The 66,830-nt window shown below is 54.0% G+C and overlaps 8 protein-coding genes across 8 annotated transcripts in view; 4 read left to right on the forward strand and 4 right to left on the reverse strand.

Moving 5' to 3' along the window:
• Nucleotides 1-215: 215 nt before the first annotated feature.
• Nucleotides 216-20,908, forward strand: VWA5B1 (von Willebrand factor A domain containing 5B1; the record flags this gene model as incomplete). The annotated part of the gene is made up of 21 exons (XM_083876588.1): nucleotides 216-354; nucleotides 605-766; nucleotides 1,119-1,341; nucleotides 1,520-1,662; nucleotides 1,898-2,029; nucleotides 2,290-2,414; nucleotides 5,340-5,516; nucleotides 8,352-8,462; nucleotides 8,923-9,125; nucleotides 10,885-10,999; nucleotides 12,481-12,666; nucleotides 12,888-13,083; nucleotides 14,050-14,237; nucleotides 16,277-16,490; nucleotides 16,654-16,971; nucleotides 17,594-17,731; nucleotides 18,291-18,419; nucleotides 18,889-18,960; nucleotides 19,321-19,390; nucleotides 19,606-19,729; nucleotides 19,947-20,908. 21 exons carry the CDS (start codon nucleotides 216-218, stop codon nucleotides 20,667-20,669), a joined length of 3,888 nt encoding a protein of 1,295 aa, XP_083732714.1. The 3' UTR covers nucleotides 20,670-20,908.
• Nucleotides 20,909-32,414: 11,506 nt separating this feature from the next.
• Nucleotides 32,415-34,816, reverse strand: CAMK2N1 (calcium/calmodulin dependent protein kinase II inhibitor 1; the record flags this gene model as incomplete). Its single annotated transcript, XM_083876936.1, has 2 exons — nucleotides 32,415-33,884; nucleotides 34,657-34,816. 2 exons carry the CDS (start codon nucleotides 34,814-34,816, stop codon nucleotides 33,814-33,816), a joined length of 231 nt encoding a protein of 76 aa, XP_083733062.1. The 3' UTR covers nucleotides 32,415-33,813.
• A 3,332-nt stretch (nucleotides 34,817-38,148) lies between these two features.
• MUL1 (mitochondrial E3 ubiquitin protein ligase 1) lies at nucleotides 38,149-42,345 on the reverse strand. The gene is made up of 4 exons (XM_083876962.1): nucleotides 42,223-42,345; nucleotides 42,034-42,121; nucleotides 40,453-40,573; nucleotides 38,149-39,461 (listed from the first exon to the last, which is right to left on the reverse strand). The coding sequence occupies exons 1-4, from the start codon at nucleotides 42,340-42,342 to the stop codon at nucleotides 38,741-38,743; spliced, it is 1,050 nt and encodes a 349-aa protein (XP_083733088.1). The 5' UTR covers nucleotides 42,343-42,345; the 3' UTR covers nucleotides 38,149-38,740.
• Nucleotides 42,346-43,769: 1,424 nt separating this feature from the next.
• Nucleotides 43,770-44,707, reverse strand: FAM43B (family with sequence similarity 43 member B; the record flags this gene model as incomplete). The annotated part of the gene is made up of 1 exon (XM_083877018.1): nucleotides 43,770-44,707. Exon 1 carries the CDS (start codon nucleotides 44,658-44,660, stop codon nucleotides 43,770-43,772), a length of 891 nt encoding a protein of 296 aa, XP_083733144.1. The 5' UTR covers nucleotides 44,661-44,707.
• Nucleotides 44,708-47,365: 2,658 nt separating this feature from the next.
• Nucleotides 47,366-49,753, forward strand: CDA (cytidine deaminase). The gene is made up of 4 exons (XM_083877031.1): nucleotides 47,366-47,577; nucleotides 47,853-47,964; nucleotides 48,225-48,282; nucleotides 48,925-49,753. The coding sequence occupies exons 1-4, from the start codon at nucleotides 47,403-47,405 to the stop codon at nucleotides 49,036-49,038; spliced, it is 459 nt and encodes a 152-aa protein (XP_083733157.1). The 5' UTR covers nucleotides 47,366-47,402; the 3' UTR covers nucleotides 49,039-49,753.
• A 1,472-nt stretch (nucleotides 49,754-51,225) lies between these two features.
• PINK1 (PTEN induced kinase 1) lies at nucleotides 51,226-60,847 on the forward strand (the record flags this gene model as incomplete). Its single annotated transcript, XM_083876950.1, has 8 exons — nucleotides 51,226-51,552; nucleotides 53,556-53,855; nucleotides 54,798-54,901; nucleotides 56,525-56,707; nucleotides 57,080-57,243; nucleotides 58,180-58,307; nucleotides 59,066-59,302; nucleotides 59,675-60,847. 8 exons carry the CDS (start codon nucleotides 51,226-51,228, stop codon nucleotides 59,933-59,935), a joined length of 1,704 nt encoding a protein of 567 aa, XP_083733076.1. The 3' UTR covers nucleotides 59,936-60,847.
• A 1,213-nt stretch (nucleotides 60,848-62,060) lies between these two features.
• On the forward strand, nucleotides 62,061-65,376 carry AGMAT (agmatinase (putative)). Its single transcript, XM_083876790.1, has 7 exons — nucleotides 62,061-62,519; nucleotides 62,617-62,819; nucleotides 63,570-63,618; nucleotides 63,753-63,948; nucleotides 64,280-64,459; nucleotides 64,722-64,806; nucleotides 64,917-65,376. The coding sequence occupies exons 1-7, from the start codon at nucleotides 62,155-62,157 to the stop codon at nucleotides 64,988-64,990; spliced, it is 1,152 nt and encodes a 383-aa protein (XP_083732916.1). The 5' UTR covers nucleotides 62,061-62,154; the 3' UTR covers nucleotides 64,991-65,376.
• A 133-nt stretch (nucleotides 65,377-65,509) lies between these two features.
• Nucleotides 65,510-66,830, reverse strand: part of DNAJC16 (DnaJ heat shock protein family (Hsp40) member C16) — a gene marked incomplete at its 5' end in the record, with an annotated part of 12,058 nt that continues 10,737 nt past the window's right edge. Inside the window, one exon of the mRNA XM_083876789.1 lies at nucleotides 65,510-66,830. This exon is cut by the window's right edge and continues 2,119 nt beyond it.

Consider the following 66,830-nt stretch of genomic DNA (forward strand, 5'->3'; position numbering starts at 1 on the left):
TTTCCTTGTGTCTTCCCAGCGGGGTGTTGCTCCATCCCCATCACTGCAGTCATCAAACCCAGGTCTCATCCTGTCCCAGGTAACTCATCTTTCTGTCCTCAGGTTTTCAGAACAAGGTGACAGAGCCATGCAATAATTTTGGCCACTTGGGGCTCCACATCCATTCTCACCTTTCTCTCTCCAGCTCCCCACCATCACCCAGAGGCCCCAGGAAGATGCCAGGGCTGATTAACCGGGTGACCCTCTCCCAGCTGCCCCTCATTGCGTCTGAGGTGACGTCCTGCGTCAGTGGCTATGCCTTTGGGATGACAGCCCTGCTCACCTACCACAACCCAGACCCCCAGGCTTTGGAAGGCAAGTTTTAAGGAGTGAAGTTTGGAATGGGAACTTTAAAGTCAGGATATGGCAGTGCTGGGTTTCTGTGCATTCCTTCAACCTTTAGATGCTGGTGGGAAGCACAACCCAAGTGTATTGTGTCCAACTTTTTAGATGTGAAAAATCCCACTTGTGGAATTTTTTTTCCCACTTGGGAAGTGCCAAGAGGGACCTGGCTGGTGGGTCCAGGGGAGAGGTGGGTGTTGCTAACACCTCTCCTGCCTGGCAGGTCTCTTTGTGTACCCCTTGGACGAGGGCACAACTGTCGTGGGCTTCGAGGCAGCCACGTCCCGGCGCACGGTGACAGTGCAGATCAAAGACAAAGCCAAGATAGATGACACCTTCTTTGACAGCTGCAGCCTCCCTCCTGGAAGAGCTGGTGATGGAAGTGGTGAGGGGGTTGAGGGTGTTTTAGGGAATGTGGGGAGAAAAGGAGGGGAAGGGGAGTGGGGAGGTGACAGGGGATGGCTGGCTGGTGTGTGCTGTGGCACCAAGGGGGCTCCTTTTGGGAGGCTGAGGGGTTGTGGTGCTCATGCCAAAAGTGTCAGTCTTATCCATCTTGGAAAGCACTGCTGCTTCTGAGCAGCCAAAGGAGTGATGTGGAAGCTGGGGCTCTTTGGAGACAGCTGATGTGTGCAGTGGGGGCAGCTTTGGGTGTTTGATCCAGGGCTGGGGCTGTGGGGGGCCTGGAAAAGAGCATTTTCCATGATTGCAATGCCTGGCATGGTCCAATCTCTGTGCAGGAAGGATTATGATGGATGAAGACCTGGAGAGGATCGTTTTTGTGGCCAACCTGGGCATGATTCCTCCCCTGGAAAGTGTCTCCATCTTCATCAGCACCTCCTCTGAGCTGCAGACACTGCCCAGCGGGGTGGTGAGGGTCCTTCTGCCAGCTGTGTGTGTCCCCAGGGTCCCCCAGCCCAGCCTGGAGAATGCCAGCAGCTTTTCCAGCCACCAGCTCCAAATGTATGGGAAACCACGGGGTGGGCTCTGTCTGGGATTGATCCTGGTGAACGCAGGGCTGGCTGAACAGGAGCTGCAGGTGCCTGGAGAGTGGCTTCAGGCTTTACCTCTGGCAGACCTGCAGTTCCTGGGGGGGGTAGAACATGTTCACAGGGTTTACTGGCATTTATCTCACCGGCAGGGACAAGCTCCTCTGTGGATCGGGGAGCCTGGAACAAGGGAGCAGGTTCTGCCTGGCTCAGCTGCTGGACAGTGAGGCTACCAACCCCTTTGAGTATGAGTTCAGCTTCCACCTGGAGATCCGGGGGCCGTGCTTGCTGGCAGGTAGGAGCACTGGGGCTGTCTGCTGCACAAGGCTGATTTATCACCTCCCCAAGGCAATATCCACACTCCTTCTCCTCAATGTAAATCTGTGTTGGCAACTTAACTGTGCTGGGGTGGATTTACCAGTACAAGATTGATGCTAACGTGGGTTCCTGTCCTCTCCCACCTTGTCATCTCTTCCCCCTGGTCTCCCCCCATCCTCAATCCCTGCTGACACCTTGGTTTACCCTGACAGGAGTTGAGAGCCCCACACACGAGATCCGAGCAGACGCCGACCCCTCGGCTCGCTCTGCCAAGAGCATCGTGATCACTCTGGCCAACAAACACACCTTTGACAGACCCGTGGAGATCCTGATCCATCCAAGTGGTAGGTGGGCTCTGCTTCCCCTCTGCTGGTCTTGCCCCTCCCTCGGATCCTCATCTGTAGCTCTGGAGACAGCTGGATTAGCGCTGGTTTTGCAAATATTGGCAAGGTTAGGCTTCTCAGCTTATCCTGGCCCCTCTTGGGGTTTTCTGAGCTGCCCCAGCTCACAGATCCTGCTGTTTCCCCAACCAAGGGTGCCTGCATCTCTGCCACACCTGAAGTGTAACCACTGCTGTCCTTCACACAATTCTCTGCATTTCCAGAGCCTCACATGCCCCACGTCTTAATGGAGGAGGGTGACATGACCCCTGCAGAGTATGAACAACACCTGAAGGGGAAGAACGATTTCATTAAAGGCACTAAGAAAGATCCCAGTGCCAGGAAAAAGGTGAGAAACACAAGCTGCAGGTGTTAGCTGAGGCTTTCCATGGACTGGAGCTGAGCTCCAAGATGATTCCTTGTTTCCAGCATCAGATATTACACTGAGACCTGCAGCCTCCTCCCTCAGAGAGGGGCTTATGTGGAGGAAGAGGGGAAAATTCAGCAGTGCTGCTGGTAAACTGAGAGGGGAAAGAGCTCTGAGATGGTTATTGTGTGTATAATTAGTGCTAGTCTAGCATAGCATAATTAGAGAGGTGCATTGTGATAACATTAAGGGTATTATAATTATTGCAATGACATAGAATAAAATATTCTTTTAATTGCTCTGTAAATGTTTACTGTTTCTGGGTAGCTGTCAGAGCAAAAGAAGTGATTTTCCTGGGAATAATGAGCTGAACTGAAGACAAGGTAGGAGAGACTTCTCTTTGTTCTGCTGAGCAGCAAAGAGAAAAATATCTGTGCTGGGATTTGTGCCTCGTCTTCCAGCAGTTCTGAAGGAATGAGTGACAGCCCAGCACTTTGGCATGTCTGGGATCAGCAGAGAGGAGCAGACAGCTCAGAGCCCTCCGGATTTCCAGGGTGGGCATCTTCCCCTGTGGGACAGGTTGTGCTTGTGTGGCCACAGCTGATGGTGTCAGCTCATGTTTTACACAACCAGGAGTGGTTGCTCTCCTGTGTGCCCAGGGATGCTCATTTCCCCCTAAAGTCCTTCCCCACCTGTCTGATCCTGGGTCCCTCTTGGCAAACATCCCAGACCCGCTGCAGGGGTGCCTCTCTGTGCTGCTGAGATTTCCCCTTTCACCAGAGACTTGTCAATCCTCCTCCCCTCCCTTCCCTTTGCCCACCGCTCTCCCTCGCAGGGCTGGGGCTCCGCAGGCGTCTCCTCTAATTGTGTTCGGTGTGTGGCAGGTGGAACGAGATGAAACTCCCACACTATGCCTCAGATGGCTCCCTAATTATTTCTGCGTTTTTAGCATGTCAAATTATCTAAGGAGGGATCATTCTGGAGACATTTCCCTGCAGGGAAGCCACCTGTGCCCCAGGAGGACTGGGAAACAACTGCAGGAAGCAGAGAAAATGCCTGGAATACTTGGGGTAGATGATGGGCAGGAATTGCTGCTGCTTAGAGCAGGACACTGGTCATTTCTTGGCTTAAATTAAATTAGCCCAGAAATTTCAGCAGTAAATGATAATTAATTCTCCTCCCTCAGTTTGTTATGCAAAAGGCTTGGATGCTGTCAGCTGCAGGTTGGTGGGGATGGATGCACGCTGGAATCAACTTTCCTCAACAAAATCTGATTAGTTTACTGTAATTGGATAATGGGTGAAGGGGAACGGAAGGGAGGTGGGGAGGTGTTTTCTTTTCTGGCTGACCTGTAGCAGCTCATCTGAAGCTGTCTGCTGAAGATTTGCCTGTAAAATTCCCTCCAGTCAGTCAGAAATCCCAAAATATAGGTTCACCCTGATCACACAGGAAATTTATGTCATGGATCCCAAGAGCATTCCAGGGAGTTCTGTGGGTAGGTACAAGGCCACAATTCAGTATTTGGACAGAGGCAGCAAGAAACACTCTAGTCTGGAATGTGATAAACTGGAAAAGTTGTTAAAAAAATAACGTCATGTGGCTGGAGGGAAATGGAAAAACCCTTTGATTTCTCAGCAGCTGATTAATTTACACCCCATAGCATAGAAGAGAAAGGCAGGAGGATGAGTGGGAGCTTGGCTCATTCCTGTGAGTGGGACCTGATTTTTCACTGGGTCAGAGAAGCCGCACTCAGGCAGAGCTGAAAGCAGAGTGAGAGTGTGTGTGTGTTCAGCCACAGGGAGTTAGGAAGTTTTAGAAAGCAAAGGTTGGTCCTCAGCTCATAGACTGAAGAATGTGACTCATGGCTGGAGAAAACAAGCTCAGTTATCTGGGGTCTGGTTTACTCCCTGTGAAACCAACGAGAAAAGCAGCCAGAAAGAGGAGAAAAGAGGCAAACAAAGCCCCTGAGGATCGAGCTGCCGTTGAGGATTTGTTTCCACACTCAGACCCAGGGATGAAAGGCCACAGCCCGGGTGATGTGGGGTCCTGGAGCTCCCTCCAAAGCAGCTGAGGCCCTGAACCCGTTACTGCTTGATACACACGTAACAGCATATTATAAACTCATCACAAGAGGCTTTTGCCAGTTTCATTTTATCCCATTTGTAATGAATACTTGAAATAGAAGGAGAGAAAATGCAGAGAGCCACTGGAGCTGTGTGCAGTGCAGAGATCATGCAGGTTCCTATCGAACCATGGCCGGTTCAGCTTTCCAAAGCCTTTCAATCCCTACAAAGAAAAGTGATAAAAGGAATGGGCAGAGCAAGCAGCAAACCAGAGGTGGCAGGAATGAATTGGAGTGCTGAATGCAGCAGATCAAGGGCTGCATCTCACACTTCATTAGTGAGTGACCATGGAGAAAACGGCTGGTGTGCCTCGGTGGGATGCTAAGCTGTGCTAATGAACCAGGTTTTCGGGAAGGATCTAATAAAATGTTTGGAGAATCAGTTTTGCAAGGTGCTGGGTAGGGCCAGGTCTTTTGATTTTTCTCCAGGCTTTTATCTGAGTTTGCAGTTGCTCCAAGTAATCCCAGAAGGGTGTGGTGAAAAGGACCTTAACGCTTATCTTGTCCCTCCTGTGGGAAGGGACACCACTCACTATCCCAGCTTGCTCCAAGCCCCATCCAGCCTGGCCTTGGACACTTGCAGGGGTGGTGAATACTGTGGGTATGGACAGAACAGGACACCTGGACATCGGCCCATCCTGGTGTTGACACCTCTAGGGGCAGAAAAAGCAGATTCTGTCCCACAAAAGGCCATGCACTTGCCTTTTTAGACCTGCTCTGATTCCTCTTGAGTTGAAATGGGCTGGAAAAATCAACCTCTGGAGCTCTCTCCTGCTTTCTTTCAGACGGAAATCATCAGGAAGAGGCTGAACAAGGACATCCCCCACCACGCTGTCATCATGCTCAATTTCTGCCCTGACTTGAGGGCTGTGCAGCCAGGCCTTCGGAAAGCCCAGGGAGAGTTCATCTTCCTGCTGGACTGCAGCAGGAGCATGAGCACTGTGAGCATCAACCGTGCCAAGGTACCTGCAGGAGGAGAAGCACCTGCCTGTCAGCAGGGATGAATGAGAGGGAGCAGTGGGGGTGCTGAGAGCAGAAGTGTTCATTATCAGGGGATGGGGAGTAATTACAGGCTGTATTTTAGTCATCTCAACTCTGGTGCTTGTTCAGTACCTGCAACAAAGGCAAGTCTCCCCCATTCTCTTCTTCTTCTTCCTATCAGCACAGAAAATGCAAAATTCTGTTCTTTCCCTCTCTTGCTGGCATGTTTTGTGCATCCCCTTTCCAGTTCTCCCTGTCTCCAGGAGGGCTTTGGGTGATGGCTGCCTAGGAGGAAACTTCCAGGGAGCTCCAAGGGGAGCAAGGTACTGACCGTGCATTAGGAGAGGTTTTGTTGATGGGCACCTCTGTGAACCCACAGAAATTATTTGAACACGAGACATCCCTTTTCCAAACACAAATGAACACCAGCAGCCTGGTGGATGGTTCTGGACTTGTGTCGAGACCTCTGGATAAAAAATAGCATTGTCAGGGTATTTTGTGGGTCTGAGGTTCCCCTGTCAGATGTGGCTCTTACCCAGAGACAGCCCTGGTGCAGGACCCTATACCTGGTCTGTTGAACCTCATGAGGTTCCCACAGACCCACTCCTGAGCTTGTCCATCTTCCAGCACATCTCTTTTCCCATCTGTCTCCAGTTTCCATGGGAACTGCTGAAGAGGGACAGACACCTTCAGCAACAAGGACTGGGATGCTGGGGAACCTGCAGATCACTGCAGCACATCCGCTGGGAGAGGGAGGCTGTTCCCAAGGGGAACAGGATATCTCTGGGGTTGTATCCCCCTCCCCAACATCTTTAGGAGTCTGGGAATCTTGTCCCGGGGTGGATTTTTGCTTTCCAACTCCCAGCACGGCTGGGTTTGGGCACCACAGTCTCTGCAGCCTCTGTGGAGGCAGGGTTGTCCCCTGGGGATCAGAGCTCTTCCCTGAGAGGTCCTGAAATGGAAGCCCCATCACAAGAGGGCTGTAGAAACAGGAAAAAGGCTGTTCCCCTTCAGGAAAAAATATTTTGAGGAAGATTTTGGAGGAGATACCTCAAGGGAGAAACCCACAGTCCCTCTTTTGAGTGTCCCGTCCCTGTTTGTCACTTGCAGACACCAGGGACCTCATAGCAGGGGCTGTATTGAGAGGGTTTGGGTGGGTTTTGGTTGGTGGAACCTTCTGCATCATCCTGAGCTGGCTGGATGCATGGCATGACAGGTCTTGGAGCTGTGCAACCTCAGGATGCACCCAGGGATGGGTTGGAAGGGCCTGTGCAGAGCAGGAGGGCACCCGTCCAAAGCAGCTGGAGTGGAAAATTCAGGGATTTAAATTTCCTGCAGCCATTCCAGCCTTTCCCACCCTGATGCAGCCAGGGAGAAGAGCCAGGCTGTGATAGTGCTCGCTGGCAAAACTGCACTAATAACTGGGAATTGACTTTTCTAGAAGCAAACATCCCTCCTTATTGAGTTGCCATATAGCTATGGAGTGCAACAGGATCAAGATCAATATTTACCATAAGAAGCAATAAATCTTTCTGCTTGCTGAAATAGCAAGCAGGCATTGGTTGCCCATTTTGGGAAGTGCTTTAAGAGAAATATTTGGAAATTTGTATTTTTTCCCTTGTAATGAGTTCCAAGATGGGATGTCAGCACTGAGATCTGGAAGAGCCAGCATCCCGGGAGCCATCTGGGAGCAGTGGTATAAATATATCCTCGTAGGTTTGAGATAACAGCTTGGATTCAAGTACTCCAGAGCCTGTTAAAGGGCAGCCCTGTTCTTGCACATTATTCCACTGATTTTCAGTGCTCCAGCTCTGTGTTGCTGCTGAGTCTTACAGGCTCTGGGAGCTGGGTTGACCTGGCACCACATCCCTGCTGGACCCAGGCAGGGGGTTTGCTATGTCCCTGTGTGGTCACTTGGTCTTTGCCACCGGTAGGACAACTCAGGGAGGCTCTTCTTGCTCGTTTGACCTTGGCAGCTCCTCCAGGGGCTGGCTCGAGGCTTTCTGCTGCCCTCCGCAGACTGGCAGGAGTCTGCCTTGATCAGCATTTAAATAGAACTGAGCTGCTCCTGAACACTTTGCTTTACATTTTGCTTTAAATAAACACTTTGCTTTAAATGGGCCTCCTCTCCTGCCACATAATTGCTCCTACAAGCTCAAGAGCTCCTTAGGCAGCTCTTGCCCAGTTGCTGTGATCACCAGCTCTGTCCTGGACTTGTCCACAACATCACTGTGACAATTCAAGTTGCTCTTGCCTTATGTAAAGCCCAGGAATAGGCATGTTAGATAACCACCTCTGGTAAAGAAAATAGCTTAAAACTGTCGTCTCACAGTTATTTTAATTAAAGCCAACTATGAATACAAGAGAATTGGGGATGGGGGAGGCTTTTCCTTTTGTGTAACTTTAAGCTGTTTGTTTATTTTCTGCAAGTTTAGGCATTGAGATGCATTGCGTGTCGCACTTCTCAATTTCACACTCTGCTTCTCACCCACCAGCTCTGTGCTGCAGCACTGTGTTGCCAGCACAAATTGAATCCCTTAAAAACAAACAGAAAAAAATTGTTCAGTTCTTTGTTGTCTTTTTTTTTTTTTTTTTCTAAAGACTCCCCATTTTCCTCACTGCTTCGGGTCCCAAATATCATCAAGGGACTTTGAAAAGAGCAGACTCACATGGAGGCATGGGAAAGAAGCAGTTGGTTTGTTGTCAGATGAAGGTGGGAATAAGATGGGATGGCTCTGGGCAGAGCTTTTACTGGTGAAATTGGGGCAGCCAGGGACAGTCCAAGTGTGCTGATGTCTTTGTTTTCCACCCCTCAGGATGCCCTGTTGGTCATTCTCAAGAGCCTGATGCCAGCGTGCCTCTTCAACATCATCGGGTTTGGATCCACCTTCAAGACCCTCTTTCCTGTCAGCCAGGCCTATTGTGAGGTGGGTGAGCAACAGTCCACAGAACCACAGAGTGGTTTGTGTGGGGAGGGATCTTACATGCCATGGGCAGGGACACCTTCCACTATCCCTGGGTGCTCCAGGCCCCATCCAACCTGGCCTTGGACACTTCCAGGGATCCAGGGGCAGCCACAGCTTCTCTGGGCATCCTGTGCCAGGGTCTCCCCACCCTTAAAATAAATAATGTCCTTATAATATCAAATCTAACGGTGCTCTTTTTCAGCTTAAAGCTATTCCCCCTTGTCCTGTCACTCCAGGCCATAGTCCAAAGTCCTTCTCCAGCTCTCTTCGAGCCCCTTTAGGCACTGGAAGGGGCTTTAAGGTCTCCCCAGAGCTTTCCCTTCACCAGGATGAACAGGCTCAACTCCCTCAGCCTCTCCTATGGTTCTCCTTGGTGCTCGGAGGGCGCTGGTGCTGACAATTCCACTGTTCCTATGGGCAGGAGAGCCTGACCATCGCCTGCCAGAGCATCAGGAGGATCCAGGCTGATATGGGCAGCATCAACCTCTTATCCCCCCTAAAGTGGGTCACCCGCCAGCCCATCCACAGGGGCCACCCCCGGCTGCTCTTCCTGCTGACGGGCGGGGCCATCGGCAACACCGGGAAGGTTCTGGAGCTGCTGCGGGGCCACTCCTGCTCCACCAGGTACAGACTGACCCCTGCAGGGCCAGGAACCCCGCACAGGCTGGGCTGTGCCTCCCCTGGAGCACAGCTCCATCTCACAGACGTCCCCACTTCAGAGACACAGGCAGGAGAGATTGCTGCTATGAGCCATGGGAGAACCTCAAAGGATTTGGAACGGATCCCAGAAGTTCAGATGCTTTTTAAACAATCAAAAGGAGGATAATTGAGCTGACAACTTCACAGCTCTCGGCTGATGCTTCCTGCTAGGAGAGATTGACACGCCAACAATCTTCCTTGCTTTTTTTTTTTTTTTTTTTTTTTTCAAGCACATCTGGGGCTGGCCCCAGCTGCTTCCAGGATGGAGCTGTGCAGAATTGAATATGCTGAAAGGGAGCAATGTAAAAAGCAGCTAATTTGTGCATGAGCTCCCAGCCTGCCTCCCCAGCCCTGATCACAGCCTGTTCTGGTTTCTCCTCTGCCTCTTTAAGGGGCACAAAACATGGGGAAAATGTAAGGAATCCTGATTCCTCTTCCATCTCTCAGGCTTTAGGGGTTATCAGGGAAGCTGCTCTGTGGGTTTGTAACTGCACAGAGGTCTGATTGTTTCTCAGTGTAGAGGGCATCCCATCATCCCACCCCTCGCTCTTGCCGAGCTGGAGGGGAGGTTAAGTGTGGTCTCGGGTGACCCTGGAAGGGAGAGTCCTGGGCGTGGCCAATCTTTAAAAGAAGATCAGAGCCTTATTTAGGAGGGGTGTGACTGGCCTAGTATTTGCAGCCAGCTGAGGATTAAAACCCTCCAAGAGAAAAGCCCCTCGTGCAGATGCAGTTTGCTGCTGAAGGTGCTTTCTCTCTCAGCAATCCACTGCCCTGCCCAAATGCCACATCCCACCCATTCCCATCCCCCTGGCTTCGTGGCACATCCAACCCCACCCAGCACTCCCCTCCCTGCCTGGGCTCCAGCTCGACTGCCAGCCTTCAGCCCAAACCAAATCTTGATTCACACACCTGGGAGTCAGGGGGAGCAGTCTCACCTGGCTCGATCCTCCTTGAGAAAACGTTTATTTTCATTGCAAACAGAGATAATTACTGGATATTTAGTGCTATTGACCACAGCCAGCAGGGAAAAGAGCTGAACTGAGAGCAAAGCAGCTTGTTTGTGTTTGCAGAGGAGGGGAAGGCTTGAGATCCTGCTGGGATCAGTGTGTCACTGACACCTGTGTGTCACTGCTGAAGGCTGGTCTTTGGGGAAGGGGTTTGAGGTCTGCTGAGAGGAGGGGGCTGGTGGTTCATAGAACCCCGGAATGGTTTGGATTCCAAGGGACCTTAAAGCCCATCTCATTCCACCCCCCTGCCATGGGCAGGGACCCTTTCCATAGCCCAGGGTTCTTCAAACCCTGTCCAGCCTGGCCTTGGACACTTTCAGGGATCCAGGGGCAGCCACAGCTTCTCTGGGCACCCTGTGCCAGGGCCACCCTCTCAAGGAAAAATTTCTTCCCAATATCCAGTCTAACCCTGCTCTCTGTCAGAGGGAAGCCATTCCCCCTTGTCCTGTCACTCCCTGGCCATGTCCAAAGTCCTTCTCCAGCTCTCTTGGAGCCCCTTTAGGCACTGGGAGGGTTCTCAGCCCTCCTGCCACCCAAAAGAGGGGCTGGTTTATTTCTCTGGACATAGCAGTGGGACAAAGCCAGAGGAGTCTCTGCCTGAGGGAGTGTGTGAGCTACATGGGGCTGGGCCGGGGCGGCTTTTCCTTTGGATCCTGATTCTCCCTGCCCCTTTGCAGGTGCTACAGCTTTGGTGTCGGGCCAAACGCCTGCAGGAGGCTGGTCCGGGGTGTGGCTGCCGTGTCCAGGGGCGTCTCCGAGTTCCTGGCGGAGGGCGAGAGGCTGCAGCCCAAGGTACAGCCCCGCTCCCCGGGGGCTGTAAGGATGCTCTGGGTCAGCGAGGGGGGGGTCATTCCCCATCCTGCCCCTCCCTTCCCAACCCCCCCTCGCAGCAGGTGGGCGAGCGGGAGGGGATGAAAGAGCAGCTCCGTGTCCGGCCGTCGGAGGGAGAGGGAGGGGAGGAGGGTGGGTGTGTTCCCCTCCGCCCGGGGCTGGGGGCCGCGATGCAGCAGCTCTGCTTTCCGAGGCAGCTCAGCCTCGGATACGGCGAGGGCAGAGGGACCGGCATCAAAGCAGCCAATTAGTTTTGAAGTCGGGCTCAGGCCTGGCATTGCTCAGGCGAGAAGGACTCGGGGTTGGAGCGAGAGGAATGCGCTGTGATGGCTTTGCTTATTAAGCCGACTTTAAAGCCTCTCCATTCCCTCTCTCCCCGTGAAGAGTAAAACCGTGTGCTTCAAATCCGGCGTAGGGATGGCTCTGTCCCCTGGTGAATGCACAGAGCCCAGCCTGTCACCTGCGGCTTGACTAAACCCAGAGAGAATTGGGGCTTTAGCTCCTAAATATCTCCAAAAAGCCAGCTCCTACCTTCTTGATCTCTCGAGGAGAAGTTCAGCAACTCCACCCTCTGCAGGAGCCTGGAGCACACAAAAACCTCTCTAAGACAGAACGGCATCAACATTTCTGATGTAAATTAAAAGCAAAGACAGGGAAGAGAGAGGTGTTTAATGAGAGCTATTAATAAGAGCTTTGCAGGCTGTGCAGCTCGGTGCCTTCAGCAGTCTGAGGCGTCAATTAATGGCCTTATAAAACACAGCCTGGTGTGTCTTCCCAAGCCTGTGAAAAGCAGGGAACAATAGGGAATATTTGAGCTGTTCTGTCTCTAAATCTGGTGTTCAGTTCCCTTGGCGTGCAGGGAAGCTCGTGTAGATGGCTCCCTGGGAGGTTTGTCCATGAGGTATTCACAGATATTGGTCTTCTCCACATGTGTAACTGCCAGAGCATTGCTGATCTCTGGCAGTGGCTTGTGCCAGCAACGAGTTGTTCCAAAAATATCAGGGTATGAGTGCTGGGTCAGGGCTGGGGCTCAGACCAGTGAAGGCTGACAGCGTTTCCTGAGTGCTGGAGGGGAGCAAGGGATGCTGCCTCATATCAAGAAAGGTCCCTCAGGCCATAAGCTCCCACCTTGCAGCATGTGTGAGATCAGTGCTCCATCACTATCTGCTCGTGGTAAAAAATCACAGAATCATGGAGTCATTTAGGTTGGAAAGGACCAACCATTAACCCAGCTCTGTCAGGTCTAACTGTGCCAAGGAGATGGGGGTGCTGGGATGGGGGTCAGAGCAGACTGAGAGGAAGCAGACTGTCGGGAGAGGGCAGGAGTCTGCTGATGGGTTTGTTTGAGGGAATGTTCCCCTTCCCTGCAGCACATGGCACATGGACCGTGGCTCACACCGTGTCCAGCTGATGTTGAACCTCTCCCCCCGTGCCCTTTGCAGATGATCAGGTCACTGAAGAAGGCGATGGCGCCAGTCCTGAGCGACGTGTCCGTGGAGTGGATCTTTCCTGAGAGCACCGAGGTCCTGGTGTCCCCTGTCAGCAGCAGCTGCCTGTTCCCTGGTGACCGCCTGGTCAGCTACGGTGTCATCTGTGACACCTCCCCGTACCTCTCCAACCCCAGATCTGTGAGTCCCTGGGGCTGTTCCAGGACTGGAGGCTGTTGGGGTGTGCACGAGAGTCTTGGCTCTGTGCATGATCAGGGGATGTCTCCTGTGTCCTTAAGGGAGGTGATGGGGGGGAGTTTGGAGGGCAGTGAATGGCCAAGGACAGGCACAGCCTGTCTCAGCTGGGAGCCAGTGCACAGACACGGTGGTGGGACCTGTCCCCTCTCTGTGCTTCCCCCCAGGACAAGAGGCGGCGCTACAGCATGATGCATTCCCAGGAGTCGGGCAGCTCTGTTTTCTTTCACTCCCAGGAGGAGGGAGCAGGCTTGGAGAGCTGGAACCACTCCAGAGACTCGGAGGGCTCCTGCCCCACCGAGCGCTCCCCCGAGCACCTGGGCGTGGGCAGAGATCCCGGGGGAGAGTCGGACACGGACACGGGTCAGATTTTCCTCTTTACATGTTGGGGGGATGATGCTCCCATCTCTCTAATCAAGCTCCTGTCACTGCCCGCCCTCCTCCTTTTTTTTTTTTTTTTTTTTTTTTTAAAATACATGTCTCCAGCTGCAAAGAGCTGGAGGAGTTTGCAGGAGAGATGACAGATCTCCTGAGGCTTGAGCAAGTCTGTTTGGTTTGGATGTTTTATCCAAACCTGTCAGGAAATCAAGGGAAGCCCTGGCGAGCTGGATTCCCTGGAGATTTTCAAAGCAGCTTTAGCCACATAATTATTTACAAGCTTCCCAAGTGGTGTGAGGAGGAGTGGAGTGAGCAAATGGGTAGTTCTGCTGGACCATCCCTGTACCTGCAAAGCAGCTTCCCAGTCAGGAGAGGGGGGGAATGGATCCAAAACCTTCTCTCCAGGGTGTCACTCCTCCCCGCCATGGCCTGCCTGGGTATTTGTGTCAGCAGCATGTGGCAGAAAGCAGCTGGTTGCACCCCGGAGCTGGGGAAACCTCTGTTACTCATGGGATGTTCTTCCCTTTTATTCCAAGAGGAGCTGTACTGTGCATCCCCTCAAACTTGTCAAAAGCAATGAGAAATCGTGTCTTTCCAAGGCAAATTTTCGTCTTGCTCTGACAGGAGCGTGTCTGCACTAATTAAATTTCATTAGTAAACCCTTTGTCTTCTCCAGGGAGGTTTGGGGAAATGCAGTCAGGCTTTTTTTGGCTGAAAACTCCTCAGACAAAACCTTCCCAACCTGCTCTCTTGACATCCCCAGGAATTTTGAGTGTTTCTATTTCCTTTTGTGGTTTCGTTGCTTTGCTTAAAACTTTGCAAGGCTGAGTGTGGCCCCTTGAGCTTTGGCAGGACCCTGGGGAGGGCCCCCTGCCTCTCACCATGAGCTGGGGGAGTGGTTCTGGCTGATCCCACTCCAGAGTGGAGCTGATCCTCTCTCCCACTGTCCAGGAATGGATGTGAAGGCTCTGTCCAGGAGAAGGGCCTACAGCACGACCCAAATCTCTGACCACGAGCCTCGCAGGAAGGTGCCCACGGCCAGTGATCCTGGCACAGCCCTGGTGAAAAACCCCCTCAGGAAAACCCACCTGCAGGACCTGCAGCAGGTCAGCCCCGAGCCCTGGCAGGTGGATTTCCAGGTAGGTGATCCCCCGAGAGGTTTTGCCTTGCAGGTAGAAGCCAGCAAGGAGAAGCAGGAAAATATCAGGTTGATAAGGGCCTGAGGGCAAGAGCCTGACTCACTCTAGTCCTAAAATATTGATATAGATAACAGATATAGATAATACATATAGATAATTTATATAGCTCTGCAGCACATCACAAACACTGGGGAAATGAGCCAAGCTGGAAGCAGAGTGTCATCGTGATACCCCATAGTGGTTCTTCTCCATGGGACTCTCCTTTTTCTCTGCTCCCCTTCCCTTTAGTGGCTTGTGCTTCACCTTGCTGCTCTTCTGGTCCTTCTTATCTCCCTACAGTTTAGGATTCAAACTCTCCCCCTGGCTGTGGCATTTCTTTGCTTGGCAGGGAAAAAGAATTCAGTGCCAAAGCAGATTCCCAGCTGGATCCACAGCCTTACACAGCATTGGGATGGGATGTGAACCTGTGTGATGAACATCTGCTGCACAGGGTTTTGTCCCCTGCCTGCAGCAGGTGGGATTTGGGCAGATTTTTCAGCTGATCTGTGGGAAGGATGGGGATAGTTTTCTCTCATCCTTGGCATTGCAGGGATGCTCTACTCTGCAATCAGCATCTGCAGGGCTGGGAGGACCAGCAGCACTTGTGTTCCCATGGAAACTTGGAGGGGGATGTTGGGGACTTTCATTTCCCCTCTGCTGTGGGTTAGAGATCACTGGGTGAGGGGCGGGAGGGGAGATGAGGGGGCAAAGGGGAAAGCAGGGCGAGGGTTCCACAGGGAGGGATGAGACCTCTTCCCTCAGGTTACAGCAGTGAGGAGGGTGAACAGCATCAGTGACCAAGACGAGCAGGTTTTAGGGGTACTGGCAACATTCCCTGTATTGGGAAAGTCCCCAGAGCATCCTCCTGCCCTTGGCATGTGGGCAGGGCTGGAACTGACTCCCTTCTGGGGGGCAGTAAATGGTTAACAGCATGCAGCTTGCTCTTAATTAAATGCAGCCTGGCTTTGCTATCCCTCCTGCTGCCAGGGCTCCCAGCAGCTCTCCCAGCTCCCAGTCCTGCTGCCAGGGCTTGACATTTTCAGGGGTGTGAAGCCAAGCCTTCAGCTCATCTCCACGCTTGCCATGCTGGGAAGGAAAGGTCAGTGCCAGCCACAGGCAGCTTAAACCCCCAGCTCCATTCCCAGCTGGCTTCCTCTGGCTAGAAGGAGAGCTCGGGCAGGAGAAGGAGCAGGTTTGGAACAGAAAGGATCTGGCAGGATGTGTCAATATTAGCTTGGTAAATCACATCTGGAGCTGCCTGGCTCCCAGTTTTGCTGGTGGTGTCATAGAACAACAAAATTTAGGTGGTGGTGGTGGTGGTAATATCCTTGTCTGTCTCTCAGAGAAAGTATCCTTCCATCCACCACTTTCTACCACCTCTGTTCCTTGCTGGTGATGTCCTAGGAGTATAGAGTCTGTTTTAGACAGATGTTCCCACAGCCCTGGGGACAGGGATAAAACCCAGACCTTGCAGAGGGGAGCATCTGTGTGGGATGTGGGACCAGAGGTGCTAGAGTGGGGGATTCATGTCTCCTGAAAGTGGAGAAACAGTCTCATAAAAAAAAATATAAAAAGATAAAAAGATAAAAATTCCTTTCTCCCATCCCTTGCGCCTCTCTCCTTTCGTTACTAAGCAACTGGTCCTTGATCTTTCTGTCTCTCTTCTTTTCTTTGGTTCCCAAGTGAAGTCATTAAAATGTCTGGAGGGATGAAACTCATATTTCACCTTCTGTATGTCTGGGGAAGGAGCCCCTGGGGCCAGGGTCCCTTGGGGACACCCCAAGATCTGGTGGAAGGCTTTGTCTGGGCACAGATCCCAGCTGGGAACGGGCAGAGGGAAGGACCTGTGTGATTGCATCCCTCACTGGGGTCAGGCATGGAGCAGACGGGATCAGAGGGGACAGGGCAGGTCCATGCATGGAGCAGACGGGATCAGAGGGGACAGGGCAGGTCTGTGCCATTGGCTGCAGATCCAGCCCTAACCTCTGCTCTGCTCGCAGCCCCTCCCGGCCATCCCGCCCGGCTCTGCCTCCAGGATCTGCGGTGCCCGGCGCCCCGCCCTGCTCCAGCGCAGCTGTGTGTCCTTCTGCCACGACGCCAACTCCGCGGCACTGCCGGACGGGCTGCAGGACGCCCCGGCAAGGGGATTGGAAGCGCTCGATGCCATCCCGAGCCTGCGCTCCTCGTCAGACAGCCGGAGCCCCGGGGACCTGGGTAACTGCCAGAGGGGGAGGCAGGGGCAGCCTCGCCTGGCCGTGCCGGGGGTTGGTGGCGTTGTGTGTGAAAATCGGGAAGGATTAATTGTGGTTTTGTGGTGCCGGTGGGGAATTCAACTTCCAGGGACGTGATTAATCATCTGCCTCTCCTTTCTCTGCAGAGTCTGCCCAGCATCCATCCCTCACCTTTGAGACAGAGACCTCCTCGGACTGGGAGCCCCAGGACCTGGATCTCGGCGCTGCCTGTGGCTCCCCACGCTCCCCCAGGACCCTCTGCAAGGCCGTGGTGAAGGGGCTGAGGAACAACGAGCCCGTGCAGTGGGAAGTCACGTTTGATATCCACCCTCTGTTCCAGGAGCGGGAGAGCCGGGAGGATGGTGACACAGACCTGTGGAGTGAGACCTTCCACCACCTGGCAGCCAAGTCACTCATCCAGGATTTCGAGCAGCTCGCTGAGAGGGAGTGTGAAATCGAGCATGGTAATGCACAGCTGGCTGCAGGCAGACCCTGCCCAGCCTCGGGAAGGCTTTCCAGCAGTCTCAGCAGCCTCTGGAGTGAAAACAAAAGCTGCTGGTGGTGAAATATTAGGGCATGTCTCACACAGCTCCCAAATAACAGCCCCCTCAGCTGCCTTGTGCTCTTCTGCTTCTGCAGCCTTGCTGCACATGATCATTCCCAAGCTCGTGTTCCTTCCCACTCCTCAGGAGCAGGGGTTGGACTTGATGATCCTCGAGGGTCCCTTCTGACTCAGGATGTTCCACGATTCTGTGATTCCTCTGCTTCATGCATGAGGTGACATGGTTATTTTTGAGGAATTGTTCACTTGGAGTTGGAAAATGGCATCCAACTCCAGCAGCAGCCACACATTACTGCCCTGGGCCACACATGTCCCTGGGCCCTGTCAGCCCTGTCCTCCATGAGGTGCATCTGGGCTTGTAAAAAAGAGCAGGAGGAGCAGTAGGCAGAGTTTAGAGGGATAAAGGGATCCAGCCCCTGCCAGGCGTGGAGCCCCAAGCATGGAGGTGGGTCTAGGGGCTGGGTGTGAGGGGGGGGGAGCCCACGGGCCCATGGGCTCAGAGCCCTCTGTCCCTCCTGTGGCAGGGTCTGGGCGGCGGTTCCAGCTCAGCGCTGTCCACACCAGCAAGGCCTGCAATGTCATCAGCAAGTACACGGCATTCGTGCCCGTGGACCTGAGCACCAGCTCCTACCTGCCCACCCTGGTCCAGTACACCCACACAGGTAACCTGGGTCTGGCACGTGTGGGACCTTGTCCTGGCAGGGAAGGTGTCACTGGGAAACTTCTCTTGGGGCAAACCCTATGAAGCCACAGCACAATTTGGCACCAGACCCATACCCAAGGCCATGGCCAAGCTCTTGGTGGCAAGAACCTCTTCCCATGGCCAGGGAAAAGGTCTTCTCTGAGGTCTGGATGCCCAGAGATGACCATAGAATCCCATAATGTTTTGGGTTGGAAGAGACTTTAAAGCTCATCCCATTCCACTCCCTGCCACCACCTCCACTACCCCAGACTGCTCCAAGCCCTGTCCAACCTGGCCTTGGACACTTCAGGGAGGGAGCAGCCACAGCTTCTCTGGGCAACCTGTGCCAGTGCCTCCCCACCCACTTATTAAAGAATTTATTTCCAATAGTCCATCTAAACCTACCCCCTTCCAGTTTGGAGCCATTCCTCCTTGCCCTGTCACTCCAGTTCCTGACCAAGCTCATTCTGTGGTTTCATTGCCATTGTGCCTGTGCCAGTCCCTCTCTAAAATTGGCCATTCTCTTCTCTCGTGCCAAGGGGCAACATCCAAGCAAGGCAACCAGAGGAAACAGAAGAGTTCAGGAAACAGAAGGCATCGTGGCTGTTCCCCTGCACGTCCTCAGTCAGCATGTGGCCAGAATGGAGACTATGGATTTTACAGCATGAGTAAGATTCCCTGGGGGTTCATCTCCTTCCTGGTGTTAGAGATCTCAGTGGTTTGGGACACCTTCTCTGCTCTTTGTAAAATCTGCCTTCCCCTTTGCATATGGTGCTCACCAGACACATGTCAGGCTGGGGCTCCTCTCCTTTAATGGCAAGGAAGCTTCAGTTCTCCCTGAAACCCTGAAATCGCAGGTCGTGCTGCTGACAATGCTCAGGAGTTAATTGGCAGCTGTACCGCGGATAACACGGAGGATGAAGCGGGTGTAATTAGAGGCAGGGGAGATGTGAGACACTCACTTGTCACCAAATCCTCCACTAATGAAGACGAGTTGGATTGGACCTTGTCTGGCACTGTCAGAGCCGGAGCTGAATTAACAGAGCCCCGAAGAGGCTCATTAACCCCTTCGTGCCGTGGGAGGGAAGGTGCTGGTTTTGGCTGGGGGCTGTTGCTGATGTGGTTCCTCGGTTGCAGATGCTGAGAGCAGCCCCTCACCCTCCAGCACCTTGTCCTCATCTGCCTGGGAGCGCTGCCGTGTGCCTGAAGGTAGGGAGAGAGCTGCTGGCACTTGGTGCAGCTCCATTGAGTCTGTGGTTGGGGCTTCTGCTGAGTTTTGGGAAATTTTATAAAAATTTATGACCTAAAACTAGGCTTGTGAGCACAGGGCCTGACTCATTCTGAGGTGCAAAGGGTGCAACCTGATGTGGCTTTTGGTATAAATCTCCCCCAGGTAAACTTTTAAGAGGTGTGGGAATTTTATTATCCATGTAGGAAAAATGAGGCAAGGGGAGAGGAAGGGTTTTGCCAAAGATTCAGTAGCCAAACAATCCCATGTCCCAGGACCTTGACTGCTCCCTTTTGCTCCCCTGCAGCACCTTGTAACCCCAGCACTGTGTTTCTCCCCAGGGCCGTTCCACAGCCTGTCTGCTTCCTCTGCAGAAGCCCAAAAATCCATTGAGAGGCTCTTTGCTGCCAGGTATGAGCCAGCTTGACCTTTCTCTGAGCTCAGCAGGTGCCTTTCACCTGTGTGGGTCTGATGTGAACACAAAGCAGGGGGAGAGGAGGGACCCCCAAGGATGGGAGCTGGGACTAAGTGTGGTGCCAGTGCTTAGGAGCAGGGGGGAGTTTGGAGGGGAGAGGGGGTGTCAGGATGAGCACAGAGGTCACAGACACCTTTTCATCCTTTCACAGGCTGACCCTCAATAAAACCATGCTGCTGCTCCGAGCTGCCAAAGGCTTCATGAGTAAATCTCCAAGCAGAGGGAGTGAAGCCAGCTCTGAGGGTGACAATGAGAGCATGGACTACCTTCCCCTGGTGAGCAGTGAGTCCCTGGGTCTTGTTGGGGTTGTGTGGTCACTAAAGGGGAGCAGAGGAGGATCCCCCCAAATCTTCCTCCTGCTGTCTCTGACAACCATGCCTGGTGGCCTCCTTAGAGATGGAGAGCTATTTCATCCACACATGCCTTTTTCCTGAGCTACCCACAAGTGGTTGGTGTGCCAGAGCTTCCCTTTGTGCCCACCATCCCTTGCAGGTGTCCCTGCAGCTGGCCTGTGGTGCCTTCCTTCTGAACTCAGCCTTCTGTGACGCCGTCAACATCCCCATGGAGAAGCTGAAGTGGACATCACCCTTCGCCTGCCACCGCCTGTCCCTCAGCCCCTCCGGCTCCTGCAGCACCAAGAGGAGCAGCTCCTCCTCGGAGCACAAAACGCTGAACTCCAGCCGGCAGCTGCTGCTCCCCGGCGGGCAGGAGAAGGGTCCCAGCACCGGGGACATCACTCAGGGAGCAGCACCAGGGGACACTGGCCGCCTTCGGCACCTGTCGGGCAGCGCGGCCGAGAGCATCTCCAGAGCCCTGAGAGCGCAGGGGGAGCCGCCCTCCCCAGCCATCACCATCCGCAGCTTCTCCTCCCCCGCGCGGTGCCGGGCCGACAGCGGCCGGGGCTGGGACACCGACGGCTCCGAGCTCCAGGCTCTGCTCTCCGACGTGGAGCTGCAGCAGCAGACGGAGCCTGAGGGGATGCTGTGGGCCACGGCTGTGGCCCTGGCCTGGCTGGAGCACAGCTCGGCTTCCTACTTCATCGAGTGGGAGCTGGTGGCTGCCAAAGCCAGCCTGTGGCTGAGCGGGCAGCGCTTCCCGCAGGGATCCAGCCTGGCCGCGGTGAAAGCCGCAGCCCAGCAGCTCTTTGTGCTGCTCCGTCACTGGGATGAGAACCTGGAGTTCAACCTGCTGTGCTACAACCCAGGCAGTGTGTAAGGGGACGAGGAGGGAGGCAGGTTAGTGAGGGCACAGGAGCAGGGATCCGTCATTAAGGAAATGCCTCCAAGGAGCTCAACTCCTCTGCTGCAGGGCTGTGTGTGTTTATTAGAGCAAACTCTGCAAACAGCAGCCTGGCCAAAATCCTGCACTCAGCACTCGGGATTTTGCCCTGGAAGGGAACCTACCACTGCCTGCAGCAGATGCTTTTTATTTTCAACTGGAGCAGCACTTCCAGCTACAGCAGTTCCCTCTGATCCTGGTTTCTTCTGGTCCCAGCCCAGTTTCCAGAGCAGATCTTGTGGCCTGCTCCACTTGCCCTATCCTTGCTTAGATGCCTCTTCCCAGCCCTGAATCACTGCCAAGCCCCCCCCTGCAGCCCCTCAGCCCCAAATCCCTGCTTTCCTGAGGCTCCTGCCATCTGAGATGGCTTCCAGAGAAGGCAAAGCTCAGACAACGTGCTCATCTCATGGATCAAAGGGAATCTGGGTTGGGAATGACCATGTGAAGAGCAGCCCCACTGTCACAGCCAGGTGATCGAGCCCAGCCACACACAAACAAGCCGGGCCAGCTGGAGCCTGGTACCAAACCCCATCACGTCCACACGGTGCTGGGCTCCCTCAGGCCTTCTGCAATCCCAGCAGGAGTTTGTGAGATCCCTTGCAGCCAACGTGTGCCTTTGGAGCTTCACAGGCAGGGCCAGGGTGCCTGAGATTGAAGGACCAAGTGCCTACGGAGGGAGATGCTGCCACTGTCTCCAGCGTGGCTGCGACACCCATGGAGCCCGTCTGGAACCTGCTGCCTTTTGCTCCCTCCCTTGGCATGTAGCAGCCTTGCCTGTCCCAGCAGGCTTCTGTCTCGTGTCTGTGTGTCTGGGGTGACATAGGAGGGAAATCAGTGCTGGGGACCATGAGCACCCCTCCAGTCTGTGCTCTGGTGTCACCTTGCCAAGGTCCCCAGGACCATGAGCATCCCCCTGGTCTCTGCTCTGGTGTCACCTTGCCAAGGTCCCCAGGACCATGAGCATCCCTCCAGTCTGTGCTCTGGTGTCACCTTGCCAAGGTCCCCAGGACCATGAGAATCCCCCTGGTCTCTGCTCTGGTGTCACCTTGCCAAGGTCCCCAGGACCATGAGAATCCCCCTGGTCTCTGCTCTGGTGTCACCTTGCCAAGGTCCACAGGACCATGAGCATCCCTCTGGTCTCTGCTCTCAATGTGGCCTCTCTGAGGTCCCCACAATTATCCTCCTTGTCTCTGCTCTGTTTTCACCTCTCTCTGGTCTCCAGGAGCTTCCCTCTGGTCTCTGCTCTCAGTGTCAGCTCTTTGGGTTCCCCAGAACCTCAAGAATCCCTGCAGTCTCTGCTTTGATGTCACCTCTCTGAGGCCCCCAGAACTGTAGGCCTCCCTCTGGTCTCTGCTCTGTTGTCACCTCTCCAGGTCCTCAGTGTGGCAGTGCTCAGTGGTGCTGCAGGTGCTGCAGGTTTGCCAGCTGGGCTCCTCAGCACAGTCGTGTTCTCTGTTGTTGCACAGGTGTTGTTGTCCCAGTAAATCACAGCCTGCTCTACTTCCCAGTGTGAGTCCTTTGTTTTGGGGTGGGTTCTTGGTGGGTTTCCCTGGAGCCACCCCAGCTGGTTGGAGCACTGTGTGGCTGTTCAGTAAAATACCCCCCAAAAAACCCCATCATGATTTAGTGTGTGTTTAGGGTTTCAGAGGGGACAAGGAGTCTCCACGTTGTGAGGAGTTGTGTTTTGCAAACCCTGGATTGCACAGCATTTGTTAAACTGATGGATCCAGGATTTTAAAACCCAGGGGAAAATGGGTTTGATCATTCTCTGAGGCAGAGATGGAGCTGAGAAATCTTCTGCTGCCTTTACACAGTTTAACCTGTTACCTTGGTCAGTGCAAGGAAGCAGAAATCCTGCCTTCATCCCACACCATCTTTAATTAGTGTTGTAATTACAGGTATTAATAAAGCAGCCATTGTGTTTTCCAATCCAAAGCAGGACATCTCTGCCATCCCTTATTTCCCCCTTGGCGAGCAAGGACCCCCTCGGACACCCTCCTGCTTTTGGTGACCTCTGTATCTATACATGTATCCCCAAAAACAGACACTCCTGGCCCAATTTCCTCCCTCTGGACTCCACCTCCGGGGATGGAGCAGATCTCCCATGAATGGGGTTGGCATCTCCTGAGGCCCTCTCAGAGCACCCTCTTTGCATCCAAGGGCATTTTCACCCCATTAAGTATTTTCCTTAAGGAAGGGCGCTGCGGTGCTGTTGCCGGGGTGACCGCGAGTGCCTTATTAAGAGAAATTAGTTTGAATACAGTTGTCAGCTGTGGCTTAATAAATAACCCCCTTTATTCTGTGTAAATAAATATTTGCCTGCACGGGGAAGGGAGAGCCGTCCCATCCCGCGAAGCTCCGTGCCAAGGGGCGTTTTGGGGAGAGAAGTGGCCAAATTTGGTGTCAGGGCGAGACCTCGCAGAGGCCGCTCCGTGTCACACCCGCCCTGGGGAGATTTCGCTGCCGAATTTCCCTCCCCTCCTGCCGGGGCCGCGGCTCCTCCTCCGCAGGGGCTCATTAGCCGGGAACCGGAGGAGCCTTTTCGTGCTTTGGAGGGTTATGAAACCTGAGGGAGAGGGGGAGGACGGGAGAGCTTAAAAAAGAGCCGTGGTGTCCCCCCCCGCCCCACAAGCAGCCATCGCCTGCCGAGGGAAAAGGGCTGGCAGCCGCTCCGGCACAGATTGCGCCTCTGCCCCGGCCCCCGCCCGCCCGCCGCCGACGGGGTGGAAAACTGCGAGGAAACGACGTTTGAGACAGAATTTGCCGTGTTTGGTGTGTGCCCGTGTCCCAGTGCTGTCAGGAGAGCGAGGGGTCAGAGGCCACGATGCGGCCGCACCCCCGGGAGGCCCCGCTGCGATCCAGCTTTGAGCTCCCCATCCCTCCCAATGGATGCGACATCCCCGCGATGCTGGGGAGGGGCTCTGAGCCCACCAAACAAACCCTCACCCCCAAAACCTGGACCGGGGAGCGGCGTGGGGCTGTCTTGTGTTAACTACAAAAGAGTTTTGCTTTCGGGCATGTCTTTGGCTTTGATTTTCCCCATCCCAGGACCCCGGGCACGCCGGCGGGGGATGCAGCCAGTTGGTGCCGTGGGCTCCATCACTCCTGAAATAGAGCCCGGGGCAGCTTTTGGGTGTCGGAGGCATCTGAGCGAAGTCATGTGGATGTTATGCAAGACTTGATGATAGGTTGTAAACAGCTATTAAAGTGATTGACAGGCCCAGGACGAAGTTTTGGGGGGGGGGGGGGGGAAGAAAGGGGAAAGATGAGTAATAATGATTAAAATAATTATCAAATCGAGACGTTCCTTGAATTAGGAGAAAGTTTTGTGAGGAGGGAGGAAGATGAAGAAATTGCATTTGAGCGCTTCCCTGAGCTGGGGGTTGGGAGGATGGGGCAGATACCGAGTACGTAAAGTTTGGAAAGGAGCGGTTTGCTTCTAAAAAAGCAGTTTCAGCAGAAATTTGGCAGATTTGGGTTCACTGAGTGCCACTGGGTGCTGGCACCCCCAAAACCGAAGGGCTGAGCAGCCCAAGGAGAGCAACCCTGAGTTAATTAGGAGAAACAAGCAGATTATGGGGAAGACAGCTTCTATTTATATATAAATACTTCAGTAATCAGCAGTGAAGGGCAAGGGAAATCCAATAGAAATATGTGACTGTTTAAGAAGCTTTTTGAGCAAAACGTTACACAATCAGTTGCATTTGCCTGGATCTCACTCCAAGTCCCAAGAAATTAAGGGGGGAAAAAAGAGTGACCCCGAGCAGAAGGAAGAAGGGATTTGTAGAAGCTTCTGCCCATCAGATAAGAGGGAATTTTGGGAGCCTAAACGGAGATGTTTAGGGTGCTAGCAGCTGGCTTCAACCCCAAGCCCCCCAGCTTTGCACCCAGAACCAGCGAGCTCCACACCTCCCAGTGCTGGGGGTTAACGTGGAAGCACAGTCATGTACAGGTGAATTTCTTGGAAGAAAAAGACGCCTGGAGCTGTGCTGTGTTCGCAGGGCGGTGCTGTCAGTGGGTGCTGACACGGAGCAGAAATAGCTGCGGCCGCCCCACGATTTCACACATCGCCCTCGCTGCCTCCCGCGGCTCCGCTTCACCCCAGCACAGCTCAGCACACACTGCGGGGATCCACAAGTGCCCTCTGCCGAGAACCACCTCAGCAATGGGGTTTAGTGACTCTGGGATGTTCACCTTGGGGCTGGGAGCTCTCTGAGCACCTGGGGCTTTGTGTCCTTTTGTGTTGTTTCCCCTCCCAGGGCAGCTGCACTGGGATTTTGGGATTTGTTCATCCTGAAGGCTGAGGTTTGGGGGGTGTCTCAGAGGAGAGGTGGGTGCATAGCTGGGGTATCTGACCCTGCCACGGAGCTGGTTGTCCCAGTGTTGTGCCTTTGAGGTGGCTGCTGTCCCCATAGAGTCATTTCCTATATTGAGAAGGAGGATGGAAATTTTTCCCCTTCCCTGCAAGGAAACAGCATTGCTGTCCAAGGGTCACTGGTGAGTGTTTGCTTCAGCTCTGGGTGTGCCTGTGGCTTTGCAGTGTGGGTTTTTGGAGTTGTATTTAAGTCAGGAGAATCGGCCCCTCTTGTGCAATGACCTTTTCTGGTTTTCTCTTTCTGTGCCACCTGTAACTGTAAAGTTACCTTTGCCATGGGAAGTTTGTGCTGGGCTGGGATGCACAGGAGTCCTGCAGGTGCACCCTCTTGGGGAGGTTCCTTTCAATTGTTAAAATCATTAAATCTCCTCGAGACACAGATATGATATTGCTCTTATTTAAAAAGCCAAGCTAGATGTCTGTGGGCTTCTCTGCTCATTAAATTAGAGGGTTTCTTAGCTTTCTGTTGTGGTTTTTAATCCTTTCTTTGTACAAGGCAGGAAAACAAGGGGTGTGAGTAGTGAAAACATGTGGAGTGGGAAGGAGCTGGAGTCAAAACATCAGCCCCAGTGCAGCAGGCACAGCACCTGGGAATCCTGGAAAGGAAACCTGTAAAAGGTGTAAATCCTTTGGGAAAGGTGACTTGGTTGGCACTGCAGGTTCTTACAACCCTCTCTGGCCACGTTGCTCATTGACAGCCACGGAGCTGAGCCAAATCCAAAGCACTGCAATGGGCATGAACAACGTGTTTTAGGGCATGAACAACATGTTATAGGGCATCAACAACGTGTTTTAGGGTGAGCTGCCCTGTGCCAAACTACCAGGAGGTTGGCCAAAGGCACACCTGGGTGCTGATGTGGTGCTGGTTGGGAGGCAGTGCCTATTCCCCCAAGGGCTGCACTGGGAGCTGAGGGCTGATGCTCACTCTGCTCCACAGAGGCTCCCCAGGAACCCAAACCCTGCAAGGCTCTTCCCCAGCACCTGATTGATTAAAAGGCTTTAAGAAATGGTCTTCCCTTGGGACTAACCCAAATTCCAGGCCTGGAGGTGGCAGCAGGGGAGTGTTGGATGCCATTGGGCTGGTGTGCAGGATGCTCGCTGGATTGGGGGGTTCCAGCAGCCTTTTACAGCTGTTAAGGGTTGAATTCCTGCTGGTTTCGGTCTCACTGCAAGGATGGTGAAGGGATGGGGTCAGTCCTGCTACAGGGGGACTCGTCCCCCTGTAGCTGTCCCCTCGTTTAGGAGTGGCTCCAGACCCCACAGGGTTCACCTATGGGATATGGGATATAGGATATGGGATATGGGACTCCGGCCACGGATCCCATCCCAACGCTTCGGGGCCGTGGTTCCCGAAGCTGCACACGCTGCTGCCGCTTATGCAAGCGCCGGGAGCCTTGTGTAACAGTGCCGCGGGCGGGGCAGGGCCGCGGGGGTGGGGCGAGGGCCCCTCGGCTCCGCACGCCCCGAGCATCCCAATCCCGCTCTCCCCCCGGATCTTTGCCCAGGTGCGCCTTTGCCCGGCCTTCAGCGCTGCGGGATGGATGCTCTGGGGTCTCGGGGCTGTTTGCTCCTGGCTGGAGGCGGGGAAGGGCGCGCCAGAGCTCCTGGCTTCCCAGCTGGGAATGAGACTGGGAATGCTGATGCACCTGGAATGGGCTGGCAGGGATCTGTGCCGAGCAGGGCTGGTGGGATGGGGGGCAGCTCCTCAGTCTCCCTGAAAGGGCCCTCCCTGTCCTGGAGGGTTTGTGTTGGGCCACAGCTCCCAGAGCCCGGCTCAGCCCGCCCTGGCCCCCGAGGCAGTGAAGTGCAAAGTGATTTTCTGCGCCAAACCCTGGTTTTTGCTGCTCGTGGGGTCCCCCCGAGCTCCCCCCTCATTCCTCTTCCCAGCACCCGCTGCCGATCTGGGGCCGAACCTGTTGCTATGGAAACTGGTTATGGATGCTGAGGATGCTGCCAGGGTCTCATCCTGATCCCGCTTTCTGCCTTTCCTTATCCTGCAGTGCAGGGGTGGTGCTTTAACCTGGGATGAGGCTGGGATCACCCCCACCCGGAGAATCCCGGGAGGTTAAACACCATAGGGGGTTAAACCCAGCTCTAAGGTGTCCCATCCCTGTGCATTTGACCAGATCCAGTGGGAATAACCCAAGGGCAGCTTTCCTAAGGCACCTCCTCCAAACCCAGCAGTTTTCCACCCGTCTGGGGAGTTGTAGGATGCTGAGGCTTGGAAAGGGCTGGGACTGGATTGCACCCAGGTAGGAACTGAGTCTCATCCCAGCTCCACCAGCACCCACTGCCCTCCAATGTGGTGTCAGAATGAGGCTTCTCCCCACCTGGGCTCGCTCTGCTCTGTCTTGGCTTCCCTTGTCTGTGACCAAGGGAATTGGTGCCTCGTGTTTAAAACGATGCTAAGCTGAGAATGCACTAATTAATCAGAGCTAGCTGGAAAATCCCAAGTGCTTCCTTGCTGTGGCATCAGCAAGAACCTCCTGTGTGTGTGTGTGTTTCCTTCCTCCGAAAATACATATTTTAAAAAACACTTTCAACACTCCCAAGGTCCCGGGCCTGGCTTTTGTGGGATCCTGGTGTGTCCAGCCCTTGTGGAACCATCAGGAATTCGGGGGGCTCGATGGGGCTGCTGAAGGCTGAGCCCCACCACGTGTGTCTTAGTCACGGAGTATTTATTTATATTTGAGCAGGTTTGGAGCAAAAATGGGAAACAGGAGTTGTGGGGGGGGGGGGGACACAAACAGGCTGCACCGGCTGCCCGGGCTGAGTCAGAGCTGGATCAGCCCCATCTCCACACCCGTGACTCACCACCGGGTATTTCAGAGTCTTGTGTCACATGGCCTGCTTGGGGATTTATTTTTGTGGTTTGGTTATTTTCCTATATTTTGTTTTATTTCCCCCCACCCCGAGAAGGGGCTGATGCTTCGAGTTTTGTGCACACAAAGCTCCAGGGGCTCCAAGATATTCCCACTTTGTTGCCCTTTGCCCATGGGAGAGGGTGAGCAGGGTGGGATTCCTGCAAAGGAAAGGGCTCCTGCAGGTGTCACATTTATCTCTGCAAAAATTATATATATACACTATTGTATGTATTATATAATACCATATAGATTACATAATATTATATAGTATTATATAATGTAATACTATATATATTAATAATTGAGGTGTTGTAGCCTGGAGAGGAGCCCAAATTCCTCCTATTCTTCATATTCCTTCATGTTCCTGGTGTTGCATCACCAGCACGAATTTAACAGGGCAATTGCTATCGCAGGCACATCCTGCTGAAACTCAGGGGAGGAATTGTCTTGGAAAAATCTGTGGCAGGGAATCTTCTTCCAGAGCCAGTGAGGCTGGGAACTGGGGCAGCCCTGAGAAGGCAGTGGCCATTCTCACCTGCCCACCGAGGATCTGAAAATACCCGAATGGGAGACAGCACGGGCATCCCAACTTCCCAAAAAATTACAATCCCCCTCCCAAACACTGACTCTTTCTCTGGGAAGGCTTCGGCCGGGTTGCAGAGCCTGGTGCTGTTCTCAGGTTTGGGTTTTGTCTGAGCATCCTGCTGCTGCTTTTGGCTTCAGCTGGAATTTCTCTCGTTTTTTGGGTGAGGTGTCTCCCACTTGTTATTGTCATGCAACAGTTTGACACCTGGAGCGGTGTGTAAATGAAGATGTCTGATGTTTCCCTTCTAAGTGGGAACGGCTGTTTAGAATATCCTATAACTCCAGGCAAAATGAAAATGAGGAGCCTGGGGAGGCAGGCAGCTCCACTCCCAGGCTCCCCGAGGCAGCGGCAGCAGGGATTTAGGGATTTTCTTGCAGAATATTCCCAAGGTAAGGAATGCCACATCATGGGAGTGTCTTCTTGACCCCTCCATAAAATTCCTGAGGAGCCCAGGAAGGATGCAGAATTTCCCTGGGGCAGCATTTCCCTGGCCTCTGGAGATGTTTAGCTTGGGTTAGGACACACAAAATTCCTGCTAGTGCTCAGCACAAGTCTGGGCAGCTGAGTGGCTTGACCAGATTTGGGGAAAGTCCCCCTATTCCCCGTGGGGTCCCGACGTGGGGATTGTCCCCTGGAGACACCAAGAGAGCTCAGAGCCAGCCCTGCTCTGCCCCTCTGCTCTGCTCTGCCTTTCCCCAGTTCTGCTGCCTCTGTGGGTTTGCCCATTTCAGATTTTTGGGTGCCAATGTGTGTCCAAATGTCCTGCCTGAATTAATCAGCCGGGAGCACAGAGCCTCAGTGGCCTCTAGTGGCTGTGGGACAAAGATCCCAGGGAAGGGGACCCAAAGCCCCCCAAAGCCCCCCAAAGAAGCAGCACTTTGGGGGTCCATCCCACCACAAGCCAGTGTTCCCATGGGGAGACTCAAAGGCAAAGGTAAAGCTCCCAAAAAAGCTCCAAGGCCGTGACTGGTGGGGGAGCATCAGCAGGATGGTGCTGCATCCCAAATCCCTCTTGGCCAGCCCCATTCCCTGGCAGGGATGTGTGGAGAGATTTTGGGCCATCACTGGGTTTTTCTCATTCCTATGTTAAAAAGCAGGAGAAAACCCCAAGTTTTTAAGGTGGGTAAAATTTCTTTCACGTATTTTTCCATTTTCCATTTTTCTAGAGTGTATTTTCTGTCTGAGGCCACAATACAAAACACAAACCCCAGCGGTGAAAACAGTCAAGCAAATGGATCAAAAAGGGTTTGATACCGTCAAAATGACCATTTTTGTGTCTTCTCCACCAAAGGTCACTAAAGCTGCTTCCTTCTGAGTAATTGTGATTTTTCAACAAGGGAAGAGGGAAGAACTGACCCATTTTATTCCCCAAACCCTCAGCATTTGGGGGCAGGATGGAGCATCCCCTTCTTCAGCCTGTGCTGTCCCTCCTTTCTCCCCCCCCCATGATAAATAAATTACTTTAGGAGTGCTGGCCTAGTTTAACATGCCCTAGTTTTGATGGAGGAGGGGAAAGAAAAAAAAAAAAAAAAAAAAGAGAGAATATTTATTTTGGGCAGTTGCTTCATGGGTGTCCTTTTGAGAAGAGCTTTGGGGGACTCACCCACTCCCCCTGCTCTGCTTTGCCCTGGCTGCAACACACTGCCCTCAATTTTTGTTTCTTTTTCCTGTGTTTCTGTCTAGGTGATGTGGGAAATGAGTGGTGGGGACACTGATCCAGCCCCCAAATCCTTGTCCATTGCTCTGAGCCCCTCAGGACTGGTGTCATCCCAGGGGGGCTTCCAGGGGCTGATCCTTAAAGCCTGTGGAAAACGAGCAGCTTTAGAGGTGGATGAAGGCACACCCTGGTTCTGGGTGTGAGCGGTCAGGGTTGGCTTTGCTGCAGGAGCAACGGTGTTAGCAGCTTCCCCCAACGCCAAAATCCCCGGGAAAATGGGATTAAAGGGTGTGTTTGGGCATGGGAGTGGGATCTCACAAGTGCTCTGGGTGTCACTGGGACATTGGCGCCTCTCTGGTCCCTCCCTCACCCTGCTCCTCCAAAGGTGCCAAGTTTCCTCTGCTAAATAACCCTGCAAGTAGCTCTTTTCTATACGTTTTATTTTTTCCTCCTTTTTTTTTTTTTTTTTCTCCCCTCCCCACCCCTGCCAAAACAAGCAGCCCATATGGGCAGGGTTGGGTGGGGATTTTTGCAGTTTCCATGGGGATTTGGCTCTGGAGCTGCTGGGTGCTGGCTCCTGGGGTTTGATTCGAGTTTAATTTATTTTTTTTTTCTCTCTGATCCGTGTAACCGGAGCGCGGTGATGGCACCAGGCTCCCCTTCCGAGCTCCGGCATCTCCCAGCCAAGGTCACCGGGGAGACCGTAGGCAGCCGCCGCCTGCGTTGGGCCATCTGTTAAATAATGTATGCAATAAACTCCTGCCCCGGGGCCAGCTTAATCCTTAAATCCTCCTTCAGAATACCATCTCCCGGCCGTGCGGGATGCCCGCCTCGGTCTCTTGGGCGCATCTTTCCCCGCCATCCCTCCCGGATCCCTCTCCCCTCGCCCCTCCATCCCGCATCCTCCCGTACTCGAGCTCGCCGGGCTCTCCTGCTCCATTATTTATGTGCCGTGCATGAAAGATGCATATAAAAGAGCGCTTTATAATTTAGCAGAATCTCCTCTTCTTTCAGCCTCCCTTCCCCCTCTGGCTTCGGGCTTTCTCTGGTTCATTACCGGCCTCTCCCGGGCCTCCAGGTGTGTTTTTTGGGGGGGATCCCGGGGCTCCACCCTTGGAGCACCCACAGCTGGGGCTGGGGTTCAGGGTGGTTTAGGTGCTCAGAGGTCTTTTGATGTATAAAAGGAAGTGGGAAATTGGGTTTGGCAGACGCAGAAACCAGGTTTTTACGCAGAAAAGGGGCTTTTTTGGTAAACTTAATGAACCCAGTGCTGCATCCAGCCCGTGGGTTTGTGTGTAACGAGCTCCCAAGAGCTGCACCCTCGGCACTTGTGGAATGCTTTGCTCCTCTGCCTGTGTCTGCTCACCCCGGGCGCGCCCCCAGATGCTGGCTGGGACAAAACCCATTAGTTTGGCAGAAAAAAACCTCCCTTCTGGGGGATATCTTGTGCTTTGGAGGTGCAGCAGGTTCCCCAGCACAGAAAATCCTGAGGCCAAAACTGTGTGTGCTGAGTCCAACCCGCACAGCCGTGACCTCGGGCCTGAACTTGCAGGGGAAAAAAATGAAAATAATTGGGGATTTTTCAAGGGAGCAATTTAGCAAAGCTCCTCATCGTATCCTGGATGTGGGAGAGCCTTGTGTGGGTTAAAAATGGAGCAATAAATAGCAAAGGTGGTGGGGAGGGGAGCGTTGTGCAGCCTTCACACCCCCAAAATGGGGTTTAGCAGATCCCTGTGCTGCCCCAAATTAATCCATCTGCCCCCCAGGTCATCCTTTACAAATCCCAGCTCAGCAGCATCCTGCTTTTATTACAATATATAATTTTCTTTGCGATAAAATCCCACCCCTGGACCCGTTTCCCACCCCTGATTATATTTTTGTTCCCCGGGCACAAAGGTTGGCTCGTGCCCTCGGTGGCGTGGGCAGAAGGGATAATGGCCTTTTTTAACACCAGGATTTGGGGTTTGGGGGGAAGGGAGGCAATCCTAGAATGAAAATGCCCAATTTCTACAGCTTTCCCCACCAGTGAAGGAGAAGCCACCTTTTGTTCCCCATCCCCAACAGCCACTCTCAGGACCCAACGCTGAATTTTTCCTTCAAATTTGTGCCCCTGAAGCATTTTCCCATCAAACAAACAAACAAAAAGAAATCCCACAAATAAATATTAATTACAATTAGCTATTCAGCATGAACAGGGGTCTGTGCCAGAGGGTGGGGAGGTTTTCCTTAGTTATTTTGGAATTATTTGGGTGGTCAGGGAGGGATGCTCACGGCGCTGGGCCCTGGCAGCCCACGGGAAAACACGGCAGATCCGCATTTATAATTTTTTTTTCCGTTTTGTTTCATTTTCCTTTTTATTCGGACATTGCAGAAATAGCCCTGTGTAGTGGATAAAAGTGCAACATACACAATATTTAAGAAAAGGAGGAAAGAAAAACCTGCCTTGAGGTCTGTCAGTCAATCGCAAACAGAAACAAGAACCAAGCCTGGGCGCCAGAGGCGCTTTTTGTTCCCCCCCCTCCCTTTTTTTCCCCTTTTGTTTTTATGCACATCATGCAAAATAGTTAAAAAGAAAGATTAGAAAAGAGAAGTCAGAGAAAACCCCACGAGAGAGATCGACCGAGCCCTAGAAAGAGCGGAAAGCTCTGAGTGCTGCTCATCTCGGGGAGGGAATCGCTGCCCTCCAGCATCTCCAAGTGTTTGGCACTCTTGTGATTACATTAAATAGTTTCTTTTATATATATGTTTTAATACAGTCTATTAAAGAGAGGAAACTGCCACAATATAAGGGAAAAAAAAGAGAAAAAACCAAGATCACCCACACTACAGACTGCATGGTAGTTAGAAAAGCTGAGCATCCCCCCCACCCCCCAGACATATAAAATCTGTCCCTTTGCTCACAGCAACCAAGTACAAGCTTTAAAAAATAAACCAGCAATTCTTCCTTCAGGCCTTTCCTTTATAAAAGTTTTGGTTTTCCCCCTCGAGAACCTTAAAACGTGACTAAAATTAAATATATATATATATCTATTTTATATAATTTCCCAACATCCAAAGACATCAACATAAAAAAGAAGAAAAAAAAAAGAAGAAAAAAAGAAGAAACTCATACAGAAGGGGATAGCGTGGTACATCCAAGTGCACGGATTCATTTTTGCAAGATTAAATAATGTAAACAAGGTGCCCGCTGGGAACAAGCCTGGCCGGAGGGAGAGCCCAGGGGCTGTTCCCCCCCTCCCATCTCCCCTTCCCTCTCACCCCCCCCCGATCTAACGCGGCACAAGGTTCATCCTCAGCCCGAGGAGAGCGGCCCCGGCTCCTCCGTGCGTCCCTCGGGGTGGGGGGGCTTTGGAGCAGGTGACTATTTTCCCGATTATATATCTCTATCTATATTAATTTATGATCATTTTGGGATGTCTGGCGGGGCTCTGGCTCGGCCCGCGCTCTCCCGAGGGCAGGATGTACCCGGGGCTGCGGGCGGCGCTCCCGGAGCTGCGGGCGGTCTCTGCGCTGTTTGGGGGGTTTATCTCTTGCCGGTCACCGGGGCCATTGTAAACCGAGCCCAGCCCGGGCTCCAGCCCAGCGTCCCCAGGGAGCCTTTAAACACCGGGAGGGGCCTTTTCCGAGAGGTTTTGCAGCACATCGTCAATTCTGTCATCTTCAATGACCACTGGAAAGCAGAGAGAAACGAGAAGCGCGATGAATTTTCTGCCGCCGTGCTCCCCTCGCCCAAGGTCACCCTGGGGGGGTTGGAGGGGTCCCAAATCCCTGGTGTGGCTCCTGGCAAAGCCACACGGCGCCCGACAGGGGACCCGCTGCGCCCTGTCCCGTCCCCAGGGAGCGTCCCCAGCACCGCCCGCCCCGGCCCTGGGGACACCTGGCAATGTCCCCAAAGGAAGGTCCCCTCCCCTCTGTACCCCGCGGATGGTCCCCAGGGAATGATGCGCTGTCCCTGAGGAAGGTCCCTGCCGCCCTGTTCCCGGGGAAATGCCCAGGGCACAATGTCCTGTCCTCAGGGACGATCCCGGCTGCCCAACAGCCGGTGACAGTCCTTGGGACGTGCTGCCTGCCACCCTGCGGGGAGGCTGCTGCGCCCTGCCCCGTCCCCGGGGACGCTTCCCGCTGCCCTGCATCCCCAAAAGGCGCTCGATGCCCCATCCCCGAGGACGATCCCCAGAACACGATGCCCAACACCCCTCGGGGAGCCCGGTGCACCAAACCCCGTCCCCCGGGACCGTCCCCAGCTCCGCATCCCCGGAGAAGGTCCTGGGGACACGGAGCCCGGCGATCCTGTCCCGTCCCTGAGGACGCTCCCCAGTGTCCCGCACCGCCGGGGAGGGTCCGGAACAGCCCGCGGGACACCCGCCGCATCCCGCCGCGTCCCCGGGGCCGTGCCCCGCATCCCGGGCGCTCCCGGCGCGCCCCGTTCCCCGGGCACCCACCTCTCTTGCTGCGGCCGATCTGGCCCAGCTTGGGCGGCCGCTTGCCCTGCCCTCCGGCCAGCAGCCCGTCTCCGCCGCGGAGGCGAACGGGGAAGGGCAGCTGCCCCACGGCCGCGTCCCCCGCCAGCTGCCCCTCGCCGTAGGGCGGCCCCTCCGACATGGGGGCGGCGGGGGGGGACCCGCCGCCGCCGCCGCCCCCCGACAGCCTCCCGGGGCGCGGGGCCCGCGGGCCCGGGGCAGCGGCGCAGCGGGCGCGGGGCGGCCGCCCCGTCACATCCCGGCCCGGCCGGCGCTGCTCGCGGCTCCGCGGCTGCGGCGGCGGCTCCGGCGGCGGCGGCGATAGAGGAGCGGGAGGCGGGGCCGGGCGGGGCGGGGCGGGACCGGCTCGGCCCCCGGCACCGGCGGCGGCACCGCCCCGGCGGGTTCATCCCGCACCCCGGGGAGCCGCGGGACCGCCCCGCCGCCTGCCCCGCAGCGTCCCCGGGGAGCGCGGAGCATCCTCGAGGAGCCCGGGCCTGCCCCCAGGCTCCCCGCGGGGCACGGAGCTGTCCTGGAGCATCCTCGAGGTGTCCCACTGCATCCCTGGAGATCCCAGAGATGCCCGGCAGACACCCTGCGGAGCCCGGAGCTGCCCCGTTTCATCCTCAGTATTCCCCAGCCTGCCCCTCAGCATCCCTGGGGAGTCCGGAGCTGCCCTACAAGGATGCTCGGGGAGCTTAGGTGGCCCCACAGCACTTTTGGGGAGCCCAGAGCTGCCCCACAGCTGCATCTGGGGAGCCTGGACTACCCCACAGACACGTTTAGGGAGTTCAGAGTGGGCCCCCCTCCAGCCACTCCTGGAGAGTCTGGAACTAACCCCTCCACACCCCTGGGGAGCCCAGTGCCTGTTCCCAGGATCACCGGGCACAGCCTCACACGGGCCCTGCAGAGCCCAGAGCCATTGGGGGGCTGCAGGGTGGGGGGACTGGGTGTGTTTGGCTGTGAGCCCCCAGGACTTGCCCCTCCACGAGCCTTTCTTGGGGCCCTGCAGGCGGGTCTGTGAGTCACTGTAAGCTTTACATGGGGTTTTCTATGCAGAGTTGCCACAACAAGGTGGGTCATTGGGGTTATTGCCTGGCAAAGTGAGTGATGGGAAGGTTGGGGATAACATTTTGGGATAGACCACAGCTGTGTTGTGGTGTTCAAGCATCTGTGGTGCATCTCCCACCAAGTGGAGCAGGACAGTAGCAACAGCAGCAAAGAACCTCCTTTGTGCAAGGCTGAGTTACAGGATTTCTCTGGAATCGGGAGCCTGGCTCATTTTGGGGCCGAGCAGAATTGGGGGCACAGGAGGGACAGGGTGCCTGGTGGTGGCAGGGCTGGGCTGTCCCAGGGCTGCTCCCGTCTCCAAAGCCCTCGTTTGCTGAAATGCTCAGCCCCCAGAGCTGCACAAGCCCCTCTCCCCTGCACCCCCGCCCACCCCCGAGCTGTCAGCTCCTTACATAAGGTTGCAGCTACACCCGAGATATCACAGGGAAAGCTTGGAAACAGGAGGCGAAGGGTAATGGAGAAGCACAGCCCCTCCAAGGAGTATTTTTAGGCTTTGCCTGATGCTCCATTCCTGGGCAAAACACCGAGGCTCGAGGCCGTGTCCTGCACTGGTCTGAGGGGGATTGACCCCACTGCTGACCCCAGTGAGGGGATGGGGCTTTTTGGGGTGGCTGGTCCCCTGGAGGGGAGGGACGCGTCTTCCAGCAGATGGGATTCTGTCGTTTCAATCTGTATTCTGGGTTTTCGGGCTGCAGTGTGGCTTTTTGAGCCGTGTTCTGGCTGTTCTCTCTGGGATTCTGTTTTGCAGGCTGCCTTGCCCTGCAGGCAGCCACTGCCACCTACAGCCGGTGGGACGCGGCCCTTTCCCGGCACCGGGATAACCAGGGACCTGCTCCTCAACACCCAGCCGAGCTTTGTGCCTCACAGCCACAATGGCCTTTGGACACTGCCCGCCTGCTCTGGTTAATGTTTAATGAGGAAACAACCCATCGTTTTTGTGATAAATATGAGATTGGGTAAAAATTCGTGATAAAAGAATATAGCAAGATATGTTAGATTGGGGTTAATATAAAATATGAAAAGGGTATGGTCCGTAGAAAAAATTTTCCCAGCCAGGTTTCCACCATCCTCAGTCCTGGGACAAAAGGAACAGGACAAGGGCCATCACAAGAAACAAAGACACTAGCCAACCCAGATAAGAATTGGCATTGCACCCAGACAGAGAAATTCCTCTCCAAACGAAAAATACACAGGAGGAATACACATCAAAATAACCATGGGCCGGCGGGCTCCATTCGCATGTGAAAGGACCTTCCCGGAATACGGTCTGCAAAGTTCGACAAATCTGGGAAGCCCATCCGAAAATTATTTGGACTATCCTGGGCACCTGTTCTGCCTTGGGACATGAAAACCCCTATAAAACCCCCAAACTGTGAGCTGCGACCTGCTCCGTGTGGATTTGGGAAAACTGTGCTTTAGAGTGTGGTCCCCTCATCCACCCGCGCTGCGCTGTGAATCCTTTTGTGGTTTTCTCTTTTTATCGGTGATTGGGATAGTTTTATTAATAAATTGTTTCTTTGTTAATCCGATTTTTGCCGTTGCGTTTATAACAGTTTTCACTGTTAAATTCAGGGGGTTTTAAATGCCAGTCGATGGAATGTTTGTTTTTAAAAGTGCCTGAGGGATGTGAAGGGCTCTGCCTGCCACAGGCATCAGATGGAGCAGAGGTGCTCAGGGGCTGCCTCAGTCTTGGGGTTTTCATCTGTTCCGACTTGAAGCTCCCTCATTCCTCATGAATGTTTCCCTAATTGTCGTCCCCAGCAAATGTTAATTGCAGCAGCACTTTGGGTCCATTAACCCACTTGGGTGCATGTCACCCCTAACTTTCTTACTTTCGAGTGTTTGAACCTTTGCAGCAGCTTTCTCACGCTGCTTCATGTAAACAATATCGTATTCTTAAAACTTATCTGTATGTTTTGCATAGTTGTTTTCTGAGAGAAGAATTTAACTAATGGTCATAGTGACCAATGGAGTCAGGAGGTTGTAACCTCCTTGGGCCAATCTGGGCCCTTTGTAAAAAGTGTATATAAGTAGAATTGGAATCAAATAATAAAAAGCCTTCCGTGTTTAACCCTGCTACTGCCTGGTGTCCTCTGTGAGAGTCCACATCCACGTCACAACGTGTTGCCCCTCTAAGGGCAGAAGTAACAGGTGCATATGGGATTTATGGCAAAATAGGAGTGTCAGGTAAGGGAATTCTCCTTTTTTTGTGTCAGTTTGGGGGTTTGGCACTACTTGTGTCATGAGGGGACAGCAGTGACTGTCATGTCCAGGGCAGTGGGTACGGGTTCTCCCCTTCAGCCAACCTCCATCATGGCTTGGGATGACCCAGGCTCACCGTGTCCACCTCAGGGAGGACAAACCTCATCACTCCCATGGAATAATCCCACACAGACACACTTTTTGTCCTATTTTATTACTTCACACCCTGTTTGCTATGCCAAGCCAAGCACAGCCATCAGCCATCAGCCACAGCATTCTCACATCCTCATCCTCACATCCTGGTGTGACCAAGATTACCTGTGTTCACACCCCCTGGTACAAGCTCTCCAACAGCCCCTCCTGCCCAGAGGCCTTGCAGCCCTCTGGAAACCTCACAGGAATTCTGCAGCCCCTCAGAACCATTAAATGCATTTTAATTTTGTTTTCTCCATGTTTTTATCAGCTGGGTAAGGGGCTGCAGGCTCTGTAACCCTGCCATAAACATAAACCCTGTGAGTTCAAACCTTAACAGAAGAGCTTCAAGCTGCATCTCTTCCTCAAGCACCTCAACCTTTGCAAGGAATCATCTCTCTCAAAAACACCTCAAGCACAGTGCGAGCCCTGAGCAGCTGCAGAGTCACCTTTGCAGACTCAGCTTTGTCCCCTGCTGAAGCACCTCAAGCCCCCTCCCCTTCCCCAAAATCCACTACCCAAGCAGCGAGGCGACAAAACCCCTTTGCCAGCAGCAGCTTTAAATCCAAAATCTCCCCCCAGAAAAAAATCACAAAAAAAATTAACTGTTGTACAAGGGAACCACCCTGGTGATGCCCTGCCTGCAGATTGGGCACTTCTTGGGGTTGGGAAGAGCCTGGTAGCACTCGTGGCAAGAGCAGACGTGGCCACACTCCAGGAAAACGCAGGATTTGGTGCTGCTCAAGCAGACCACGCAGGCGTTTTTGGGCACCTCCCCTCCCTCCGTGTTCATGAGGCGCTCCTGGGCCTGCCGGAACTCCTCCTGCATCTGCCGGAGGTGCTGCCTCTCGCGGTGGTGCCGGTACTGCCTCCGCAGGAGGAAGAAGAGCACGGCGCAGGTGGCAAAGCCGGAAACGACCGTCAGGATTTTCCAAAAGCGGACGCTGGACTCCTGTTTCTGCAGCAGGGACTCGAAATCCAGGGAGCTCAGGTAGTAGGGCATGCCCTGCTTCGGGGGCTGCAGCTTGATGGTGGCGTTGTCCAGGACCAGCTCTCCCACCCCGGTCAGGGCCGTGCCCACCTTCAGCATCTGCTCCGTCTCCTGGATTCCCTTGGGGCGCTCCCCGCTGATGTAGTGGCCGATGACGTCGGTGAAGGACTGGACGGAGGGGTGGAATTTCTCATACACCGTCTCCAGGCTGAGCTCAGCGGCCTCCAGGGGCTTCATCACCCGCACGGTGACACTGGCGCCGTCCTCAGCGGGGACCAGGTCGAAGGGGGTGGTGTTGGTTCTCTGGTGGATGATCTTCTCATAGTCATTCCTGGAGAGGGAGACAGGGGGAAGTGAACTGACTTCCCCTGACGGGAAATGTCGCCCTGATTTTTTAGCCTTCTGATGTTTTTACATTTTTGTACTGGCGTTCTCATGCTTGTAACAAAAACAAAGACTGATATTTTGTAAACATGCATTCCTTTCCAGGGGGAAGGACAAATTGATTGACTTCCCAGCTGACCACTGGGGTCAGAGAGGTGTTACTCTCATCCCCCAATCCTTGACCAAATCCCAAAGACTATGTAAGTCGAGATCCCCAAATAAACTTCCCTTCTTTCTCATCTCACATCCTGATGGGTGAGTGTGGTTCTTTTTGTGTCCTCTAGTGACAGGGAAACACAGCCTGGGATGACCTGCTGGTTTTGGGGACTTCCAGATGGGACATGCCCCGAGTGGAGTTTTGATGGGAGTCTCTGGAGAACCCCTTTCCCCTCATGGCACTGTCCAGGTGTGCACGAGGCCACTCCACCCTCACTCAGTGCTCCACAAGTCGTGGGGCTTCCCCCATCCTCACTTAATTCCTCCTCACCTGCCTGTGGCTTTCCCAGCTGCCACAAACCATCCCGTGAGGATGAGCACCAATTTGATAAGTGTTACCAAATGCTTATCAAACAGCATCACTGGGCTCTGTTTCAGCAGTTCTGGGACCCTCCTCAGGTCCCCTGGGTGTGGGGATCACCCAAATCCAATTAATTTCTGTTGTGCAAGGGGGGTTTTCTGGAAACCCCATCCTCTGGCCACCTCTGTAACGAGGTGGGGCTGATCAATGTTCAGCCTATGTTGGGTGCTCTTCTCCTCCAGCCTCTCTGTGAAAGCCCTAAAATCAGCCAAACACCCCCCACTATGGCAGCTGTCACTGTGGGGGCTACTCTGGGCCCCATCTCTGAGGCATTTGGTCACTCTGACCATCCCTGAGGCCATTTCAGGGTGTCAGACCCCCCCCAGGACACCCCGGGTGTTTGGGGGTACCAGGCACATACCAGAGGTGGGTGGTTCTGTTCCACACCATCTTGTGCTCCTGCAGTGTCAGCCTCTGCACCACCCCCTTGCAGCTCTCCACAAACTGACTGCTCAGGGTCTCCTTCACCGAGCGCACCACACCTGGAACGGGAGGCCAAGGGGCAGCTGAGCTGCTGCTCAAACCAACCCTGGGCAGGAAGGGGCAGGACAAGGGGAATGGATCCATACTGACAGCTCTCCATGGGCTGCTGGGGAGAAATCCTTCCCTGTGAGGTGGGGAGGCCCTGGCACAGGGGGCCCAGAGAAGCTGTGGCTGCCCCTGGATCCCTGGAAGTGCCCAAGGCCAGGCTGGATGGGGCTGGGAGCACCTGGGACAGTGAAAGGTGTTCCTGCCCCTTGATGAGCTTTAAGGTCTCTTTCAACTAAAACCATTGTAGAATTCCAAGATGGGGGCAAAAGGCCCATGTTTTCTGCTGTCAGGACTCTGTGGCTGCTTGGAGGGGGGATGTGACCTGATGGGTCCTGATGAAATCCCCAGTGAGGAGCAGCTCTGGGGTGGGATGTGCCCCCCACCCCTGTTTGGGGCACCAAACTTCAGGTCCTGTTTGAAAGGAATGAGGGATTTGTATTTACAAATAAACTGTGGGTCCACTGGTAGATAAAAACAGATACTGAGAGACAAAAGAAACAACGGTGTTATAAACAAATACATAAATACAAATTATATTGTTGGCTTTTTGCAAATATTAAGATGAATGCTACATGTATAATGTTAAAATAACTTTGCTTTTATTTCTGCTATTAACAAAAACCTAAACATGGTAGTAGTAATAACTGATATAATTATAAGCAAACTGTCTGTTTAGTCAGGATAACATCCAGTAAAACGTGATGAAGACCTTGCTATTAAAATGCCAAATATCAGCATCTGCTGTCTGAAGAAAGTACAGATCAAGGCCCAGAGTAAGAGAGATAAAAAGAATGGATTAAAACCACAACCAAAACCCACACATGCTCTAAAAAGGCAGATCCAAGGAGTGGCCATGCAAAACAGTTCCTGGAATATGGAAACTAGTTGTGGGAAAACATGAATATGCAACAGGATGATGTAATAGAACAGATATTTAAGAGGTATCTCCGAAGATAACAATGTACTCTTAGCTAAATGCCGAGCACCCGGCTGTTTTTAACTCTTTGCTTTATCTCTGTCTCCTATTGTTTTTTTATTAAACCTTTCAAATTCTACCAAAAAAGTAAATCTCGTTTTTCACAACGGGAAGAACGATAAATTCCATAGGAATTCCAGTGACCGACACAAGGAAAAGGATGGGAGGGGGTGGGGTTATACGTTAGAAGCGGGTATTGAGCATTTCGGGAACTCTTTACCTCTCAACCACCTCAGCCAATGGGGAAAGAGAGAGGGAAATGCGCCCGGGAATTAAGGATAAAAAGGAGGCTGCGTTCTCTAGTAATTTGAGAGGCCCCATGGGAAACGGCCACGACCTCTCCCTTTATTCGAATAAAGTGACAGGACCCCTCTGTGTCCTTTTTGGACATAAACCTTCGGTGTTTGCGGATTAATCTTCCTGGCACAGCCCTACCTTCTATGACGGCATAGGGCACGCAGCGCCCGGGCGCCTCCAGCAGCACGGCTCGCAGGTCCCCGTCCAGCCGGACCCTCCTGGCGCCCTGCGGGGAGCGAACAGAGGCCGCGGCTCAGCCGGCGCCACCAGGCCGCGGGCTCGGGGATCGGGCCCAGGCACTCCCCCCGCCGCGCCCCTCGAACCCACCTCGAGCCCGCGGGCCACGCGGGCCTTCTGCCGGTAGACGGAGTAGAGCAGGGCGGTGACGGCGGTGCTGGCGGCCAAGAGCACGGCCTGTGTGGCTGAAGGCCGCCCGCCGCCCTCCATGGCCACCGGGCCCGCCGTCACCGCGGCAACCGCCCGCCGCGCCGGCGCGCGGTGATGACGTCACGAGGGCGCTCTGGCAGCCGCAGTCCCGCCATAGAGACGGGGGGTCCGCCAGGGCCGGGCCGGGGCTGTGGGGGCTCCGCAAAGCCGGGTCGGGGTGCGGGGGTGACACAAACTACCCCCCGAGAGAGGCTGCGGGTCAGGAGAGGCGGGTCAGGTCCCGGCCCCACGGAGCTTTAGGGGAATAATCCCCTTCCGTGGGAGTTTGGGGGAGGCGGGACAGGTCGCAGCCTCCCCACCCCTTTATCCCCGCCTCCACCCTGGGGTCTGGGGGGGACATCAAACTCCAGCCTCAACAGTATCTGAGGGGAGATTAGCCCAAATCCCAGCCATCCCTTACCATCTTAGCAGCTGCCCTAAATCCTAATGCCCCGGGTGCGGGATGGGGGAGCATCCCCCGTACCCCCCTGGGAGTTGGAGGACAAGCCAAATCTCACCCTCCTGCTACGTTTGGGGGGCAGTGGTCAGACCAAAGCCTACCCCCGCATGGCTGAAAGGGGATATCTCCCCAAATCCCAGCCATAGAGCACCTTGGGGAAGGGATTACTCCCCCTCACTGGGCTGTGGGGCAGCAGCACCACATGGTCCCCCCACTGTGAGGGTTCAGCCTCAGGATGCAGCCCCCAGTCCCCCATTGCAGGGTCCTTTTCCCCCGCCACAAGAAGGGCCATGGCAGGGGGACAGGTCCCTGCTGACACCCCCACCTCCACCCCCCATCTCCTTACCATCGCTTATTCTGGGAAAGCAGCAAAAGAGGAAGAAAAAAACAGCAATTTTTGGTAAATTATTGATCTTCAGGCCCTTGGTGCTAATTTAGAGGGGGGAGGAGGGTTCAGGCAAGTTCTGCTCTCCAGTGGGGTCCAAGGGGCCAAATCCCCATCACTGTTCCCCCGATGTGGGTGGCACAGCCGCCCCCCCCAGCTCTATATTTAAAATTTCAAGTTGCCATGGCTACCCGGAGCAGCTCTCCCCAGCCCTCGGTGCCGCAGGAAGACACTGTGGACCCCGCAGCCTGCCCTCCTTGGCTTGCCTTTCGAGGGGTAAACACAGCACAAACCCCCCAAACCACCTCGGTGCCGAGCTTCACTCTCACTCTGCTGCCCACCCGGGTCCGGGCGAGACACAGGCGCCGTCACACCGCAGAAAACACACATTAATTTTATTACCATGGCCGCTGAGGAGGAGGAGGAGGCACCAGAGCAGGTTCATGTGCGGGGCTGGGTGAGGGGGTCCCTGGGGTGCAAAGCCACCCTGACCACGGCTCTTCGGGCAAACGGAGCCGCCGTCTTGTCCAGACCGATCCCCAGGGAGGGTCCGGCATGGCTCGGGGCACGGGGAGGGCACTTTGTGCCTGGTGACCCCAGCGCTCAGCACAGGGCCGGCCGGGGCCCGCGCAGGCTGCAGCCCCTCATGTCGCTGGCCAGCCGCAGCACGGCCGCTCGCTCGGCGTCCCCCAAGGCTGTCCCAGCGCCGAAGGCCTCGTCCTCCTCCTCCTCCAGGATGGAGCTGAGGCGAGGGGCGCAGCGGGCGCGCTCGGCCGGCGGGCGGTAGGGACACTTGGCGTTGAGCAGCCTCCGCAGGGGCACCAGGGGCACGAAGGCGTCGCCCAGGAGCTGCTGCTGCACGTGGCGGAAATCGCTCTGCCTCTTGAGGCGCTTGAACTCGTTGAAGGCCGAGGCCGAGGTCTGGTAGAGCAGCAGGGCCATGGCGCGCGCCTTGTCGGCCTTGGAGACCAGCACGGCGTGGCAGCGCAGCACCACGGCCTTGTTCTTCACCTGGTGCCGGTACACCCAGGCGAACACCTTGGGGTGCCGGCGGTCGGCGGCGCAGTAGGTGATGCGGTGCAGCAGGTACGCGTGGCCCGGCCGGCGGGCCCCCTTCTCGCAGGGCGTCATGCGGATGCCGTGGGGGCCCAGCGTCAGCTTCATCTTGGCCCCGCCGGCGCCCGCCTCGCTCTTGGCCCAGATCTTGCCCACCGCCTCCTCGGTGCAGCCCTCGCCCTTGGCGTGCAGGGTGACGGCGTTGCCCAGGTACCGCACCGTGTACGTCGGGTCCTCCTTGTTGAGCTCCACTTTCTGGCGCTTCCCGCGGAAGACGCTGCCCAGGCGCTCCAGCGGGCACTCGGGCAGCAGGTCCGGGCAGGAGCGGAGGAAGCCGGCCAGCAGCGCCGCGTAGCTCAGCCCCGGCCCCAGGCTCTTGCCTTTGCACTTACGTTCATTTTCCACCAGCACGAACTTGCTCCGGCGCCAGGGCAGCATCTCGGCTCCGCTCCGCTAATCCCGGCCTCGCTCGCGGTCAGCGGGACCACCCCCCTCCCCAAGCCCCGAAGGCGGTTCGGGGGGTGTCCCCGCACCCCCCGCGCAGGGGGTGAAGCCCCTACCCCGGCAGCGGGACGCCGATCCGGCCGCCCACGGAGGATGCGGAGCCGCGGAGCCGCCGCGTTCCGGGTGCCGCCTGCGCCTGGTGCTGCTGCGGGAGCGGCGGCGGCGGGGACGCGGCTCTCCGTGGGCTGCTCCACCTCCCCGAGCACGCGGGGAGCCGCCGGTGAACGGCCCCCGCCGGCCCCGTGCAGGGAGAGGGGGCCGGGGGGGAAATCAAACCCCCCATCCCCGAGCGGCAGCCGGACCCCCAGAGCCCAAACCCACCGGGGGAAATTCCCTCATTTCCCACCCGGGGAGGGGATGGTTTTGGGAGGGTCTGGTGATGGCTTCTGACACTGGAACGGCAAAAAGGTGGGGTTTTCCTCCCCCCCTAAATGAGTACATTGCACAAGGGTGTGTGCCGGGATTTGCAGATCCTGCAGGTTTGCTGGCATTTTTTCCTCCAAACCTCCCATTCGCCCCTGTTATTTCCAAGCCAGTCAGACCTCCTTGCTGCTCCTCTCCTTTTGGGCTGAGATGGCTTTTAACCTGTTGCTTTTATCTCTGGCCAAGGCCCTAGGACAGCTTCTCTGCAGGGGAAATGGAATGTTATTTCCCCATGGCACAGCTCAGTGGGGATTTCTGGGGAGGACTGCGAGGTTTCAGCCCTGCAGTGGAGTCTGAGGCTGCTCAAGATTCAGCGCCTTTGGCTCAAACCCTGATTTCCACTTTTTCTTTTTTTTTTTTTTTTTTTTTTTTTTTTTTTTTTTTTTTTTTTTTTTGACCATCTGGACATAAAGCAGGGAGACCCCCAGGCTTGGGGATGCTCTGTTTGCCTTGGGATTGAAAAATGGGGAGGAGAAAGGGATAAAATAACACCGTGTGCCCCCACTTTTAGTCCGTTTGGGGGAAGAAAACCAGAGTGGGGTGTTGCAGGGAACAGGAAGCCATTTCCCAGCAGCTTCCCAGATTTTCTGCAGTTTGAGCGAAGCAAATACAACCTTAAAATAGCAGCTTCACAGGCAGACAGCACCAGCCCCACTCTCTCACTGCCGCGGCCTTGACAGCCTCAGAGGTTTTTGCAGCCAAAATAATAAAAAATGCATGAATTTGTCTGTTTTTCAGCTTTTCTGATGCAAACATGGGCTGGGTGGTTTGCTCCCGGTGCAAGGATGGTTTTGGGGAGGTAGCAACTAGGGAATTAGGGCTAATGAGGAAGATTTCTATCCATGATAGCCTCTGTCTTTCATAATTTCTATTCTTGCCCTCATTGACTGAGGTGAGGACTGTGTTTACTTGCTCAGTGTTTATATTGAGAGGGCAGGTGTGAACCCATCCTAAAAGCTTCTTTATCTACAGATCCCACATTATTGGGGTCAGGGAGGAGGGGAGAGGCTGTGGTGTCCCTCTGCACTGGTTTGATCCCGCAGTGTCACCCACAAGTTGCCCTAGGACTGGTTTTCCTTTTTTCTCCCAGATTTTTGGGGGGCAAAGGAGACTCCGTGCCTCATTTTGTATTGAGGAAAACAACCTGGATTTGCACTTGAAAGCTGAAAAAAAGAGTTGTGGGCTGGTTCAGGGCTGCCAATCCCTCCTCTCACTCACTGCCCTGGGAAATAGTGAAGTGTCATCGTTGGGTTCCAGAGTGAACAGGCACCCTCACAGTGTGTGAGAGGCAGATTTCCTGCTTATCTCTTGGACAATACCAATCTCAGCATCCCAGCTTTGTTTTTTTGGGGGTGCCTGTGATGGTCTCACTGTCCCATACTCTGTTTCAGCTCCTGGAGTTTCAGCCCCCTCAGAATCCACTGCCAATTTGGTTGCTGCTTCCCAGCCTGTTGTGGCTCCTCAACAGTGACCCAGCAACAAGATTGGCTGGCAAAACCAGCAGGAAAAGTCAAAATCCAACAAACTGGACAAAAATCCCAGTGATAAATCCCTGGGGGCTGTGACACCCGTTCTTACAGCTGGAAAATGGGGCAGGAAGCTCCTTAGGCAAGGGGAAAAATAGAGAAATCCTTAATTAAAAAGCAATTTGATGATCACCTGGGAGCCCTTTACCTTGTGTGGGCTGTTTCCCGTGGAAGCACCAACCAAACTGAATTTGGGCTCCAGCATGGGGGCATCTCAATTTGGGCTTTTGATCACCTGTGTCTTCAGCCAGTTTCCCCTGCTGCCTGTAGCTAGAAGACCTGGGAAAATGTGATTTATACAGATATTATTTTTTATGTTTTCAATCATATTCATTTCTTTCTTTTGATCTCACTGATCAGAAGCTGTTGTTCCTTCCTCCCCCCCAGGAATGATTTAATGACATTTTCCTGTGGAGCCACAGAACCAGTTTTGCACTGAGGATGAAAAAAAACCTCCGGGACAGCGGCGGAAAAATGTTCTGCTGGGACAGAGAAAGGAGGAAGTAAATAACGAAAACAGGAAAAATTGGGAAAAAATGAGGCAGCGAGCAGGGGGAGGATGTGGGAATCCCTGAGCAGGATGCTTTGGGGGCCAGGGCTGTCCCTGAGGATGCTGCCCGGGGCTCAGCTGCGTGCGGGGCGTTATCCCGGCGTCCCGGCCAGCCTATTTTCCAGGCGAGGAAATATTTAACCGCGGCGTCAGCGGGCAGGGCAGGCGGGTGCAGGCATGGAGGGAGGCGGGCAGCACCCTGTCCCCGCTGTCCCCGCGGGCCAGCCCCAGGGGGACAATCTGCAGCTCCTGCTGCGCCGCAGTTGGGAGGCCAAAAACTGCGCCTATTGCCCCTACAGCCACTTCCCGGTGGGAGCCGCGCTGCTCACCACCGGCGGGGAGATCTTCTCGGGTAAGATGGGGACCCCAGACCCCCCTGGGGATTTTGGGGAGCCCTCAGCAAGCCTTGGGTCATGTAGAGGGTGCAGAGGGGTCACTGCGGGGTGCCGGTGCTGTGTGTCGTCCCCCGCTGCCTCTTGGCAGCCGCCGCCTGGGACCGAGCCAAAGATCACGGCGGATGGGAGAATAAATAGGGGAAGCAGGGAAAATGGCTTTTCCTTGTAAATTCTCTAAGGAGAAATGAGCTGGTGGGGTTTGGGGTGGCTGATGCTGGGGCTGTCCCTGCAGGGTGCAACGTGGAGAACGCCTGCTACAGCCTAGGGATGTGTGCCGAGCGCACTGCCATCCAAAAAGCCATCTCCGAGGGGCACACCAGCTTCAAGGCCATGGCCATCACCAGGTGAGGGTGCTCCGAGAACTGGATTGGTGAGGGACGGGATGGGGAACCAGCAGGAAAAGCCCCCTGCTCCTCAGGGACAGCTGCTTTTGCAGCAGTCCCATCTTTTGGGGAGGGACATAAAGTTTTTGCATGGTGTTTTTGGAGGAATTGGTGGACAAATCTTTTGGGGTTCTGTATTTATTGGGGCATGAAGGTCTTCTGCAGGTGTTCCCCCCTGCTCTGACCTCAGGACTGAGCTCTGTGCCTTTCTCCTTTGGCAGTGACATGGGGGACCACTTCATCACACCCTGTGGCGCCTGCAGACAAGTGATGAGAGAGGTGACAGCTTGCATGGGGCTCTGTGGCTCATTCCCTGACCCCAGACACCCTCCCCTGACCCCAGGCATCTCCCCCTAAAACACCTGGAGGTACCAAGGAGGGTGCAATCCCCCATCCTCAGCCCCAGGGCTGGCTCCAGGCTCCTCAAATTGCATTATCTGCTGAGAGAGGGATATTCCATCCCTTGGGGGGTGTTCAGTGGGAATCCATTAGCTTGCCCTCCCCAGGGGGGTTTATTCCTCCAGGTGCAGGGTTTTGCCCTCAAGTCCTTGCTCTGGTTCTGGCAAGCCTGAAAATGGGGGCTTTCCTGCAAAAGCTGAGCTTCCCACAGATCCTGTCCAGCTCTCATTTCCGTCCTTTGCAGGAATCCCAGCACCCACAGCCCATTTTTGGGTTGTTAATATTTAATGGGTTGTGGGGCTCTGCTCGAGGGTCAGATTCAGCAGGTGGGGTAAAAACACAGGATCTGAGCCCAAAATATTCTCTGGGGAAGTAATGCTGATAAGCCAACCCAAAAGACATGCAATAGAGGGGGATGCTCCCTGTGAACCTGAAAAAAAAGGGATGTATAAGTAATTTGGGGAAGAAATGCAGGTTCTTCCCTTCTTCTCCCTCATCAGGCTCTTCTTTCTCCTCCTCCAGTTTGGCACAGACTGGGATGTCTACCTGACCAAAGCAGATGGCACCTACATTGTCAAGAGGCTGGAAGAGCTGCTGCCACTCTCCTTTGGCCCTGAGGACCTGAAGAAGGTCTGAGCAGCATGGCCACCGCCAGTCTTTGCCCTTAGGCGCAGGGGACAGTGGTTTTCCCCAATTTCCTCAGCCTTTAAGCAGCTTTTTGGGAACAACACAGTGGGAAATGTGTTTATATTTTTAAGTTGCCTGTTCCTCTGACTCACCTTCTGATTCAGTGTTGATTTGCAAACTCCAGCTCCACCTTGCCCCGAGGAAATGGCAAAATCAAATTGTAGAAAATCCCTGTTATTAGTAAAAAAAGCGTCCAGACATCCCTGCAGGCAAGGGAGGACGTGGGTTTGATGCACAGCTCAAACAGGCTTTGGTACAGAAACCACTCCTGAATAATGCAAAACCATTGCTTGGGAAAGTGTTGGATCCTTCAGTTCTAAAAAGAAGCGAAAGCAAGAAGGAAAAGGTCCATCAGCCCCAGAAGTAATTAGTGAGCTAATCCAGATTAGGTGGATTGCTGGAACAGGATGGTTATCGCCCTGAGTGTGTCCTTTGCTCATTTCTCCCCAGTTTCTTTTCCTTGCTTTTATTCTCTTTGGGGTGAAGAAGAGGACAAGGAGTTTTTGAGAACTTCTGGAGGGTTTTGTGCTTCCGGGGTAATGCCATTTGTTGATTGTACTATTGATTTATAACACAATGATAAATGAATTTGTTACATTTCCCAACCAGCGCTGGGTTGAGCATTTCTGTCACGCCCAAGTGAAATAAAACCGGTTCTGTTTTATCTCCTGCAGTTGTAGCAAGTGATGAAACACAGGGAGCGGGGTCTTGGGGCTGTCCTGTAGCCCAGGCAGGGCTGGGGGGTGCTGGATGTGACCTGGGAACCTCATGAGGTTCTACAAAGCCGAGTGCAGGGTGCTGCACCTGGGCCATGGCATCCCCCAGTATCCACACTGGCTGGAAGATGGAGAACACTCCTGCTGGGAAGGACTTGGAGATGCTGGTGGATGAGAGACTGGATGTGCCTCAGCTGTGGGGCTGATTCCACAGGATGGGCAGCGGGGGAGGGAGGGATTCTGGCACAGGGTGCCCAGAGAAGATGTGCTGCCCCATCCCTGGAAGTGTCCAAGGTCAGGTTTGGATGGGGCTTGGAGCAAACTGGGATAGTGGAAGGTGTCCCTGCCCATGGCAGGGGGTGGAACAAGATGGGCTTTCAGGTCGCCTCTGGCCCAAACCAGTCTGTGATTTGATGTTTCCACACACTGGGCTGTGCCCTGGCTGTTCCCAGGGCAGTGCCCTAATCCATGCACTCACCCAGGGCACTCCCAGCTGTGCCCTCCATGCCCTGCATTGCACAAGGCTTTACCTTGGCTGCATCCTGCTCTGTGCCCTGTGCTGTGCCCTGCTCCATGACCCATTCCATGCCCTGCTTGATGCCCCACTCCAGGTCCCCTTCCATATCCTGCTTCATGCCTTGCTACATGTTGCATTCCATGCCCCTTCTACATCCCTTTCCATGCCATGTTCAGTACCTCACTCCATGCCTGCTCCACGGCTTGCTCTATGCCCCGTTACGTCCTGCTCCCCACCCATCTCCATGCCCAATTCCGTGCACATTTCCACGCTTCTCTCCGTGTCCCATTCCAGGCTCCATTGCCATGCCCATCTCCGTGCCCGATTCCATTGCCCATTTCCATGCTTCATTCCATGCCCCATTCCATGGCCATTTCCACACTTCTCTCTGGGTCCCATTCCAAACCCCACTGCCATGCCCTGCTCCCCACCCGTCTCCGTGTCTCATTCCATGCCCATTTTCAGGCTCTGCTCCATGCCCCATTCCCTGCTCCATTCTATGCCCCACTCCTCGCCCGTCTCCATGTCCCATTCCATGCCCATTTCCACGACTGTCTTCGTGTCCCATTCCGTGCCCCATTCCATGCCCATTTCCAGGCTCCGTGCCCCACTCCCTGGTCCATTCCATGCCCATTTCCAGGCTCCATTCCCCATTCCATGCCCGTTTCCAGGCTCCGTGCCCCATTCCCTGGTCCATTCCCTGCCCGTTTCCAGGCCCCGTGCCCCATTCCCTGCCCCAGTCCCCGCCCCTCTCCCTTCCCATTCCCATTCCCTCTCCGTCCTCCGCCGGGGGCGTGGCCTCGCGTGTTTCTGGGCGGGGCCTGTCGCCATTGGCCCGCTGTCGGCCCGGCCTGTCGCCATTGGCCCGCTCTCGGCCCCGCCCCTCGCCCTGCCGCGGCGGCCATGGCGGTGAGGCTGTTGCTGGCCCGGGCGCTGCGGCTCCTCCCGCGGTGCCGCCCTCCGTGCGCGCCCCGCGCCCCGCGCTCCGACCCCCGCCCCGGGCCCCTCTCCGGCTCCGCGCCCTCCGCGCCGCCCGCGCCATGGCGGCCCTGGCTGGCCTGGCTGCCGGCCGCCCGCCGCTTCTTCCTGCGCGGCTCGGCGGGCGGGCTGGCGGCCGTTGCGCGGCGGGGCCGCGGCGGCGTTTGCCTGGCGCTGGCCATGGCGCTGGGCCTGGTGGAGCCGCGCCTGGAGGAGCAGCGCCGGGCTGAGGCGGCGTGTCGGCACATCCAGGTGGGAAGCGGCCCGGGGATCCCGCTGGGCAGCGCCTGGGGCGCCCTCCCTGAGGGGGAAGGGGGGACGTTGCTGTGGGGGAAGACCTTCAGTCACCCCCCCAAGAAGGGCACAGGGGGTCGTAGCCCTCCAGACATCCTTCGTGAAAGAGGGTGGTCCTTGATGTGTGGAGCCCCTTGAACGCCCCTCCGTGAACGTCACGGAGTGTCAGTGCTGTGGGCAGCCACTTGTACACGCCCTCTCATGAAGGGAAGGGGGATCCTTGCTTTGGGGAGTCCCTCAGACAACCCCCATGAACTGAAGGGAGTCATTGCTCTGGAGAAGCCGTTAGACATCATCCAAAAGGGGAGGGGGATTCTTGTGAGGAGCCCCTCAGATACCCCCTCTCAAGGGGAGGGGGGGGGGTCACTGCTGTGGGGAGTCCCCCAGACACCCTTGGTGAAGGGGAGGGGAGAGCCTTGTTTTATGGAGCCCCTCAGACACCCCTCATGAAGGGAAGGGGGATCCCTACTGTGGGGAGCCCCCTGACAGCCCCTGTGAGGGGCACACTGTGGGGAGCCCCCTGACAGCCCCTGTGAGGGGCACACTGTGGGGAGCCCCCTGACAGCCCCTGTGAGGGGCACACTGTGGGGAGCCCCCGACACCTCCCAGTCTCTCCCCAAGGAAGGTGGGAATGCTGCAATGAGCAGCCCTCAGGCACCTCCCCAAAGGTGGGGACTGCTGGGAGCAGCCCCACAGACACCTCCTTCTCCCCAAAAATAGTGTTTTGGGGAAGCCTCTCGCTCAGCAGCCCCTCATCACCCTAAAGCAGGTACTTTAAAAATCAGGGGATCATCACTCCCTGTCCCCCCACAGAGGGAGGTGTTGGGGCCCTGGTGATGGGGGTCTTGTGTCCCAGGACACTGATGTTGGTCCCCAGGTCCATCCCCTGTGCCTGAGGCAGACGGGGACCCCGTGGTGCTGGGCCAGGCCGTGCTGGCAGGGCACAGGGGACGGATGGTGCTGAACATATTTCCTGGGTAAAAATAGACCTTTGGGGCTCAGAGCCAGCTGTCACCTGCTCCACCGACCAGCAGACACGTTCCATGGAGTTTCTCAGGATGCTTTCTCTTCTCTGTCCTCGGTGGTTGTTCCATTGGTGTCTTTGGGTCTGTGTGATGACACATCCCCAAGGTGTCAGCGGTGCTTTGGGGCTGCATCTCACAGAGAAGGCCACTTGTTTGTATCAGTCCAGGTGACAGCTGGGGCACCACCAGGCCTGTAGGATCATCAACTGTGATGAAACTCCAGAACAGCCTCCTGTGTGTTGTTTTCCCACATCTCTTGATTTTCTCCCCCAGCTCCCACCCCTCATGGATTCACTCTTCCTCAAACTAACCAGCCCTCACAGTCGGCTGACACAAAAAAGGCCATTGTTTTTCCTTTTGCTGCTTTTAATTGGAATTTCTTTTAAATGCTGTTTGCCTGATTTATTTATGGAGAAGGGGAAAAGTGTAATAATGCATCTGTTTTTGGAAGTGTCCAGTTAAACTTTTCTTTACACAACCACAGAATCATGGAATGGTTTGGGCTGGAAGGGATTTAAAGGCCCATCTTGTTCCACCCCTGCCATGGACAGAGACACCTTCCACTATCCCAGGTTACTCCAAGCTCTTTCCAACTGGCTTTGGATGCTTCCAGGGATGGGGCAGCCACAGCTTCTCTGGGCAAAATATATTTATATTCTAGATTGGCAAATGACTCCCCCTTCTGGTTCCTCTTCTTCCCTCAGAAAGGGCACATTTAGAAAAGACTGGTTTAGGGGTAAATTGTGTCAGACAAAAAATACATGGCCTGCAGATGATCTTTCATGTGGTTACAGGATTTGAGCCCAGTGGTTAGAGTCTGAGACTTTCAGGTTGGAGCAACCCACCAGGACGTGTAATACCACTGAAACACCAAGTTCTCTTTCGCTGGGAAGCCTGGGATAACTGAGCAGGTTTTTCTGTTCATATTCCTTTCAGACCGTGTTTGTTGGGAAGAACAAGCCCCAGAAGGATCCCCTGAGCTCCTCCCGCTGGCAGGGCTTCAAGCTGGAGGAATATCTCATCGGGCAGCCCATCGGGAAGGGCTGCAGTGCCGCCGTGTACGAGGCTGCGATTCCCTTCTGTCCCGGTCCTCGGGATCGTGTGCAGAGCAGCAGCCTCCCAGCCCTGCAGCAGGACCGTGCCTCAGCTTCCCACGGGGCTGAAGAGGAGCCTGTAGTGAATCACCAACCCAAAGGGGCTTTCCCCTTAGCAATCAAAATGATGTGGAACATTTCGGTAAGGAGTCGGCGCTGAGTCCCCCGTGTCTGTCACTGGGGAATTCTGGCTGGAATGTTTAATGCTGAAGTGTTGAAAGCGCTAATTATGGAGCGCGGGATGAGTGTGTCACAACAAAGCTATGGGTAGGTGACACTGGAGATGATGTCGAGTGTTAGTGAAGAGTCCCAGAGTGAGGTAATTAGCATTCATCATCCTCTGGAATCGGCACCGAGTGCTGCTGCTGGAGCTGTTGGGTATGGAGGTGATGTTTTGGGAAGAAAAGGTTTTCTGAGGCTGGCTCTGTTGGAAAGGTCTAAGAAGGGGAAAGCCACTGCTGCCAGTGATTGAGGAATTGGTGTCCTGTCAGTGTCAGGACAGAGGTGGATTTTCTTCCTGAAGAGTCCGTGGTCTCAGGGTGAACAGTAACCTGCCTGCTCTGTCCCCTGTGAGGTGACTGTCCAAGATCTGCTCCCATGTTTCCCAGCCTGAGTGACTGGTGATCCAGTTCCTCAATGTGCCTCTTCCATGTTTAGAAAAATCCATGTGGCTTTCCCCATTCATGTGACAGGTGAATATTTCAAGAAAATTTTCCAAACTGCCAAGATCTGGAATCCCTTGGACTCCAGAAGTACCCTGGCATTTAGCTGTGGGCTCTTCCGCTTGGGTTTGGAAGTTGAAAGTGAGGGCTAAGGTGTAGTTTGGATTGCTGACCATCAAGGATGGATTTGAAGTGACAAATGGATTTCTTTCTGCTAATAAAGGCCTTGCAGCCTCCCTTGGTGAAGTCTTTAGGTAGTTAATTGCCATCCTTGATTTTCAAGGGAGGGAAGTCCTGGAATCTGGTCTCAGTCGATCCAGCTCCAGACACAGTGCCAGGATCAGGGTTATCCACTTTCAGTTTGCGTTGGAGCCGGATGATTTCGGAGCTGAAACCAATGTGAGATGTGGTTGTTGTTGCAGGCTGGTTCCTCCAGTGAAGCCATCCTCGATGCCATGGGCAGAGAGCTCGTCCCAGCCACGGGCCTTGCCTTGTCCGGGGAATATGGAGCTGTCTCTGGCCGCAGGTATGGACCTGGCAAGGGGCTGATTTTATCCCTTGGTTAATTTTGCAGCAATTTGCACTGTTAAGAAGGTGGACAGGGCTTTCTAGAATAGCTGCTGAAAGCAGGTAAACCTGGGGAATATTAAGTTTGTTGGCATGCAGGGAATTATATTGCTAAACTGCGTGGTCCAGAGGCATTTGGAAGAGTGTACCAATAATTTGGGAGCATTTGGGGTCCTGCCCGGGTCTGGTGGGTGTCTGTGGCTGTGTCTTAGCTTCCCTGTGTTGAAATGTGATGGGATTTGCTGAGCCACCAGTTAAACACCATTTAAAATTGTATTATGATGCTTTTTAATTGCATCACTGCAATCAGTAACAGTTTGAGTGTATTAAATGTCAAGTTATTTCAGTGTAATACAATTTGACTGTGAGGTTTAAGAACTGGTTTGGTGTAAAAGGGGTACTGGACAGGGAGGTTGAAACTGTTTTAGTGCAGGAAAACTGCTGAGAAGGAAAATGGGAATTACTCAGTTCCTACTCTTTGGCCTGAGTGGGAAGTGAGCAAACAGCATGAAGGTGGAAAATCTCATGGAAACTTCTAAATTACCTCAAGGTAGCTATCTTTTTGTTCAGAAATGCATCTTTGTGTTCCATTTGAAACAACGGAGTCCACAGCCCAGATTGCCTGATTTAAATTTCAAATTCATCCCGGCTGCCAATACAAATGAATAATGAATGCTGTGCCCGTGGCTGGCTGGGATTGCAGTAGAGCAGCCAAAGGGATATTTGACATTCAGGGGATGAGAAATCTGTGTTGCAGACAAATAGGTAACCTGCTTTTCAGGGTAGAGAGAGCTTCCTCCCTGTGCCATAAAATAGAGGGTCTAAATTGATACTCCCAGTGTGAAGTTGACCTTTATTATATGTCTAACAAAGTAATTGCAATTGGGTGTTATTCTCTAGAGCTGCTGTAGCTTTTTTTGAATGGAGAAGCAGCCTGTGCTTGGCTCTGCCTGTGTTAGCAGCACGGAAGGGTTAGTGAGGCTTGAGTAAAATGAAAGCTGCATGTTATGTGTGAGGGTTTTTATCAAAACTTTGTTTGTAGTGCAGGTAAAGCACCTAATTTCCTGTTTGGCCATTGTGAATAGGGAAATTCAGTTACAGCAGGGCCCCTATGAGGCCTTGATTGGCTGAGTTTGCTCTGGGAGGCACCCAGGGCAATCCAGGGGTGGATTCTGAGCTCTGGAGAAGGTGCTGGGAGATGCAGCAACTGCCCATTGCTGCAGTGGGTCTGTACAGACTGCAGGTGCTCTGCATCCACCTGGGAAACACTGGGCTGAGATGCTGGTTGGGAAATGGGCCATGAAACTGCTGCCCATGTTCTTGCTCAGTGAATGGATTCCAGGATGTGTCTGACTATTTGCTTAACGTGCAGTCCTGTAATCCACCCTGTGCAGCTTTAATCTCCCTCTGGTGAGGCTTCCAGTGCAGAACAAACGTGTTTGCTCACTGCTGGGGAACCCTTTGGTGTGGGGGACAGGCCATAATAATGAAAAGTAATTCCAGCAATAACAGCAGTGTGCCTGAGATCCATCAGAACCAGCTGAGGCATTTGTGCAATCTGTGGTGTCTTTTCTCTGCACAGAAAACCTGTCCTTGGGAGGAAGAAGCTGCAGCCTCATCCAAATATAATCCAGGTGATCCGAGCATTCACGTCCTCTGTCCCTTTGCTGCCTGGAGCCTTTGCTGACTATCCTGACGTCCTTCCATTGAGCCTGAACCCCAGAGGGATCGGTCACAGCCGCACACTCTTCCTGGTGATGAAGAAGTAGGTGGAGAGAAGCTGGTTAACGTGACTTGGCTGCTCTGTCCGTGCAAAGCCTGGCTCTGGGCTGCTGCCAAAGAGCAGAGTATGCTCTTGGAAACGCCTCCCAGGACCTGTTCCAAGTCCTTGAGGTTCTGACTGTGCTTCCACAATGAAGACAAACCGTTCTTTTTAATAATTACCCCAAATTAAAGGGAGAAATGTGGAGTTTGTCCCCATTTGTCTGCCCTTCTAAGCCTGAACTTCACCCCTAGTCTGAGCACACTGCTAGAGATGGAGTAGAATCAGTAATGAGATCAGCCAACACTGAGATTGAACTGCCAGTGATAAGCCTCTAGGATACTAATTCCCATTTTTTTTTCTTGTTCTGCCTAGTTACCCCTGCACACTGCACCAGTATCTGCAGGAGAACACTCCAGATGTTCGCCTCTCCACAGTGATGATTCTGCAGCTCTTGGAAGGTGTGGACCACCTTGTTCGACATGGAATAGCACACAGAGACCTCAAGTCTGACAACATCCTGGTTGAATTTGATTCTGGTACGTAGATCCCTGAGGATAAATACCAGTTAACGATTCGGTCACCAGTTAATGATTTGGTATTCGGGGAAGTCACACCCAGCTGCGTGTTTGGGGAAAGAAGCATCAGACCTTTTGAATAATCTCAGGTTTAGGTTTTATCCTAGTGTTTGCTGTCACTGCAGCAAGTCATTGATCCTGTCTGTGCCTGAGGTTTTGGATCATTAACATGGGCATAGTGTATTGCTGAGGTGATGGATTGTATGAGCACAGCCAACATTGACTGGAGCATCCGGGAACACCACATTTGGGATGCTGCAGGAGCCTTTGTTTCAGGCTCTTGGTTCTGTCATCTTTCCCAAGCCAAAGAGTACAGGGAGCCTCTTAAAATCCCACCCCATGACCAGAACAGTGCTGCACCCTGGGATGATGAAACATGGTTTGGGAGGGAAGGGAAGCAGCATTTTCATCCATGTGTTCTTCTGTCCGCCTCTAACAGCAGTTTTAGTTACCTGAGCTCTTTTTTGGTGTGAGATTCAAATCAGTAGGAAGCAATAGGAGGCAGGCAGGTCTGTGCAATTAGGAGTGAGGAGTATCAAGGAGAGAGACAGAGATACCACTGAAATCCACCCCGCCTTCCTGGAGACCAGCTCAAGAGGCAGGTGGCACAGAGGATTCTCTGTTCCCCAAGGCTCAGGATTTAGAATCAAAATCATGGAATGGCCTGGGTTGGAAGGGACCTTAAAGCTGTTCTCATTCCAACCCCCTGCCATAGACAGGGACACCTCCCACTAGACCAGGTTACTCTGCTGAGTATCTTCACCCACAATCTTGATGAGGGGATCGAATGCCCCCTCAGTCAGTTTGCAGAGGACACCAGGCTGGGTGTTGATGTGATGTGGTGTTTTGTGCTGTCAGATCCTCCCAAACAGAACCCTAACTGTGTGTTGTTCACAGCTGGCTGCCCCTGGCTGGTCATCACTGACTTTGGCTGCTGTTTGGCAGATGAGAACCTTGGCCTGAGGCTGCCCTTCACCAGCTCCTATGTGGATCGGGGTGGCAACGGCTGCCTCATGGCACCTGAGGTAAATCCCTCTGTAGCAGTGCTTTGTGGTGCTGGTTTTCTGCTTGTCCTGCTGTCAGGACTAAGTTTTGGTGGCATAGAAGGTTTGTGTCCTACCTTGAGTTAGGCTTGGTGAACATCTGTGCTGAGCTATGTCAAATAGACACCTTGAGCTCTAACAGGTGAAACATAATCAATTGGTGTTAAAAGGCAGAATGAGCCTTTCCCCCTCATCCCAAATTTACTCTTTAGTCTTTATTCAGGCCCCTTTCTATCTTTCCATGTAACTATTAAGAGTTTTATGCAGCAGTCCTTGTGTTGCAACAGTAGCTTTTGGCTGAAGTTCAAGGTGGTTGTGAAATTATTTACAGTTCCTTTTTATTTCTCTGATAATAAGCCTAATAAAAGCCAAGATACCCTTAACTGTCTGCTGGACCTAGAGCACCTTGCCGTGGTGTTCGTTGTTATTCTGCAGGTGTCCATAATTCTCCATAATTCCAGCAGGAGATAGCCCTTAGGACTCTGGGAATGCTGGTCGGAGCAATGGCTAAAGCCTCAGTGCAGTGTTCAGACTCCTCCCAGCCACTGGGCTGAGCAGTGCCAGAGGCTTAGAGCATGCCAATAGAAAATATTTACACCACAGATTCAGATGCAACCCACCTTTGGATTCAGTGTCTACGTTTATTACAGGGAAAATTCTGGTTTGGGCATTAAAAATCGAATTTCAGCACAGCGGCTGCACTCGAGCTGTTTGTTTGAGTAGCTCACTCTCTGTGGCAGGTGATCACAGCATCACCTGGTCCAGGCACGGTGATCAACTACAGTAAAGCTGATGCTTGGGCTGTTGGAGCGATTGCCTACGAGATCCTGGGCCTGCCCAATCCTTTCTATGGCCATGGGGACTCGGCTCTGGAAAGCAGAAGTTACCAGGAGGAGCAGCTGCCCAGCCTGCCCGACCATGTGCCCCTCGAGGTGAAGCAGGTGATAAAGATGCTGCTTCAGAGAGATCCCAACAAGGTAAGAAGCTGTTGCCTTCAAGATATTCTCTTTGGGAGTATCCCTGGTAGATCGTTTTGCTTTGGAGGGCTGCAGGTGCAGGGGTTAATCCAGATCTCACTGCAGGATCAAAGGACAACATAAGGATCAAAGCAAAAAAATCTTTGCTGAGTGGTGCTGAATCATTTCAGGGATTTCAGGAGATGTTGTGACCTCACATTGGAGGGTTACACACAACATTATATATATACACAATAATAGTCTCAAAGAGCTTTTTAATTCACAGGGTGGTGCCTTAGAGGGGGGCCCAGGGAATTTTGAAGGTGCCAATCCTCCATGCTGGTGATGTGGCTGAGTGCAGCAGGATCAGCTAATTTCCCTTTCCTCTTGCAGAGGCTGTCTGCCAGAGTGGCTGCGAACGTGCTGCACCTGAGCCTCTGGGGTGACAGTGTTGTAGCATCTAGGTCCCTGAAACCTGACCAGATGATTGCCTGGCTGCTCTGCCAGTCTGCAGCCACCCTGCTCACCAACAGGCTGGCAGAGAAGAGCCAGGTAGAAACCAAAATGAAGATGTGCTTCTTGGCAAACCTCGAGTTTGAAGACCTCTGGGCAGCCATATTCCTGTTGCTGGCCTGGAGAAGCCACTCTGGGTGAAGGAACCACCTGGAGCATCTCACATAAATGGCACTTTCTAAAGGCACATAGGAACCTGTCCTTTCTGTCTGTCTGGAGACCTGTAGTGCTTTAGGGAACAAGCTGCAGGAGCTTGAGTTTCTCTCTAGCAAGTGTTAACCATGCTGCTTTTCTGTCCCTGCTAGAGGAGATGCCCTTGCTTCCTTACCCTCTGGGTGGGAGGGTGTGTGGACCTTGCAGGTGTCCAGAGGTACGTGGTTGGTTTTGCTCCCAGTTGGGAATTGACTTGTAAGTTGTGTGTTGAGTGAAGCAGATTCCTTTCAGAGGAGTGGCTGAGAGGAGGCAGTGTCTGGCTGCATTTTACATAGAAGCATCACATTTTAAACAACACACTGATCCAAGCTGATAAAGAGACCTGCAGTCCCTGTTCACGGGGTAACCAGGGTGGTTTGAAACTCATTTTCTTCTGAGCTGTGAAATGACAGCCTGAAAACTTGCTGATGAGGTGCTGCCTGGTAACGTGAGCGTCAGCAGCACTAAAAACCTCACAGTTGTACGCAGGATAGTGGAAGCACATCGTCCTCAAATCCCGCTTATCGTTGTTCTTAACTGTTGTAGCTCTGTGGTGGCAGCTGCCCCAGGGTCCAAGGCTGAGTCAGACTCTCCAGTTAGGGATAATGCTCCAAACAGAGTGAGGCTGGGCAGCAGCCCCTGCTTAAAGAGCTTAGTGTGATGCTCTGCTCTTTTACCTGCCTGTGTTTTTCCTTCAATGAAATAATACCCTTGGGTGGGGAGGACGGGAGACATCAATCTAAATAACAATAGCTGTGTTTATGAAACAGCATTCAATTTCGTGGCTGTAATTGTATTTAGAGGAACTTGGGGGGAAAGTAATTTCTGCTTGTTGCACAATAAATTAAAGTTCTGTGGCTGTGTGGGTTCTCTTAATCCAATTTGGGCTGTGCAGCGTTGGTTCCGGGGTGTCTTAAATGCGAATTCAGCTCTTTCCAGTGCTAACTGTGGAACACGGTGTTTTAGTTCAAGTGGAATTTCCTGAAGAGGAACAGACCTTGCCTTGGGGATGTGTTTTGTACTCTCCTGCATGGCAAATCACTGGCTGTTCCTGCAGCTTCTGGGTGGATGACAATGGCTGATAACCCTAATCATCACAGGGTAACCTTGTGCTCAGGGTTCTGCACGTTGTTCTGGTGCATCAAAGAGCACAGAGCCTGGGGAATGGGAGGAAATGAGCTCTTGGGGGGGAAAACTGCGAAAAACCACCTTTGTGACATTGATCTGACCAAACCAAAGTGTGTGCTGCTGTTTCTTACATTACTGAGCTCTTGCAATGTTTCTGCTGCCTTTGCTTTGTGGGTGCCTGGGTCTGGCAGTGAGTCCATGCCTGGGACACTGGAGTCTTTGGAGGAGTAAATGCTGTTGCTGTGTGGTGGATCTCTACTCTGAGCCCTTCTTCTGCCATGAACATCATTCCTGTGCCTTTCTCTCCAAGGTCCAGTCTCTATATAAGTAGGGAACAGAATTAGGGCTGGAGCCATCCAGTATCAAGTGTGTTTGTATTTGCCCAACCAGGGATTTATCTGTGCTGATGAACTCTACTCGTTGAAAACTTGCTTCCCCTGGAAACTGTTGCAGTTCTGTTCTAAAAAATGCCCTATAATGCTGGTCCTGCAGCTTGTCCCTCTGGTCCTTAAATCCCTGATAATGCTTCCTCTGTGCTTGCATTTGTTCCCCTGTGGTTCTGCTGAGGTCAGACTTCCCTTTTGTTTTCTTTCCCTTCTGCCAACGAGACATTTTTATGATTTTTCAGCATTCTGGGTGCTTTTGTGAAGTGCAGGTTAAAAGTACAGGCTGTTAATGCAACAAATGCAGCCATTTGTCTGTCTGCAAATGCCTGAGGGGAGCAAACTGGGGCATCTCCCAGCATGTCCCTCCTGCCCTGTCCCGCTAATTCCTGCACAGGCTTTTTCTCCTCACTGCCATGTTTGTTCCCAGTGTTTGCCAGGACTATGCCATTGGGAAAGAGGGTGGCTGGGAGGGTGAATGTGGAGGCTGGGCTGGGTTCCTGCCCTTCCCCGGGCAGTGGAGTGTCCGGTGCACTTTGATCCCTGCAGGGAGGCTTGGCAGAGGCAGCTGGCGCTCTGCCCCAGCTGGGAACGGGCTCCACAGCACCCCTCGCTGCATTCCCAGTGGGACAGAGGGTAGGGAGCGTGTGTGTCAGGATGAGGCCTCTGCTCTGGGCTGCCTGCAGGCAGCTGCTGCCCCGGGGAGCTGGGCTCTGCACTCCCAAATCAGCTGTGACCACTATGGTGACCACCTCACACCACAGCCTGCGGCCCCCGGCCCTTCTGGCCACCTCCCCAGCCAGTGCGTCTGCAGGGTTCCTCCAGCCCCCGGTCCCAGGGAGCAGAGCCCCTCGCTGCTGGAGCTCCCGGTTCAACGTGCCCCCCAGTGCCCTGCTGGTGGCCCGGCCCGTGGGGGTCTGCTCCATGATGAGGCTTCCCGTGCAGGCGTCAGCGGAGGGGCTGGACGCGGCGTTTGTCGGTGTTCCGCTGGACACGGGCACTTCCAACCGGCCGGGAGCCAGGTAAGGGCCGGCTGAGGATGCTGGTGCTTCTCTCCTGTGGTGACAGGAGTGCCGGGAGCGATGCCTGGCGGCGTTTCCCAGCCGTGCCATCGCCCAGGTTCGGCCCGCGGCAGATCCGCGCCGAGTCCTCCATGGTGAGGAGGTACAACGGCAGCACCGGGGCGGCGCCCTTCGACTCCCTGCGGGTGGCCGACATCGGGGACGTGAACGTCAACCTCTACAGCCTGCCCGACAGCTGCCGCCTCATCCGGGAGTCCTACCGGGAGATCGTGGCTTCGGGCTGTGTGCCCCTCACCTTGGGTAAGGAGCCCGTGTCTCTGTCCTGCCGCTGTGTCCTGGCTCTGTCACACTCCCTCTGCTCCTCCTCCCATCATTCACCCCAGGCTCGGCAGAAGGCGAGTGATGAATCTGTCCCTGCCTGGGCTGTTGTCCGGTATCGTGGGTAAATTCACAGGCTCTCTGTTGAACAGAATGTTCTGTGATGTCCCTCCCTTTGGGTCAAAAACAAGGAGGATGGGTCAGTCTGTAAATACAACCAGTAACGTGCACCAAACCCACCAAAAGTCCTGTTGAGCAGGACCCAAAGCAAGAGCAGGTTTTGTCCCTTGTGTCCCTCCAGCTGAGTGAGCACCAGGCTTTGCATGAGGCCTGATTTGGGTGCACGTTCAAGTTTGTAGCTGTTACTGCTTGGCATCGCTGAAGGCAGTGAGTGTGTGGAGCATTGAGGAGCAAGTCACCAGTTACAGCATCCTCAGAAGCTGATCAAATGTTTATTTATAAGCCAAATCCAGGGTCCTGCTCCACAGGCTGTCCCTGCTGGCACTCCTGCATATCTGGTCCTCCCTAGAAGGAAGACCAGAAGAGAGGACCCAGGAGAGGTGAGAGGAAGCAAACTGCACCTGGGAGTGTTAGTTTTCCTTTGGCAATGAAGTCTTGCATAAATAAGTGCAGGATAAATGCAAAGAGGGAAAAAACGACTTGGGAACAAAAGTAACGCGTGCTGAGCAGCTCTCACAGTGTATTCCCCCTCTTCCCTGTGTCCTCTTGCAGGTGGAGATCACACCATAACATACCCAATCCTGCAGGCCCTGGCAGCAAAGTAAGTTTCTAATCTGGAGATGGAGACAAAGGACCTGGGAAGGAGCCTCAGGAAGGCTCGTGGTTTGCTGTCGCTGCTGCTGGCAGGGCCACCATGCACGGCACAGGACTAAGGTGGCCACCCTGTCCCGACAGGCACGGTCCTGTGGGGCTGGTGCACGTGGATGCTCACACGGACACCGGAGACGCCGCTCTGGGGGAGAGGCTCTACCACGGGAGCCCGTTCCGGCGCTGTGTGGAGGAGAGGCTGCTGGACTGCGGCCGTGTGGTGCAGATCGGCATCCGAGGCTCCTCCTATGACCCCGATCCGCACAAGTACTGCCGGGAACAGGTAAACTGATCCGCAGCCGAGCGCTGTGTGCTCTCCCTGCCGTAAATACCAGTAATGTTTACTTGGCTTCGCCGGGAAATAAATGCGTTTTTCGCCTCTCGTTCTATGCCAGCGGCTTGTCTGCAGGACAGGCACTCCCGGCTCACTGAGTGTCAGCTGAGTGGAGAGTTAGAAAGTGTGTGTGGGGACTGGAAGGTGTTTCCAGGTGCACTTCTGCAGCTTCGCCCTGGAATGAGGATTATTCCTGGTAGATATTTCCCAGCAGGGCAAGGGATGCTCCTCATCTCCCCCTTTTCCCTAAGCAGGTGCCCGTGTGTCTGTGTTCTCGCAGGGTTTCCGGGTGGTCCCAGTTGAGGAGTGCTGGATGAAGTCCCTGGAGCCGCTGATGAGGGAGGTGAGGGCGCAGATGGGGGACAAGCCAGTGTACATCACCTTCGATATCGACGGGCTGGACCCCGCCTACGCCCCGGGCACCGGCACCCCAGAGATAGCCGGGCTCACACCTGCACAGGTGAGGGGGACACTGCTGCCCTTCCCGGGAGGAAAGGGATGGTTTGCTCCCTTTAAAGGAGGTCGTTTCACCAGCACAGCAAAGTGGAAGTTTAGGGAGGCCAGGAAGTGTATCCTCACGGTGATGAGGAAGGGAAATGTGGAACTGATATGATTTGGTCTGTAGAGGTTGGGTTTCCTTACTGGAATATGGGTAAAGTAGATCCTGAACTGGTCTGCTAGGTCAGGTGTGTCTCTTGATCACAAATCCATTTTTTCCCTAGGCTTTGGAGATTATTCGTGGCTGCAAAGGCCTGAACATAGTGGGGTGTGACCTTGTGGAAGTCGCACCAATGTACGATGTCTCTGGTGAGTCTAAAGATGCTGAGGGCAGGACAAGTGCCTGGCACAGGCAGCTGTGGGTGAAAGCTGTTGGAGATACACATATTTCTTCCTTTTTTTTTGTCTTGATTTTTTAGGCAATACAGCCCTCCTGGGGGCAAACCTACTGTTTGAGATGCTTTGTGTCCTCCCAGGAGTGAAGACACTGTGAGGGCAGTTCCCACCTGCCCTGGGGCAATGCTACTCCATGTCCTCAGCCAAGCTTTCCCCTTCCCTTCAGCCAGCTGCAGCCAGCATGGCCTTTGCAGCATGAAATAAATGCCATTTACCATTAGAAGAGGTACTTTTAAGCTGGGAAACTGTAGGGAACAGGCTCAACACCCCATTTAACTGGGGTCTGGAGCTTTGGAGTTGGCCTGGAAAAAAGATAATGAAGCTAATGCCATTTTGCCTCAGGAATGATTCACCCAGCTCACAGGGCTCCTGGAAAAACTGTCACTGGTAAAGGTTTGTCCCATCAGGATGCCGCAGCAAGACAATGAATGTAGAAGAAGAGAGGACAGGAAGGGAGCCTGAGCCTCCTGCTGAGAGGAGGGAGATATTTGACTAGATTTCCTGCTGGTGGAAAAATCAGGAGTTTCCTATGGCAGGAGCGGTTTAATGCTCCCGAACTTTCTGAGAGGACATGGAGGTGAGGTTAGTTTGTACATGGAGACACAGAGCCACCTCATCACACATTAAAATAGTTTATTTTGGTTGCGAACCTGTAATTGTTTTAAAATAAAATGACATCAGTGCCTGTTCACAAATACAAAAACAAAACAAAAACAAAACAAAAACCCCCCAAAATAAAAAAGACAAGTTTGCCAAATAAGTTAATTCCCCCCCTCCCAGTATCAAAAGTGCAAAATAGGTACCTAGTTCTCAGTCCTACTTGTCAGGCTGCGCTCGTGTCCTGGCTCCTGGTTGCTGTGGGTGAAGGGCAGAGACAGGGACAGGGAGGAGTTTGGGAACAACCTCCACTCTGGGGCCTGTGTCCCTTCTCCTCAGCTCCGAGCACTGTGCCATTGCTCAGATCTCACTAGGAAAGTGCACTAGGACCGAATCCTCAGTCTTTGGGTTACGAATCACCACACGTGGAACAGAATCCAAGTGTTTAGAAAACGATGGGGGTGACGGCTCATGGCTGCTGGGAGCGGGCAGATCCTGGGATAAGCAGTTCTGACCATGATTTCAAGACAGCAAACACCTGCAGTGCCCTGCTGGCACTGCAGCCAACTAAACCAGGGGTCAGAGCAGCTTGGCTTTTGCTTCAACCCAAGCAAAAGTTTCCATAAAAATCCAGGAGCTGTGCTCCTGTTCAGCCACAGCCGGCACAGGTGGACTGATGCAAGCACTCCCTCAGCTCAGCCCTGGCTGAAAGGGGAGGTTACCTGTGCTAGAAAGAAAATAAACCCAAGGATTCTGGCAGTGTGCAACACACACAATGGATGTGAAGGCCATAAAGCCTTCTTCCCTTCCTCAGGGTTGGGCTGAATTCCCTCGCTGTAGCATAACTAGGCACTTTTTTCATGAGTTGAGGGTTTTCTCCTTGTTTCTGATCAGCTGAAGAGACAGCAGAGATCAAGAGAACCTTCTCCTGCTATTGCAAATGTTTAAGACATAATGTGGAGCCTTCTGTAGGGCTAAAACCTATTCCAGCCACATCCTGCATGGCAAGCTGTGGGAAAAGTGCAGGAGTGCTGTGGTGATTGCTCCAGCCAGGTGGAAATGAAGTCTAGAAGCATCAGGCCGGTGTTTCACTCTCTCTCTGTTCTCTGTCAGCGCTGCCTGTGCACCTTCACAGGAGCTTCACAGGAGATCCTGGGCAGGGAGAAGACCTCACCTTCCTTCCCTCTACTTTAGTGCCTCATTGTGCAGCCCAGAGTGCACTGGGCTGGAATTAATTAACCTCACGTGGGGTTTATTTGTAGCATTGCAGCCTTTATTTGAAGCACATTTTACAGGGGATCTGAGTTACCTGTGAGGGTTGGAGCATGCCAATCTGCTCC

This window comes from Zosterops lateralis (assembly GCF_965231275.1).
Source record: "Zosterops lateralis genome assembly, chromosome: 22".
NCBI classification, from domain to species: Eukaryota; Metazoa; Chordata; class Aves; order Passeriformes; family Zosteropidae; genus Zosterops; species Zosterops lateralis.

Excerpts from the sequence above, each read along its gene's own strand:
- CDA (XM_083877031.1), top strand. The coding sequence starts at position 47,403 with ATGGAGGGAGGCGGGCAGCACCCTGTCCCCGCTGTCCCCGCGGGCCAG. Across the intron at positions 47,578-47,852 it reads CGGCGGGGAGATCTTCTCGG|GGTGCAACGTGGAGAACGCC; the intron begins GTAAGATGGGGA and ends CTGTCCCTGCAG. Across the intron at positions 47,965-48,224 it reads AAGGCCATGGCCATCACCAG|TGACATGGGGGACCACTTCA; the intron begins GTGAGGGTGCTC and ends CTCCTTTGGCAG.
- MUL1 (XM_083876962.1), bottom strand. The coding sequence starts at position 42,342 with ATGGAGGGCGGCGGGCGGCCTTCAGCCACACAGGCCGTGCTCTTGGCC. Across the intron at positions 42,122-42,222 it reads GCGTGGCCCGCGGGCTCGAG|GGCGCCAGGAGGGTCCGGCT; the intron begins GTGGGTTCGAGG and ends CGCTCCCCGCAG. Across the intron at positions 40,574-42,033 it reads GCCCTATGCCGTCATAGAAG|GTGTGGTGCGCTCGGTGAAG; the intron begins GTAGGGCTGTGC and ends CTCCCGTTCCAG.
- AGMAT (XM_083876790.1), top strand. The coding sequence starts at position 62,155 with ATGAGGCCTCTGCTCTGGGCTGCCTGCAGGCAGCTGCTGCCCCGGGGA. Across the intron at positions 62,520-62,616 it reads TCCAACCGGCCGGGAGCCAG|GTTCGGCCCGCGGCAGATCC; the intron begins GTAAGGGCCGGC and ends GCCATCGCCCAG. Across the intron at positions 63,619-63,752 it reads CTGCAGGCCCTGGCAGCAAA|GCACGGTCCTGTGGGGCTGG; the intron begins GTAAGTTTCTAA and ends CTGTCCCGACAG.